This window comes from Prorops nasuta, unplaced genomic scaffold, assembly GCF_024137725.1.
Source record: "Prorops nasuta isolate Cenicafe-Biocafe unplaced genomic scaffold, Cenicafe_Pnas_1.2 PNAS00020, whole genome shotgun sequence".
Classification (NCBI taxonomy): Eukaryota; Metazoa; Arthropoda; class Insecta; order Hymenoptera; family Bethylidae; genus Prorops; species Prorops nasuta.
The window spans coordinates 1,362,267-1,434,355 of record NW_027116817.1 but is presented as its reverse complement, the minus strand read 5'-3'; the positions used below and the strand labels follow the sequence as shown (position 1 = coordinate 1,434,355).

The following is a 72,089-nucleotide window of genomic DNA, read 5'->3' as shown; positions in this document are numbered from 1 at the left end:
AGGTAAGCATATCATACAATCCATCTAACAAGCAGGCTAGGCTTTAAAAAGGGAAAGAGTTGTCAGAGCACTTCAGTTTTTTTGAAGGGTAAAGCAAAACATAACTTTTACCTAGACATTAAGAAGCTGTATTGGCACCATTCTAGCGATTGGAGAACTGATTGCTGAGTGTGCTGATATCTTCTAGAACGGATATGCTCGAGTACCTGACGCCTGAGATCGTGTCATGACTTGTTACTTGATTTATGACCTTTTAGATCCTCGATTTTTTCATATTCTCTCAATTTTTTGTATGCCTTGCTATCGAGAGGAATGTACTCGTAAATTTTACCGTTTCACTTAAGAAAAGTCTGCAACACGTTTATGCAATTAAAAGAATTCTGGACAAACCACTGGTAACGTGTCATGACTGGTTTGACGCAAATTTTCCCCAGTTCACTTTAGAAAAGTCTACAACATGATTATGCAATTAAAAGAATTCAGGAGAAACCGCTTGTAACGTGTTACGATTTGTTTGACGCAAATTTCGTAGGCGGGCAAGAATACCCACCACCCAAATATTAACTTCCAATAAGAATGCATCTCATCCCCTTCCATGAATGCATCTCATCCCTTCCACCATTTTTTAAAACCAATGTTGTTAGCAATCGGGAAATTTCAGTCATTCAGTTTTCATTAGAAGCTTCAAGGAGGTGAAAGATCCAGTGCAAAGCTATATTCCGAATATTTTCCTTGCTGTACCACAGAAACTCTTTTTGGGTGGTAAGAATTATTCTTTTATTATTATTCTCTTTTCTTGCTCTTCTATTTCAATGTTTTTTCTTTTCTCAATTTCTATGTTTTTTTCACAGAAAAATGGATTTAACCAAGATCAATGCACTTGCAAGTGTAACTTACGAACTTAAGACTTTCGTAAAGCTGAATACTTTTGAGGAGAATAAGGAGTATCAAATCACTGAATTAGTGAAAATTAAGACCAAATATGGAGAGAAATTAATAGCGAAGCTGGCTACAGACGAATGGTTCTTCCTACCCTCAAGGATGATGAAATTACTGGAGTTGCCTGAACTAATCAAAGAACTTCAAAATGCTGCATCAGCGAATACATTAAAAATCTTATATGTTGGAGGACGATACAATAATTTAGAATTTAAAGTTATCCAATGATAATCATAAGATAAATTTTGGAAATGTTTGTAAGGAATGTTTTTAAGGAATGACATCAATAAATGTTTATTATATCTTATTTATTTATTTTTTCTTTATCCCTCACTACATTAGTAAGATACATATAAATCTAGACTATTAACTTACATTTCTAACAATACCAGTAAGCGGGTTATATTCAACAATTTTATCATGTATAATTAAACAAAACGCAGTAGTATTACTTGGAATATTTCTAGTACAATCAATCTCCATTTTAACGTCAACAGTGCCTGATTTTATAGATTCATTTTGATGCGAACAATCGATGACGAAGAGAGGACCGTATTCCACAAAGTTTTTGTAATTAAGCATTGGTTTCGACTGTTTTTCTCCTGCATAATATGAATGGATAAATTTAACATACATATCATATAGTACAGAATTACGGTTTTGTTCGCTATCACTATCAATTCGGGCATATGGATAAAATTCTGAATTCAGATAGACTTTAACATCACGAACAGTTAACTGTCATTAAATCTAAGCACCTCCATATGCTGCGTACTCTTCTTATTTTGTCTAAATGCTAGTATAACATATCGAGGTTTCTCCAATTGTGTTACAGCTTTTACGGCCCATGTATGTCTCTGTGTTTCAGATAGAAGTGGATATTCGTAGATTTCCTAGGAACGAAAAGCCATGGTTAGACTTTTGTTTTCCTCAATCAAACGTAGAAATTTAAGTTTTGTATAATCATTCAGTGATACAGGAGGAATCCTCCACTGCATTTTTTGCAAATCAATTTTGGAGTTGATGATTTTTCTCGAAGAATGTAGTGAATTTATATCATCACGTGCTCGAATAAGAACGAGTTCATGACGTGCATTTATTATAACTCTTCTGTAGTCTTCACAAAAACCCAACAGCATTTGCAATGGTACACAAAAGTTGAAATCATTCGTAGACCTGTGATCTGTTAGAAACCATCCTGAATGACGTAGACTTGCACTTTCCTCAGCAGTTAAGGAGATGAAATTCTTCATGGAGCTACTAATACCCACATTCTTACAGCAATCAATCTCAATACCATTCAATTCATAACGAATTTCATCAAATAAGAATGCCATGGAATTACAGTCAAGTCCTACGGCATCTTGGGCTGCTGCATCTGGAGCACGGGTTCCAACGATTATCTTTCCCTCAATGTAGAGGTAACTTTCACAGGGTAGAAGAATTAAATCTTGCTGTTGTATAGGAATTCGAAATTCATCACTATTTCCCAATGAGGCATTTGCATAAGGATTGTAAGCATGCATTTCCATTTTAGTGATGCGATTGTCGGACACCGGTTGAGCGGTTACATCTAATGCATCCATTTTTATTTCTAACGTTGAAACCCAGTGATTGTAGAAAGGCGATATTTCTTCTTGTTAATGATGCTCCAACGTTACCTTCGCTCAATGTATTTTGTCCTCCAGCGTTACCTTCACTCAATGTATTCTGTCCTGCTGCAGCAGTTGGACTGATAAGCTCATCGAGTATCGGTGATTTATAAGTATTCTTGTAAATCAGTATTTTCTAATATGTAAACGAATTGTGATTTCTCACCTCCGAAATTTACTATACGATCTTCCTGATCGAGAATACACAAGGTAAGACGGTCAATTACTTTCGCAATGACTGGCAAGTAAATGACGTTCTTCGGTGTTTCTGCGATTTTATAACCTGGCGGAACACTCGGAAAAAATTCATGTATAACATGTCGAGGTCTACCGTTTGTGTACGCATCAGCTGTAATGTTGCATTCAATTCGTAGAATATTTACTCTTATAATGTTTACAGGCTCGTCTGATTCAGCTAGTGTGTTCGGTGGAATAACACGATCTGATGAAAAACCCAACAAAGAGCCTATATTGTTAGGTTGTGTAAAATCAATCTGATATTTACACTTTATTTCACTTTTTAATGTATTGCTATTAGCACGTAGAAAAATTACTTCTTCTTCATCACCTTCGAACATCTGAGCACGTAAAAAGTCATTTATGGCATTGAGTTCATAACAACCTGTAGGTATAGTTAGCTCCTGATCATCAACGTAAAATATATTGTTTGTCTCATCAACATTAGCGATTGAATTGAAGCTCTGAAAGTCTACGAGACCGAGTTCATATTGTCTATCTCGAAGATCGATCGGGGGGACAAAATCTGACCCCAATACCGAGTCATGGCCAGAGAGTGTAACTGTTAAAGACATTGTTCACGTAGAAACTTGACACACAACTGACCGCATATGCTTGAATCATACGATTGATATTGGTCGTGGTTGTAGTAGATTATAGCAGAAGGTCCAAAATATTCCACAAGTTCAATTGGAGGTTTTAAATTTCCGAAGGAATCGAAATACTTAACGTGCTTATTACGTTTAACGTAAGCGACCCAATGTGTTCCAGCACCTTGTTCGTCATCAAAATTCACAATTGCGCACTCACTGCGTTGCACATTTTGAGGTAGAGATGTACGCATAAAGACTCCCCGAAAATGCGGTATTTCACGGCAGACGTTTGATAATTGTATATTACTAATAGGTCCAGATTTAGGAAGTCCATTTATTTTCTTTTCCTTTTCACTCCCTCTCCTATTCGGCTGTATGGTGCGAGGTATAAACCTTGTCCCCGTCTCGCTTCCATTAAGCGATTGTGTCGATGCATTTCTTCCAATTGTTTTTTGGCTGCTTTGGTGTCGTTTACAGCCTTTGTTATACCTGCTGCACCGCCTGCTAATGCGCCCACCGCACTGAGCAGCGGAAGCAGTGGTAATAAACCCCCCCGTTTTGTTTTAGTAAGTGACTTTTTCCTCAATAAACCACCTCGATTTTTCGGTACACGAATTTTTCTTTTCTTCGTACTTTTTCTAGACACTCGCAGTCCTAAGCCGAGTTTCCATTTTGTATCATTGATGGCCAGACAGCAGTCGCTGTCGCTCGTTCACCTACGGATGAGTCGCTAGCTATGATACGTTGTCGTGCACGCCGTTTAAGTACTTTATCAGCATGATGACGCGAGGGCAGGTCCTTATATACTGAATATGCGATATCATGCTCACGGCAAGCATCATCCAGAGGGTTTATTCCTCGATCACCACGTGCTAACCGTTCATGAAGGCGAGTACCAGTGAAGCCAGATCGTGGACGGACTTTCGTCCCCACCACGCCGTCTGCTGCGCACGCAGCTCCCACACAAAGAAAGTAGCTGCTAGGTCCGTGAGATGCTTCACCAGTCATTGCACGTACACTCTTCCTCCGGTACATACGTGTATCGGTCTTCTTCGACAAGCTTCGGTAGATCTCGGGAGTGAGAAGGAACGATGTCGATTCTCGGACCTCTCTCTTACTCTATAATACGATTACCAAACGCGACTCGCAAAGCAAAACAAAATCCTTTTCCTAATGCTTCGGTAGAAGTTAAATTACCGAAGGTCCCAGCCCGAAATTAAAACTTTCCTAAAATAATTTTCAATTATTATAAAATGCTTATATGCAGCCATTAACTTATTGGATTTGATAATAAATACAAAAAATGCGTTCTTATAATTTCAAATGAGTTGAGGTATAATAAACTCAATGTTTATGTATTAATCTGATAACAAATGCATTTTTATATTTATTATTGACTTCAATAAGTTAATGGTTATTAAAAAAAAAATCCTTGTAATTAAAAAAAAATGAAAAAATTTTAAACTTCGCCAAGACTCGAATTCGAGCTCGCCGCGTGAGAAACGGAAACCTTATCGTCTGCGCTACAGCGCTCATTTGGTGTACCAAAGGCAAATCGGCCTTTTAAAGACTGACTACAATTCTTTCGTTAACTAGTCATAAACGATCAAGAATTAGCTGTAATAATAAATACATTTATCTACGCAGAATTATAGCACTAAATTTAATATGTTTTCAATTTAAAGCATACATTTTGCACGAAGATACGATAGTTTAAAGGTATATCCATGCAGTACTCTAAATACAAAACTATTCATATTCTCCATTGTCATAAATGATTCGACTACGACACACGTAACATATATTATAATATTACTTAATTAATTTATAACAATGGAGAATATGAATAGTTTTGTATTTAGAGTACTGCATGGATATACCCTTAAACTGTCGTATCTTCGTGCAAAATGTATGCTTTAAATTGAAAACATAATAAATTTAGTGCAATAATTCTGCGTAGATAAGGTACACGGCCCGATTATGAAACGTTTTGAGAGTTTTGACCATAAGTTGGAACAAAGTTAATTTAAATAAATTTATAGTACATGTCAACTAAAGAAAAAATTCTATCAGAATCTAATCCTTCTAAACTATCAGAATCGATTTATATCATTCATGATAGAGTTACTAATTTTTTTGAAAAAATATAAATGTGTGCTGGGTGCTCGAAATCTAAAATTCATATGCTACAGAGCAGCAAAGTTGTCCTTGACGCCGTCACATTAGATGTGTGATAATTTCTCATTAAACTTAGTAAAAAATATTTCTATGACGTAAAAAGATACTTTAATATGAGATATTTCGTATCTTAAATGTTTATAATACAAATTTTATTCAATTTTTTTAAAATTGCCGCTGTTTCGTATAAGGTGCCGCTGTACTCAAACTGTATATTTAGTTGAAACGCTATAGCGCGGTGTTTCATGTCTATGTACATGTGCTCGTATTACGGAATACACTTGTGATCATTTGTTTATAATAATTTATGACTGGTGCTGAGTGTTTTATCACGTGGATCTGTTTTTTATATATGTACAATTAGTTGTACCGTAAAAGATTTTGCAGAAGAGTAAGTTGATATAAGTTTTTCTTATAACTCGTACAACCTAACCTAGAAACTTGAACTTCTAGATATGCTTAACAAAAAGTGCATTGAGTTATTAAGATTAAAATATTCTTTCAGATTAAATATACTGTGAGGATGGCTCCAAAAAAAAAAAGAGATGAGACTCAAGAAGTAGAGAACAGCGACCATATGTCAAAATCAAAGCGAAAACTAAAGAAAAAAAGTAAAAATATTGTGACAACAAGAAGAGACATTCTCATGAAAAAAAAGAAAATTAAGAGGAAACAATATTCAAAAGTCAATTTTGAAGAAGCTATTGCCGCTGTAAAAAGAGGATTTTCTTATAGAAAAGCAGCTGATGTGTATAATGTACCTATAACTTCAATTTTTAGAGCAGTGAAAAATCCAGATGCAATTGATAAAAGGCAAGGACCTCCAACAGTATTAAGTCAAGAAGAAGAGAATAAAATAGTCCAGTGGGTTTTGACAAGAGGAGCAAAAGGATATCCTGTGACCAAACCAGAGCTCTTGGATAATGTCCAAGCCTACGTTGGAAAAAAGAATAATCCTTTTGTAAATAATCGACCAGGTAGACACTGGTATGAGGGTTTTCGCAGAAGACACCCTGAGCTGACCATCAGAAAAGCTCAAAACTTGATTTCTTTACGCTTGGTAGCTGAAGAAGATTTAAGAGATTGGTACAAGGAGATAGATGAGTATTTGACTAGCAAGAATTTGAAAAACATAGATCCATCAAGAGTGTATAACTGCGACGAAACTGGAATGTTGTTTTGCCCTACACAAGGAAATGTTTTAGCAGCAAGAGGTGCTCAGGTGGTGTACCAGGTTTTTGAAGGTAACGAACATGAGAGGTTAACAGTTTTATTTATGTTCAGTGCTAGTGGTCTTCAAGCTCCTCCAATGATACTGTACCCATACAAAGAAAATATACCTGCAAAAGTTATGAATAATGTTCCTGCAGATTGGGGCATAGGAATTTCTGAATCAGGCTGGATGACCAAGGAGGTTTTCTATGAATATATAACAAATGTTTTTTACAAATGGCTGGTGAAAATGAAGATTGAGTTTCCAGTGGTGCTATACTTTGATGGTCATTCATCGCATTTGACAATTCCATTAGTGGAATTTGGAATAGAACACCAAATAGAATTCATATGTTTGGTACCTCATTCTAGTCACATTACCCAGCCTCTCGATAAAACATTCTTCCACTCTTTAAAAGAAGCTTGGCTGAAAGAAGTAACTAAATGGAAGAGAGAAATGAGATGTCGCAAGATCACAAATGAAACGTTCAGTCTTGTACTTGCAAGAGCACTGAATTCTATGTCTAATGTCCAATCTATTCTGAAGAATGGCTTTTCTAGCTGTGGCTTACTACCATTTAACGCTGAGGCAGTCGATTATAAATTCTTAAATAAAAAAAGAGCAAAAAAGTCAGTTTGTTCAGTAGATCAGGAATCTATCTCATCAACCTCCACTCAGTCAGACAATCTCAACCTAATAACGTCTGTTGAAAGTAATCTTCCTCCTTCTCTGTTAAAAACGTTTTTGGAATCACAAGAGAATGGCGAATGGACAGGTGACTTACAGAATAAAGGATTGTTTAAGTTCTGGATGAGTTTGAAGAATCAAACGAATGGTACGCAGAGTAAAAATCGAAATTCTTTTTAAATTTAATAATTGTTTATAAAAAATTGTATATAGGTGTAATTTTAATCTACAGATGAAATCTTTTAGACTTTTATGTCACTTAATTCATAATCTCATAAACTTTTTGCTAAAAATTCATTTTATTGACTGATTTTTTCTCTCGTGTAGATTCTTCTATTGAAATTCAAAGTAGATATAAGTCTGATAATGTAGAGAATTGTAAAGATAGGGAGATAGGAAATGTAATTGACTTGCCAGTTATACATCAACCAGAAGAACCAGTAGTACTTTATACCTGCTCAGAAGACACAATGGAGAAAACTGATGATTTGCTGAATGATTCATCTAGATCCGATTATATTAAACTAATTCAATCATCAGGTTAGTTTGCTTCGATTGTAGTGTGATATTCCATTATTTTTTCTATTGATATGTAAATATTACTTATATAATTCTATATTCGTAGAGATTATTATACAAGAAACAGAGACCATTTCTACTCAGTCGTTGGAAGACACATCGAAATCTAACAGAGATAGTGGATTTTTTGAGGATATTTCATGTGACAGGATTGATTATGAATCATTTAGGAATGATCCCATCGAGATTGAACCACCCTGTATCAGCGAAATTCCGATCATCCCAGAGAGAGAATTAGTAGCTGTATTGGAAGTGCATGGAAACAGCTCGCTTTCAACTTCAGATGAACACGAATCTGCAGTCACTAGAACAGATGTTATAGTGACTGCCAGTGCTCGAGAAAACGGAGAAAGCTCGCTTATTTCAACGTCAGACGAACATGCAGATGTTCTAGTGACTGCCAGTGCTGGAGAAAACGGAGAAAGCTCGCTTATTTTGACGTCAGACGAACATGCAGTCGTTCTAGTGACTGCCAGTGCTCAAAGAGACGGAGAAAGCTCGCTTATTACAACGTCAGATAAACATGCAGATGTTCTAGTGACTGCCAGTGCTCAAGGAAACAAGGAAAGCTCGCTTTCAACGCCAGGGAAACACGTAGACGTTCTAGTAACCGCAAGTACTCCAGAAAACAAAGAAAACTCCAGAAATTCCGCTAACATAGGTAATGTTTCACTGTTCATTATTCCATTTAATTCTCTTTCTTTCATCAATCAATTAATTATTGTCTGTTATTTTATAGATAACTCTAATGCCAATTTTGATCAGATTTTTACCATGCCAACCAAATTCTTACCTGACAAAAGGAAGAAAGCTGTAGAGAAATCCAAAAAATCCAAAAAAGCATACGCTGCATTACAGGGACTTTGGTTAGAAGATGCATCGAAAAAACAAAAAGAAAAGGAAGAGAAGGAGAAAGAGAAAGCAGAGAGACAAGCTATTCTAGCGCAGAAGAAGAAGTTGGCTGAAAAGCAGAAACTAGCAAGAAAAAACAGGCTTGAAGAACAGAAGCGGTTCAAAGCTGAAATGGCTAAATTACAGATAAAATTAAAAAAAGAAAAAAATAATTAGTTTTATTAACATATTTTTGTTCATTATATTTATAAAATGTATGTAATAATTTTTTTTATAGATGTATTAGTAGAAAACATGATTTAAATCATTTAGTGTATGTTTATTTATATGAAATAAAGTAATTGTCAACAATTTCTATTTGTTTCATAATTAGGGACAGTAGTGTTTCTTAATCCGTCCAACATAGCAACTCGCTATTTCATAATATGGACATCAACTTTTTTTTTCATTTATGTTTATTATTTTAATATTTTGCTAAAATGAATATTTTTAATGTTCTAAACTAATCTACTAATATTAAATTACGACAAACAATGTTATTTTTTTTATCAAAACTCTTTTATAGAATAAAAATATGATAGTTTATTGGTAGACCCTTTGAAACGCGTTTCATAATCGGGCCGTGTACCTTAAATGTATTTATTATTACAGCTAATTCTTGATCGTTTATGACTAGTTAACGAAAGAATTGTAGTCATTCTTTAAAAGGCCGATTTGCCTTTGGTTCACCAAATGAGCGCTGTAGCGCAGACGGTAAGGTTTCCGTTTCTCACGCGGCGAGCTCGGGTTCGAGTCTTGGCGAAGTTTAAAATTTTTTCATTTTTTTTTAATTACAAGGATTTTTTTTTTAATAACCATTAACTTATTGAATTCAATAATAAATATAAAAATGCATTTGTTATCAGATTAATACATAAACATTGAGTTTATTATACCTCAACTCATTTGATATTATAAGAACGCATTTTTTGTATTTATTATCAAATCTAATAAGTTAATGGCTACATATAAGCATTTTATAATAATTGAAAACTATTTTAGGAAAGTTTTAATTTCGGGCTGGGACCTTCGGTAATTTAACTTCTACCGAAGCATTAGGAAAAGGATTTTGTTTTACTTTGCGAGTCGCGTTTGGTAATCGTATTATAGAGTAAGAGAGATGTCCGAGAATCGACATCGTTCCTTCTCACTCCCGAGATCTATCGAAACTTGTTGAAGAAGACCGATACACGTATGTAGCGGAGGAAGAGTGTGCGTGCAATGACTGGTGAAGCATCTCACGGACCTAGCAGCTACTTTCTTTGTGTGGGAGCTGCGTGCGCAGCAGACGGCGTGGTGGGGACGAAAGTCCGTCCACGATCTGGCTTCACTGGCGAGTATCTGGACCGCAATAATTGTAGCCAGGTACATGCAACTCGAAGGGTAGTTTATTTAGCAGCTTATTGAAAAAAGATCCACAACCATAAATCATCAGGTCATGTTTTCCTAACAGGTTCGTTGACACATCCAGCAATTTTTTATTGAAGGTGGTAATCCATCAAAATGATCTTGATTAGGTAAATTATAATGTTCCGTACAGGCACGATATTGTTGCACTTCAGAATCTGCACGAATGTGCTCAGGCAATTTACACCAAACCAGTCGAATACTGTTTGGAAAGCGCTTCAATAGTAAAATTTTTGGAATGTATTGAAGCTGCTCAATAGTTAAATCCTCCAAACGTAGCACATCTAATATTAACAGCGACATAATAAGAACTGATGAGATAAGCTGCTTCAAGCCTATAAATAGCTGGCATGATCATAGAGTTTTACAGTTATGGATTTCGTAAAGCAACCACTGCACATTCGTGTCTCCAACGCCGATCGCTTTATTGTCGGTGGGGGTTGTGGAGGAAGGAGTAAACGTCATGGATCCCTGCTTCCATCTACAATTCGTAGTATAATTTGCGGACCCTCGAATTGCGGTAAAACAAACGTACTGCTTAGTCTCGTGGAAAGTCCTAACGGTATGAGTTTTGAAAATATTTATGTATACTCAAAGTCGCTTCAACAACGCAAGTATCAATACCTTGAACGGTTATTAAAAGGACTAAAAGGTATTGGATATTTTAAATTTTCAAACAATAGCGAAGTTTAAAGGTAACTGAGGCGTTACCCAATTCTATTTTCATATTTGATGATGTTGCTAACGATAAGCAGGATAATATCAGAGACTACTTCTCCATGGGTAGACATTCAAATATTGACTGCTTCTACCTCTGCCAGACTTATGCTAAAATTCCTAAACACATGATTCGTGATAATGCAAACCTTCTCATAATCTTTAAGCAAGATGGTACTAATTTAAAACATATTTATAACGATCATGTAAACACGGATATGTCATTTGAAAAATTCAATGAATTGTGTTCAAAGTGCTGGCCCCATGATTATGGATTTCTTGTGATCGACAAGGACAGTACAATTCAAAATGGTAGATTTCGGAAAGGTTTCGATTAGTATGCTAAGATTAAATAGTATACCGTTTGCTTAAGATTGTTCAGTTTAGAGCTAAATGTCCATCAAAACACACACATCAAATAAACGTAGAATAAACCTAGTATAAACGTGGATTGAACTTGGATTGAACGTGGTTTGAACGTGGAAACGTAGATTGAACGTGGATTGAACGTTGATTGAATACAGCTTGAACGTGGAAAACATGGAAAGCAGGAAAATGGAAGAAAAGATGCTGCTTAAGAAGATTGCCGCGAAAAGTAAAGTAATTCGTGAAAAATATCGTGCACTCAAATCAGGAAAAGAAATGATGGAAACCAATTTAAATGAAACTTTTAAACCAATTGTTGAGCCATTGAAGAAGCTCACTGAACATAATAAGATGACCTTCGTGTCCCCAAAATATGAGTATAAACAGTTACCGCTATAGAAGACTACTGTAAGCAATAATTCTTTTATTATTCCATCGAAACGTAAAAGGACTTATCTCTCATCGACTCCACAACGTAAAGATTTCGCATACAACTCTAGAATTAAAATTCCAACCCCTTCATCTGATGATGATGAGCAAGCAAATTCACGACCTAATGAAACATTATACTTTTCTCTGGAAGGGGATGGGGATGAGGAGGAGGAGGGAGTGAAAGTGGAAAAGGATGTTAATGATTTAGCAACACCATCACCAATGCAAGCAGAAACTCCATCATCGCCATTGCAAAGATCCTTAGATTTAAATAGTTCTTTGTCAGAATATGGAGCAATTGGACGTAAATATATAGAGTTGTTTATGAGTAAAAATAAGGAAATAATTGATTATAATTTTGGAGTTGAACAAGATGGTAGTCTTAACAAAATGAGAATTGGAAAATGTGCTTTTAAAGTAGATCGTGGAGATTTTATTAATATTGATGAGGAGTATTATCAGGGTACTATTGGTCTATTTGAATTGATCTTCATGAAAGGGCCACATGATTATACTGATGATGATATAAAAACATATAAGAATATTCTTTCTCAAACTAATGTACACAGAGCAGATTACAGTAGCGAGGGAAAGCTTCGTGGGAATAAGGGTCATAAATGGAAGAAAATAATTAGTCCATTATTTCCTCCAAAGAATATTGTAAAAGGCAGCGGTTATATGTGTATTAATGATAAACCAGTTGAACTATGTACATTGGAATGATCCGAACGAATTAGTTGAACGTTTGAGACTTTTGATAGCATCATCTGCTGCAGGACTTACGAATCATCATAATGAGATACAATCAATAATTGAGGAGCTTCATGAAGAACGTAATATCCTATAAAAGAGATTACACTTTCTATATTTTCCTAGTTGATTGTGTTACTTCACAATGTCGATAAATAAATTTTGGGGTATTTCCACTTCCAGTAATGTGAGAAAATATTTCCGCAAAACTGAAGATGAAACATTAAAATTTGATAAACGTATGAATGCATTTAATGCTAAGGGGAATATTATTTCAAATTTAGGATTTGATGCTACTGATGAAAATGTGCTGTGAATATGCGTGTTCTGCTGGATAATATGAATGCTGTACGAGAGAACCTTAAAAATGAAATGCAAGAAAACAGTGATATTTTACGAAGTATTGCGTTAAGACTGGATGAAACCGTGTTAAGGCTGAATGATTTTCAAGTGAAATTGAGAAATTTCATGCAGAAACATGCTGAAGATAATGCAGATTTAAAGAAATATGCATCAATTTTCATGGAGAATCAGACTAAAGAGGATGCTGAATCAAAGAAACATATAATAAAGATAATGCGGAATTAAAAAAAAAAAAAAAAAAAAAGTGCTATTTTTCATGGGGAGAATCATGCTAAGGAGAATTCTTCTTGAAATAATTCGACAAAGAGTTTTATTAGGAAAAAGAAACTTTTACTACCATCAGTGCTCGTTGTACCCCTGTAAACCCAACACATAGCTGAAAAGTTATGGATAGTGAAGAAAAGAAAAAATTGGTCGAAGAACTGCATGTACCTGCAAGACGGAATTTTCAACGTAGAAGAGTTATAATACGAGGCTTCGATGACCTCTGGCAAGCAGATCTGGTTGATATGAAGAATTATACTGACGGAGGTTACCACTATATTCTCACAGTTATTGATGCATTGTCGAAATTTGGATGGGCAGTAGCACTAAAAACCAAAACTAGCAAGGAAGTGACAGACGCATTTACGAAGATTCTGAAAAGTGGGAGATGTCCCAAAAATTTGCAGACAGATGATGGCAAGGAGTTTTATAATAGTGATTTCAAATCGCTTATAAAAAAACGTAGAATAAATCATTACTCAACATACAGCGTATTGAAAGCTACGATAGTTGAGCGCTGGAATCGCACGCTGAAGACTGAAATGTGGAAACGATTTACGTTGAATGGAAATTATAAGTGGCGAGGTATACTGCAGCGACTAGTTGAAGACTACAACGCAAGAAAACATCGTACTATAGGAATGCGACCAGTTGATGTGACGCCAAATCATGCTAATATGCTCCTGACTACAGTATACAATAATATAAAGATTGTTGGCCGTGCCAAGTTCAAAATAGGTGATTTTGTACGAATCAGTAAATACAAGAATGTATTCGCAAAGGTATACACACCAAATTGGACAACTGAAATATTTGAAATTATAAAAGTGCAGAAAACAAATCCTGTTACATATTTACTTAGACACTCTAGTGGTACTGATATATACGAAGGGTTCTACGAATATGAACTTTTAAAAACTGCTAATCCTAATGTATATCTAGTGGAGAAGGTATTACGTAAGAAGGGTAATAAGATCTTTGTGAAGTGGTTAGGATTCGATAATACACATAATTCATGGATAAATAAACATAATATTTTGTAAAAACATTATTTATTAATAAAATTATTCAATTTAAATATAATTAATTTATTCTATAATGACCCCATGGTAGAGTCGATACAGTTCTGTGCACGATATAACGCTTATCATCATATGGGTTGAGAGCTACCTTCCGTTGTGCAATCGAATAAACATTGCGCAATTTTGAGCGAATTAAATTTTGATTGCTGACTTGTACAGTAAAATTGTTAAACATTCCTTATAGTCCTCGAAGGTTATGTTTCTAGCAACAACGTAAGTCTTAATACTTTTAGCTTTTTTGATAATTTTATTTTGTACTTTAAATGTGTACATTTTTGATCTCAGTCCAATAAACTCTGTCATTATCTGCCCATTATTCTCATCTTTCATCAGCTCAGGGACTGTTTTATTCACTAGAGGTAAATTGTACTGATTGTTGGGAGAATAATCGCTTGTGTCGAATCTAGCAAGATTCTCCCTCATAATAGTATAAATATCATCACACTCAATGCTGTATATTAGACTATCCGTATCAGTATATAACGCTTTACATTTGCCACCGAACGTAGGAAGCATATAATCATAATGAAAATCATACAAACATGTTTTCCAAATATGAAGAATGCTCATACCTACGTATATAGGCTTATCGAATTTAGCTGCTAATTTTGATAATTCAATCGCGACCAAATTCTCCCTGAATATAGTGCGACTGTGAAAATTAGGCTCAGCAATCATTGCTTCAGCACCATATCTACCCTCCCACCTACTTACGAGTCTCACATCAACTCTATTTCTAACATTCTCCATAGTCTTACCGAACACCACATTGTTCATTAATTTGAAAAGATTTTTCTCAAACTCATTTTTAGATGCTGCACGCAAACTAGTGTTCAGATCGATATATTTACGTAACCAGGTGGACTGCTGAAATCCTAAAACGCGATGAATGTGTTTTAAGACAATACCATTACGCATACATTGCTGTAAAGCGCGATAGTATATAACATAACGTTCCTTATTGTCTAAAGTTGCAAGTTGCTTCTTCTGACGTATACCCGGTGGGGCATCACGTACGGGACAAAATGGAACGTCGGAATGTTTATCGTGAAGCATGCTTGGATATTCTAAGTCAACCTCTAAAATATAGCCCTCGGGTGAATCTATCGTTATATTAGAGATATCCAAATTATTAACATTTTCAATCCAGCGAAATCCATGAGTAGGTAGCGGTTGAGACATTGCCCACCCATACAAGTTATTTACATCGTAGTACATTAAATACTTAGAAGGTTCCTCGGGATTGTAGTTTTGCATTTACCGATTGTTATCCTTTTCATAGCGGTGCGAGCATTGGCTTAAACCACCACGTATGCCCCGTTCTACGAAAAGCAACATTTCTACGTCAGTGAAAAGTTCTAATCTTATTCCTGTATGTTTGAGCATTGCATCCCAAGTGAAGCCTGGGAGTGTATAATAATGAGCAGGATCCAAATTATAAGTTTGCATGCAGCTATCACGAAAATTTTCGAAAACGTCAGCCAACAATAGTACATCAGTTTTCAAATAGAGATTGCTATACTCCCCAAGTGTTCGCATTTGAAATTTGGCCCATACCTCCTTAGCTTGATTATACGCACCCTCACTAATATCACTATCGGATAATCTATTATAGAATATCTCGCGTGGAGGTAAAGCAGTTTCTTCCAGACGGTTCAGACTATCTATGTAATCGTAAGGAAAAATACCTTTCCTTGTCAGAAGGTTAAATTGTTCTATGTTTAAATATGAGAATTCTGACTCTAAATTTTTTAACTGTGATCTCGTTAAATATGAACTCAATTTGTCTAAACTAGATGCCATAAATTTGAAAGAATCGATAAACCTTAGTTGTATATTATATTTATGGATGAATTTAGTGAATGAAATATACTTCTCCTTATGTACAGGTAACAAGTGTACTGAACCTTCATACAAGTTAGCGATTGTACCGAAAATAAAATGTGCATCATAACCTGATAAATTATGAAAAATTACTGGTATTACGTGTGAATCTTTAAAGTTTAAATTACAATTATTATGAGCAGGTCCCCTATATTTACCAGTTAAATGATCATGATCGCGAACACTTATTTGATCTGGAAGAAACGGCTTTGTACATATATGACAGTTGGGTTCAGTATAATGCCTTGAATTTTCAGTAATACTTAGTTTATGCATAGGTATTACTGTTTTCAGTTTTTCACTCGCTATACTAGCCATTTTATCAAGCTCATGTCCAAACCATTCAATACAATCAAGTCCTCGATATGATTTATAATTAGAAAACGTTGAATCACGAACGCTTTTAAAATAATAACCTATACTAAAAGGTATGTGTTTTTGATAAATACCAATATCGTCATCCGTTTGCTCAACTTTTTCAAGCAAGCACTCAATGTCAGTGTATATGACAAATGGTACCCTCTCACTGTTCTTCATGTTATTGAAGGAAACCCAACGGTGTCCTTGTCAGGTAGCACAATTCGGATGTTTTTATTGAGTTGCGCACAATCACGTTCATGCGATTTTAGTTTCTCATCATTGTGGAAATAGTGTAAGCAACTATAGGAGGGAAAAAGTAATATTAGAATATAGAAGCAGTAATTATATGTATATATATATATATATATATATATACAGTAAAACATACCGATCACAAATAAGATGAGAGCGTTTTCCTCTAGTAAGCTGTCCATTTAGCAGTCTGGAAAGGTTCCTGATGCATATAAAATGTGCTGCTGCTCCTTGATGCTCGAGAAGAAGAAGATTAGCGTGTCTGGTCCTCTTGCATTTTGTTAATTGTAGAGGTGCTATGATTGTATTCTCATTCGTCTAAGTCTCTTCCACCATAGTAAAAATATTAATAGAGACATCATTACCTTCCTCAAATTTCGGAATCTGTTTTAATGTAGTCGAAAACGTTATTCTTCTAACGTCGAAAACAGTTGTAAAATGAGGATATGAAGATTTTCGTTGTGGATGAGTATTCGGTTTTGCCAGATAGAGTGCAGCCGTTACAGCCCATGCAAAACATGTATCATCATCACTGTGTATATTTATCACAGTCTGTTTATTCTTAATAGATTCTGGAAGCTCGACTGCACAACCTATATGCAGCGGGTTATAATAATTTATATTTATAATTAAATTCAGAATTTTTTCCAACGCCCGTCCACTATCACGCTCTTGAAACTCACTCAATTCTTTTAGAATTTTGTCTATTATATTTGTATTGTACCAATCACTAAAACTATCAGTTTTGTATAAGACTGCATTGCGGGTTGAGATATGTTTAATATCACTAATCTCTTTACATATAAATTGACCGTTAAAGATGCAATTTATCTTAACTGCATTCACGTTATTAAACACTTTTTCTGTGTAGTTCTGTACTGGCTTTTGTACTTGTTAGAAAATCACGTAATTCTATATAATTATAATTTACAACCATTCCGCTACATATTCGAGATTTAAATGAAGACTCGAGATCTTTCCAAATAAGCTTTCTCGCTCCAATTGATTTCTTATTTTTTGCCGCATGCAGAAGTAGACGTTGAATAGTTGTTATTTCAGCCAGATTTTTGTGTACTGTATCGGGAGCTGCAGATCTATTAGCATCTCTTAAACTTCAAATATAATCACGACACTTGCGTACCCCCTCATGATAATTATGCTGATTTCCTAAATCAGGATTCTTGAGAGCATGATTCAAACAGTAAGTCTTATCCTTAGCTGCTCTAAGTAGAAGACACTGTATTTGTGCAATTTCTGCAAAATTTTTCTGCATCGTGCCTATGGGTGCGTTGCGATTAGAGATTCTGAGTTTATGAATATATTCACGGCACTCGCGAACCCACTCGCGATATTCTTCTTGCGTTTTCAAAGCTCTATTTCGTAGAGACATCTTTTTTTCTTTTCTTCGAGAAGACTAATCAGGAACTAAGGAAAAGTGGGTGGGAAACTGAGCTCTTCAGATAAAGGATCTCTGAAACACTTCAGGGGGTAAGAGAACATTGAGGACAGGTAACGACAAGTTAGAAAATAGATGCAAGCGTTTTTCAGTTATACATATATTCCAGATTTTTGCTCATACATATATTTCATATAATAGACATTTTTTAAGGCACATATACCTTCATGATTCAAACATGCTGGAAGATGTGAATTATGCAAGCTATCTTCTAAATCAAAATCCCCCCACATAAAATTATCTACATTAGTTATTTCTAAATTACAAATATCTCTTAACCAATTTGTATTTTCAATTCCTTTCACAAAAATCTCATCCTCATCATCATAAATATACTTCCTTATAATATCTTTATATTTATAGTAGGGTGAGGAGCCATCCGCCCAATTTAAGCCGTGATAATTTAAAAAGAACCAGCTAAAAAGGAACATTATATTAAACAAAAATAATATATATTTTTTCTTTTTCACATACTTACTCTGTCCGCTTTCGCTTCTCTTTACTTAGCCACGAATATGAATAGGGCGGTGAAAATAAAATATGGAACACTTTTTGTTCTTGTACAACAGCAAATTCTTTGATTATAAATGAGTTATCCGTCAAACGGAATCCTTGAAAATCAACGAACGATGGTGCCATTATGCCTACGTATTTTATACTAAAATAATTCTATTTAAATATGAATGTTTCATGAAAATTTCTATCTCTCTTCAAGCTAGTTGTTCTTCATCCCTCCTACTATCTTCACCATAGGTCAAAACTATCTCCTACTATACGTAGCATAGGTCATAAATATTCTCTTGAGGACCATTGACGTTTCCGTTCTTCTAAGAGTAGTATAGGCATCTTCCTACCGTAGATTAAAAAAATTGTTGACACCTCCTTAACAGTGCTTAAAAGCTAGAAGAAATCGTAGGACAGGCATCAGTATTGCTTGAACGTTTGCTTCGTACGACAAATAACATTCCATTTTAAAAATGTCTTCACTGTTACATATTACACATATAATTGATTTTGACGGGTTTATGATAAACAGAAAGTTTGTGTATAAGAAGTGGCAATTAAAAACTTAACTACGGGAAATACGAAATACGGTGCATTTCGTGTTCGTGAGCCGTATAAAAGTTTATCAATTAAGGACCAAAAAAGCGTAAATTTCGTCTTCAAAAATATTCACGGTATAAAATATTGCAACACAGGACATGAACATTATAATCAAGAAGATATTTACAAATTTGTGAATAGCATAAAATTGGATTGTGAATACCCCCTAGTAGCTTATAAAGGGGGACATGTAGAACGTGATGTTCCATATTACTTGGATATCCCAAATATAAATTTGGAAAGGTTTGGTTGTCCAAAATTTGATAATTTGATAGCCACTATAAAACCTTGCAACACCCCGTGTAAACTACACGTAAAAATGTTTACCGATCATACGAAAAAGCCTATACATTGTGTATATCAAGAGGTAAACGTTTTCGGACGATGGGTACAGCGACAAATAGATGTGAGTATCAAATGTTAAACTTACAATTTGTAAAATATTAACTGGATTTCTCTGTTTCAGACGATTGAATAAAATATATATTGATATAAGTTTAATTATTAGTTTAATTGTAAACATTTAATTTTATATATTTGTTTAAATTTATGTATATTTGCTTCATTTTTGTATATCCGAACAATTATAAGTTTCTATCATTTATATAAATTTTATGTATATTTGTTTAATTATAAGTTTAATTGTAAAAACATTTTATATATTTGTATATATAAATAAATTCCATCTGACAGGCACATGCAACTCTTCTACCAATTGTTTCTTCTCCTCACTTCCCATGACTATTCAACTACGTATTATGTTTACACTAGCTCATCAATCACTGGCGGTAATATAAGTTTCTTTAGAGCATAATTCCAATCATTTTCTCTTTTCTTCTGATTGGCAGTCGTGATTTCATCTTTTTGGTGCTCGTTAGAGAAATAATTTGCAACAATTTTCAATATACCATACATATCTTTCCGTAATGCCTCAACATTTCGATCCAATTTATTTTCAATATAATCGATTTTATCATTCAATTGATTAATTCTTTCACTAATATCATTAATTTTTTCATCAATTTCATCAAATTCATCAGTTTTTTTCAACAGAGTTGTAACTTTTTTCTCAAGGCGGTTACATTTTAGGTAATAGTAAGTTAGCTTTTCACTATATTCAAACAATTCCCTCATTAAGCTATCACGTACAGTCAGCGAATTACGTAACAGAGCAACCATATTCACAGCACTTGTCACATCGCCAGCAACTGCAGCCGCAGCAACAACAGCAGCCGCAGCAGCAGCAACTGCAACCGCAGCTGCCGCAGCAACAGCAGCAACAACAAGTGGCAGTGCAAGGGTTCGTGCCTGCCACACAGGCAGCGAGACCCGGCTATATACGTAAGCATGAACCATCTTAAATTTAGTTTAACATTAAAAAATTTCCATTTATTAAACCATTGCATTGTATAGTTATTAGAAGCATTAGATTATTTATTACAATGGTATGGAAATATAAGAATGTTTTCTATCTTTTTGTTCCAGCCCGAGCTTCTAGTAGGGGCAGCAGCAGGCACCATTATTATAGCCGGGGAAGGCCCCGTCAACGTCCTACGGGATATTTTATTTATTATGAATAAAATGAAAAAAAAAATAAAAAGAATTAAATGAATTTCTAACATGTATTTATTTCATGAACCCTCTTACCCCTATATTATTTCACAGAAGGAGCACACTTATAGACCTCAAGAATGCAGATAAGAAGATTTGATTAGCTCCATTATAGTCTTTGAAGAATATATATAATTTACCAGCATAGCCATGAGACCCAAAATTTGATTGTAGCGTGAATTGATTACTATAAATAGGATCTATTTGCACAGTCGGACATATTATACCAGATTATGGCCGAAAAACTAGCCGAGAAGCAAGAGAAATTGAGTTATTTGCCTCTCAAAATGTGCTTAAAGTCAGATTTTTGATTCTCATAGGGTAAAATTCAATTTAAATAAACTTACCATTTCAGAGCTTTCAGAGGGTATTTTTATTATTATTACTGACAATTATACCTGAAATAGCAAAAATATCCAACCGGAAGCGGCTACGACACTCCAATTTTCCATAAAATCAGTTTGAAAATGGACAATTTTTGTCATTTCTGGGCTGTATTTTGCAACATAGCTATAAAAGCCAACATTTGATTCCAACATGATTTGATGATGATTTATAGCATCTATTTGTTCATTCGGACGTTTTACACCAGATTATGGCCGAAAAAAGAGACGAGTAGCAAGAGAAATTGAGTTATTTGCCTCTCAATATGTGCTTAAAGTCAGATTTTTGATTCTCATAGGGTAAAATTCAATTTAAATAAACTTACCATTTCAGAGCTTTCAGAGGGTATTTTTATTATTATTACTGACAATTATACCTGAAATAGCAAAAAAATCCAACCGGAAGCTGCTACGACACTCCAATTTTCCATAAAATCAGTTTGAAAATGGACAATTTTAGCCATTTCTGGGCTGTATTTTGCAACATAGCTATAAAAGCCAACTTTTGATTCCAACATGATTTGATGATGATTTATAGCATCTATTTGTTCACTCGGACGTTTTACACCAGATTATGGCCGAAAAAAGAGACGAGAAGCAAGAGAAATTGAGTTATTTGCCTCTCAATATGTGCTTAAAGTCAGATTTTTGATTCTCATAGTGTAAAACTCAATTGCATGAATCTTTCAATTCCAATGCAATGAGAGTGTATTTTTATTATTATTACTGACAATTACACCTGAAATAGCGAAAAAATCCAACCGGAAGCGGCTATGACACTCCACTTTTCCATAAAATCAGTTTGAAAATGGACAATTTTAGCCATTTCTGGGCTGTATTTTGCAACATAGCTATGAAAGACAACTTTTGAATCCAACATGATTTGATGATGATTTATAGCATCTATTTGTTCATTCGGACGTTTTACACCAGATTATGGCCGAAAAAAGAGCCGAGCAGCAAGAGAAATTGAGTTATTTGCCTCTCAATATGTGCTTAAAGTCAGATTTTTGATTCTCATAGGGTAAAATTCCATTTGAATAAACTTACCATTTCAGAGCTTTCGGAGGGTATTTTTGTTAAATTTACTGACAATTATACCTGAAATACCAAAAAAATTCCACTGAAAGCGGCTACGACACTCTAAATTTGTGGAAAATCAGTTTGAAAATGGACAATTTTTGCCATTTCTAGGCAGCATTTAGCTACATAGCTATGAAAGCCAACTTTTAATTCCAACATGATTTGATAATGATTAATAGCATCTATTTGTTCATTCGGACGTTTTACACCAGATTATGGCCGAAAAAAGAGACGAGAAGCAAGAGAAATTGAGTTATTTGCCTCTCAATATGTGCTTAAAGTCAGATTTTTGATTCTCATAGTGTAAAACTCAATTGCATGAATCTTTCAATTCCAATGCAATGAGAGGGTATTTTTATTATTATTACTGACAATTATACCTGAAATAGCCAAAAAATCCAACCGGAAGCGGTTACGACACTCCACTTTTCCATAAAATCAGTTTGAAAATGGACAATTTTAGCCATTTCTAGGCTGCATTTTGCAACATAGCTATGTAAGCCAACTTTTGATTCCAACATGATTCGATGATGATTTATAGCATCTATTTGTTCATTCGGACATTTTACACCATATTATGGCCGAAAAACTAGCCGAGAAGCCTGACAAACGGAATAATTTGCCTCTCGATATGTGCTTAAAGTCAAATTTTTGATTCTCATATGGTAAAATTCAATTTGAATAAACTTACCATTTCAGAGTTTTCGGAGGGTATTTTTATTAAATTTACTGACAATTATACCTGAAATACCAAAAAAATCCAACTGGAAGCGGCTACGACACTCCAATTTTGTAGAAAATCAGTTTGAAAATGGACAATTTTTGCCATTTCTAGGCAGCATTTTGCTACATAGCTATGAAGGCCAACTTTTAATTCCAAAATGATTTGATGATGATTTATAGCATCTATTTGTTCATTCGGACGTTTTACACCAGATTATGGCCGAATAAAGAGCCGAGAAGCAAGAGAAATTGAGTTATTTGCCTCTCAATATGTGCTAAAAGTCAGCTTTTTGATTCTCATAGTGTAAAACTCAATTGCATTAATCTTTCAATTCCAATGCAATCAAAGGGTATTTTTATTATTATTACTGACAATTATACCTGAAATAGCGAAAAAATCCAACCGGAAGCGGCTATGACACTCCACTTTTCCATAAAATCAGTTTGAAAATGGACAATTTTAGCCATTTCTGGGCTTTTTTTTTCGACATAGCTATGAAAGCCAACTTTTGATTCCAACATGATTTGATGATGATTTATAGCATCTATTTGTTCAATCGGACATTTTACACCAGATTATGGCCGAAAAAAGAGCCGAGAAGCAAGAGAAATTGAGTTTTTCCTCTCAATATGTGCTTAAAGTCAGATTTTTGATTCTCATAGTGTAAAACTCAATTGCATGAATCTTTCAATTCCAATGCAATCAGAGGGTATTTTTATTATTATTACTGACAATTATACCTGAAATAGCGAAAAAATCCAACCGGAAGCGGCTATGACACTCCACTTTTCCATAAAATCAGTTTGAAAATGGACAATTTTAGCCATTTCTGGGCTGTATTTTGCAACATAGCTATGAAAGCCAACCCGCTAAGCATACAATGTTGCAATACGTTGCTACAATATTATTTTTTTGTTACAATTGCAAAGTTACACTGTAACGTCGTAAAATTATTAATTGTATGTTGCTGTTGTAACAAGGCAAATTCTCTTGTTACCATACGTTGCTACAATATTATTTTTTTGTTACAATTGCAAAGTTACATTATAACGTCGTAAAATTATAAATTGTATGTTGCTGTTGTAACAAGGCAAATTCTCTTGCCTTGATGCATAGTTTATTTCTGATTTGAAAACGCCGCGCTTAAATGAAGTTGCTCTCGGTCCCGGGTGGCGGCGCTGTGCCCGCGTGCACAGCTAGGTTGCCAAGCAAGGTTGCCAAGTCCGCCATCTTGAATAGTACTACGCTCTATAGTAAGTGAATTTTGATATAAGGAATGCAGACTGCACAAAGTATACTGCCAGCGGAAATACGTCAGTAGCCATCTTAAATGCAGAACGTAATATATCAAAAATTATATATATTATATTCACAGCCTGTCACCGTGAACGGCGTGAACGAAGACAAATGTTAGTATACGGAAAAATAAAGTGTAATAAAGAAATAAGGAGTAGTGACAGCTTTGATCTATCTGACAGCTGATGTACTTATGGTATAAGTGAATAAATAAAATAAAAATGCTTTTCCTAAATTTATTTTTAATTTTGAGAAAATGGTCAAATGTAGCCATTAATTAATTAGATTTGGTAATAAATACAAAAAATGCGTTTTATTATAACAAATGAGTTGAGGTAAAATAAACTCAATGTTTTTATATTAATTTGTTAACAAATGCATTTTTTTATTTATTATTGAGTCCAATAAGTTAACGGTTATTAAAAAAAAAATTCTTTGTAATGAAACAAAAAATGAAAAAATTTTAATCTTCACCAAGACTCGAACACGAGCCCACCGCATGATAAACGGCAACTTTACCGCCTGCGCTACAGCTCTCACTTGATGTAACAAGAGCAAAACAGGCTCTTTAAAGACTGACTACAATTCTTTTATTAATTCGTCATAAATGATCAAGAATTAGCTGTAATAATAAATACATTTATCTACATAGCATTATTGTACTAAATTTATTGTTTTTAATTTGAAGCATACATTTTACATGAAGATATGATAATTTAATGGTAACCATTCAGTACTCTATATACTAAACTATTCATATGCTTAACTATCATAAATTAATTAAGTAATATTATAATATTTGTTATATGTAGTCGAATAACTATGATAAACGAGCATATGAATAGTTTTGTATTTAGAGTATTGCATGAACACCCTTAAAGTATCGTATCTTCATGTAAAATGTATGCTTCAAATTAAAAACATAATAAATTTAGTGCAATAATGCTGTGGAGATAAATGTATTTATTATTGCAGCTAATTCTTGATCGTTTATGACGAGTTAGTGAAAGAATTGTAGTCAGTCTTTAAAAGGCTGTTTTGCACATCAAGTGAGCGCTGTAGCACAGGCGGTAAGTTTGCCGTTTGTCATGCGGTGGGCTCGTGTTCGAGTCTTGGTGAAGTTTAAAATTTTTTCATTTTTTTTTTCATTACAAGGAATTTTTTTTTTAATAACCATTAATTTATTGGACTCAATAATAAATAAAAAATGCATTTGTTAACAGATTAATATAAAAACATTGAGTTTATTTTACCTCAACTCATTTGTTATAATAAAACGCATTTTCTGTATTTATTACTAAATCTAATTGATTAATGGCTACATTTGACCATTTTATCAATATTACAAATCAATTTAGGAAAAGCATTTTTATTTGCTTTGAGTTTTTAGGTAAACGCAGCACCACTTCACACGGATAACACGTAAAAATGTCACGTTTAGCGGTAGTCGCTCTTCTTCGAAAGCCAATGTTGCCTAAAGTCCAAATCACACCTATGCTCTCCAGGCATAGTTGTGTTTGTACCGCTTCCCTTTAAATTTTCTATACTCCTGCTGGCTAACGCTTGTCTTCATTTTTGTTGCTAAAAGCTTGATTCTGGCATCACTGCCGTGTGGAACTATTAGTTTGCTAATAAAAGCAGAGGCTTAATTTTAAGAGATTGCAACATATAGTAATTAATATAGATACAATTGTAAAAAGAAAACAAAAATTTTATTTTACATATATTAACTTTAAATAAAATCCCACAAAGTACTGTAAAATATCTAACATGTTATATTATATATCTAATCTGTCAGCTTCTTTATTTTAATATTCATCTCAATTATCACAGTTTGATCCTCAGCGATGACACAGTAACCACATTATGGTGAATCTATTCTTTTTTTTTAATGTTCGATCCACATAGCTTCATCCTCAGCAGTGATACAGTAAACATACGTACATTACTATAATTTAATCTGAAACAAAATCCCACAAAGTACTATAAAACATCTTACATTTAAATATTATATATGTATTCTGTCATTTTCTTTATTTATTATTGTATTTACCCAAATTGCTGACTCATTTATTTTAATGTCTGTCTCAATTAACACAGTTTGATCCTCATCAGCGATGACACAGAAACAACATTATGGTGAATCTATTCCTTTTGTTTTAATGTTCAATCCACATAGCTCCATTCTCAGCATTGACATAGTAAACACTTTACAATAATTTAATCTGAAACAAAATCCCAAAAAGTACTATATAAAATCTTACATTTGAAATTACAAATGTAATCTGTCAGCTTCTTTATTTGTATCGTATTTACCCAATGTGTTGACTTGTTTATTTTAATATTCATCTCAATTAACACAGTTTGATCCTCAGCGATGACACAGTAACCATAATATGGTGAATCTATTCCTTTCATTTTAATGATCAATCCACATAGCTCCATCCTCAGTAGTGACATAGTAAACACATTACTATAATTTAATCTGAAATAAAATCCCAGAAAGTACTATAAAATATTTTACATTTTATATTATATATCTAATTTGTCAGCTTCTTTATTTATTATTGTATTTACCCAGTTTTTTCACTCGTTTATTTTATTATCCGTCTCAATTAACATAGTTTGAATCTCAACGATGACACAATAACCACATTATGTTTAGTCTATTCCTTTATTTTAATTTTGAAAATCCGCATAGCTCCATCCTCAGCACAGTGACATTGTAAACACATTACTATAATTTAATCTGAAATAAAATCCCACAAAGTACCACAAAATGTTTATATCTTACATTTTATATTATAAAATTTATTGTTATACTTATCTAAAATGTTCAGTCCTTTATATATTTTTAAAAATTATTTTTATGTACATTTTACAAATTTCGTCACTTTATTTATTCACTTATACCATCAGTATATCAGCTGTCAGTAAGATTAAAACTGCCACTTTATTTCTTTATATTACTTTATAACTTGTGGTATGTATATACTAACATTTGTCTTGGATCACGGACCATGCATTTTGAAATTAGTAATTAGAAATATCTATATTGCGGTCCCTCTACAGTCTCTACCCTCTGACGTATTTCCGCCGACCAGTAGTATCAGCAGCGACTATAGCGTAGTACCCAAAATAGTACTACGCTATAGGATATGTCGCTTTTGGGTACTACGGTAGTACCGAAAGTACTACACTTGGCAACCTTGTTGCCAAGCAAGGTTGCCAAGTCCGCCATCTTGAATAGTACTACGCTCTATAGTAAGTAAATTTTGATATAAGGAATGCAGACTGCACAAAGTATACTGCCAGCGGAAATACGTCAGTAGCCATCTTAAATGCAGAACGTAATATATCAAAAATTATATATATTATATTCACAGCCTGTCACCGTGAACGGCGTGAACGAAGACAAATGTTAGTATACGGAAAAATAAAGTGTAATAAAGAAATAAGGAGTAGTGACAGCTTTGATCTATCTGACAGTTGATGTACTTATGGTATAAGTGAATAAATAAAATAAAAATGCTTTTCCTAAATTGATTTTTAATTTTGATAAAATGGTCAAATGTAGCCATTAATTAATTAGATTTGGTAATAAATACAAAAAATGCGTTTTATTATAACAAATGAGTTGAGGTAAAATAAACTCAATGTTTTTATATTCATTTGTTAACAAATGCATTTTTTTATTTATTATTGAGTCCAATAAGTTAACGGTTATTAAAAAAAACATTCTTTGTAATGAAACAAAAAATGAAAAAATTTTAATCTTCACCAAGACTCGAACACGAGCCCACCGCATGACAAACGGCAACCTTACCGCCTGCGCTACAGCGCTCACTTGATGTACCAAGAGCAAAACAGCCTTTTAAAGACTGACTACAATTCTTTCACTAACTCGTCATAAACGATCAAGAATTAGCTGTAATAATAAATACATTTATCTACATAGCATTATTGTACTAAATTTATTGTTTTTAATTTGAAGCATACATTTTGCATGAAGATATGATAATTTAAAACCATTCAGTACTCTATATACAAAACTACTCATATGCTCAACTATCATAAATTAATTAAGTAATATTATAATATTTGTTATATGTAGTCGAATAACTATGATAAACCAGCATATGAATAGTTTTGTATTTAAAGTATTGCATGAACATCCTTAAAGTATCGTATCTTCATGTAAAATGTATGCTTCAAATTAAAAACATAATAAATTTAGTGCAATAATGCTATGGAGATAAATGTATTTATTATTGCAGCTAATTCTTGATCGTTTATGACGAGTTAGTGAAAGAATTGTAGTCAGTCTTTAAAAGGCTGTTTTGCTCTTGGTACATCAAGTGAGCGCTGTAGCGCAGGTGGTAAGGTTGTCATTTGTCATGCGGTGGGCTCGTATTCGAGTCTTGGTGAAGTTTAGAATTTTTTCATTTTTTTTTTCATTACAAGGAATTTTTTTTTTAATAACCATTAATTTATTGGACTCAATAATAAATAAAAAAATGCATTTGTTAACAGATTAATATAAAAACATTGAGTTTATTTTACCTCAACTCATTTGTTATAATAAAACGCATTTTCTGTATTTATTACCAAATCTAATTAATTAATGGCTACATTTGACCATTTTATCAATATTACAAATCAATTTAGGAAAAGCATTTTTATTTGCTTTGAGTTTTTAGGTAAACGCAGCACCACTTCACACGGATAACACGTAAAAATGTCACGGTTAGCGGTAGTCGCTCTTCTTCTAAAGCCAATGTTGCCTGAAGTCCAAATCACACCTATGCTCTCCAGGCATAGTTGTGTTTGTACCGCTTCCCTTTAAATTTTCTATACTCCTGCTGGCTAGCGCTTATCTTCATTTCTGTTGCTAAAAGCTTGATTCTGGCATCACTGCCGTGTGGAACTATTAGTTTGCTAATAAAAGCAGAGGCTTAATTTTAAGAGATTGCAACATATAGTAATTAATATAGATACAATTGTAAAAAGAAAACAAAAATTTTATTTTACATATATTAACTTTAAATAAAATCCCACAAAGTACTGTAAAATATCTAACATGTTATATTATATATCTAATCTGTCAGCTTCTTTATTATAATATTCATCTCAATTATCACAGTTTGATCCTCAGCGATAACACAGTAACCACATTATGGTGAATCTATTCTTTTCTTTTAATGTTCGATCCACATAGCTTCATCCTCAGCAGTGATACAGTAAACACACGTACATTACTATAATTTAATCTGAAACAAAATCCCACAAAGTACTATAAAACATCTTACATTTTATATTATATATTTATTCTGTCATTTTCTTTATTTATTATTGTATTTACCCAAAATGCTGACTCATTTATTTTAATGTCTGTCTCAATTAACACAGTTTGATCCTCATCAGCGATGACACAAAAACAACATTATGGTGAATCTATTCCTTTTGTTTTAATGTTCAATCCACATAGCTCCATTCTCAGCATTGACATAGTAAACACTTTACAATAATTTAATCTGAAACAAAATCCCAAAACGTACTATATAAAATCTTATATTTGAAATTACAAATGTAATCTGTCAGCTTCTTTATTTGTATCGTATTTACCCAATGTGTTGACTTGTTTATTTTAATATTCATCTCAATTAACACAGTTTGATCCTCAGCGATGACACAGTAACCATAATATGGTGAATCTATTCCTTTCATTTTAATGTTCAATCCACATAGCTCCATCCTCAGTAGTGACATAGTAAACACATTACTATAATTTAATCTGAAATAAAATCCCAGAAAGTACTATAAAATATCTTACATTTTATATTATATATCTAATTTGTCAGCTTCTTTATTTATTATTGTATTTACCCAGTTTTTTCACTCGTTTATTTTATTATCCGTCTCAATTAACATAGTTTGAATCTCAACGATGACACAATAACCACATTATGTTTAGTCTATTCCTTTATTTTAATTTTGAAAATCTGCATAGCTCCATCCTCAGCACAGTGACATAGTAAACACATTACTATAATTTAATCTGAAATAAAATCCCACAAAGTACCACAAAATATTTATATCTTACATTTTATATTATAAAATTTATTGTTATACTTATCTAAAATGTTCAGTCCTTTATATACTTTTAAAAATTATTTTTATGTACATTTTACAAATTTCGTCACTTTATTTATTCACTTATACCATCAGTACATCAGCTGTCAGTAAGATTAAAACTGTCACTTTATTTCTTTATATTACTTTATAACTTGTGGTATGTATATACTAACATTTGTCTTGGCTCACGGACCATGCATGGTACATACTAGATTGTCCGAAAACTTTTGTAGAAGTGAGTCGACTACCTATATGACTAGTGAATATGGCCGAAATCTAGTAATATATTGCTATAATGTCGTAAGGCATTTATTGTAGTATTCATTTAGATATCAAGATGAGAAAAAGATAATTGAATAATCTTCAAGATAACGTCAATTTAAAGAAGCAGAAGAAAAAACTGCAAAATAAATGTAATTAAGAAAAACTATGGATCTTAGATAAGTAAAAACGTTTGAATAATTTAAAGTATTTATATATTGAATTTACTAGTGTTACTTTGTGGAAATATATTTTGTACAAATATGATTTAGGTGTTTGTGGCTTTCGCAAAGGATTAAAGAAATGCAGCATAAATGTTTATCAGAATAATAATGAGAGACGAGACAAAAATGACTGATAAGTGTAATTAAAATATTCATGCGTACTTTATTGACATATATGTCATCTGGTATAACTTTTACTGCTACGATGTTCATATTAATTATGATTTTATGATGAGAAACGCATGGGTCAAAGAAGGCAATACTTCTTACAAGGTAAATGTAAACAATTTGCAAATGTATTATACTTTCAATTTCAAATATAAAACTGTGTCTTAACTGTTTAGTTGATTAATTATTTAGATATTACTTTTATCGCTGGAATGATATCTTGCTCATATCTACGATGAGCAGAAATAAGAAGATATGAAGGACTTTCGACTAATCCCATCCATGTAAATTGCTTCCTTTGGCACAGAGTTTATGGTTAGTAATCGCAAGGTATATGTAATTTTTATTACAGTGTTTATTAATTCAAAGTTACTTTTAATTTGCTTAGCTTAATGAGTTTATATATTAAATATGGTCTGCTTTGGTTTTTCAGATATTACTGAGCGACTGAAGTGGAACTTTTATCAAATAACCTATTCAAGGATTATAATAAATATATAGAGTATGGATATATATATAATTATTAATAATCATACGCTGCAAGATTTGTACAGATGACAAGTGTCTTTATAACAGTGATTTTGCAATACTTAATTAGAACAAGTTCAAGCAAAGTTAAATTATACAAGTTAATATTGAAATTTTATCATTTTCACTATTATTAAATATATTTAATAGATATACAATATGCAGGGCGTACCACTTAAAATGCTCCAGAACATAGATACAAAAAGACGCGTACCTCTTCAACTATAAGAGATATTCAATGTTTGCACAGGACTTTTTCGAAACCTTTTGTTATTTGCTTCCAAAAGGGTCATATGAAAAAATTGAATATCTCTTATAATTAACGCAATACACGCTTTTTGTATCTATGCTCTGGGGCATTTAAGTGGTACACCCTGTATGTATTTCAATTTTTTTATATCTTTTTATATATAAAGAGAAAATATAAATTTTGTGTAAGCATAAGTTCTATTATTATAAATTATATATTTTTCAGACAAAATTTTACATTTCTCTTAGTTTTCGAAAGACTACTATGGAATTTAAAAATGTTTGAAAAACGGTTAACAAATATACTTTGCTGTGTGTAACTATGAAAGATTCATAACCCATTATATAAGTTTAGGAACTAAAGTCTTATAATTTATATTATAGGAATGCTTAAAGAATATTATTATTTGAAGACCTCAGCTATTGAAATTATTAACTAAGGCAATTGTACTCTTGTTGATTCTTGTGGATATATTATGTATTCTCGTATGCCGCTCTTAATTTACATAGAAATACAACGAAATCCGAATGGATCATATTATTATAAAACCAAGGTATGTTTTGATGATATTTAACATAGATTTTATTCGAATAAAAAGCATTATATTTCAATTAATTTATAATTTTTAATATTTACAGTTCCCGGATCCTTCCCTTTTGTAATATTTTTACTGCTGATCATTCTCCAATCTGAAATAATGAAACATTAAAAATAACGATACACGTAATAAATAATTGAGAGTAAAGACAAGAAATTGTCTAACGAAAAGAAAGCAACGTATAATTAATTAGGGATATAAAAGGTATTGAATGTTACAATGCTAAAAGCATAGTAAAAATCTCTTCTATACTATTTATTAATAATTAATGTTTCAAATTAAGATGATATTTTTTAGGAACAGCTACGAAATTATGTTTTCGAAGAATAATGCATATAGATTTGTATCTCCAACACAAAGAAAATAAGTAGGAAAAGAGAGCTGTGAAAGAAGTTAAAATTTACCTATGATGAAGCCTTTACCACTCACCTTTTTTATTAAGCATCATTTTTTTTACCAGTTTTAAGAAACTATAATTTCTTAATGCAACTTGAACGAGAAATATAGAAATTAATTCCAGTTGGTTTTCATTATTTGTTTCGTTAAGTATTTTTGAATATTGACAAATAATTTCTTTAGCGTTACTCGCTGCATTGTTTCCAAACTTATGAGGAATTTTTTCAATATAATATATCTTTAGAATATATTGAATTTTAGCTGTAAATGCAATTATGTTAGTTATATTCTTTCTTATAGGTATTTATAAATTAAGCTCCTACAACATGAAATTATACTTATTAGTACTTATTATAATGAAATATTTGTCGTTTATTGCTTTCGCAGGCAGTCTCTCTTTTACAATTATTAATAATTCAGTAGGTTAAATTTTGTGCAATTATTTTTTAACGATACATGCATACCCGAGAAACACGCGGTACACTTAACATTTTCACTAAATTTATATATGAAATAATTATAAAACTTTGTAAAGAATAAAACGATATAGGAAGCGTCTTTAACTCTTTTCGTGCCAACGACGATATATAGTAGCTGATGAAAGAGGTTTATGGAAAAATTGTTAAAAGTTTACTTTAATGGGCCGCATTTCTACCTAAGATTTTCTTAGTTCCATCATATGAAATGTCATTTAAGTCCCTCATTTTCATATCAATTATTTTAACAATGAATCATACAGATACTCTAATAAAATTTGCAAATATTTTTTGTATGCAGTGCAGAGGATGCTGATTCTTTGGATTAAAGCATAATAAATATATGTTTCATGCTGTAGGAAAAGATAAGAAAATTTTTATGAGCTGTTGATCACTTTTCAAGCAAAAGTTATGAAAAAATGAAACTATAGAGTTCACCTTAACAAATAACATAACAGTAAAGGACAATATTATTGTAATATAAATTATTTTACGAAATTGATAAAATAATTAGATGGCATACAAAAATCGTGTAAAGGATGTTTTTTCAATAGACTTTTTTTTAATTATATTAAAATTCTTCTTAGAATATATTAAGAAAACTTCAAACGAAGACACGCGTGAATTGTATCGTATGCTCATTTCATTTCTTAGGTTTTTAAGTTTATAGTTCTTTTTATGCTAAAGACAATAAAAAATTACTACAAGCACGGTTAGGTAGGGTCGATTGTGCTCTAAAAAAATGAATTTCACGAAAATGCGAAGTAAGTCTATTTGAAAAAGCACTCCTCATTTATAGATTTGCTTTAATTTATATATAAAATACTTACTAATAAATTTATAAAAATCAGGGTGAGACCCTATTGTGTCCTTAAGATATCGATTGAATCTTTCAATTTTATTATTAGTAGCTGTACGTCTGGAATATATGGTTAAAATGCTACCATCTACAGTATTTATCCAATAGACTTTTATGTATTGAAACAATCGTTTAATTTTTGAATTAATTTCCTCGTTATTAAATGATTCAGCTTTTTTTCTAATTACTTCGAATCCTTTGGGTATTAAAGCTGGCGGTAAAAATGGCAAACAATGAACTTGCGTCAATATAAATCTTAATTTTAAATGTTCCGCAGTAGACAGCTTCTTCATTAGTTGGAAAATCTTTAATTTGTTAACCCTCTTTTGAATAGCCTGAAAAAGGTTAATTTCTAAATTAATACAATTTCTATTAAGGTGTTACAATATAGGAATTATTACTTCTATTTCATTAATAAAATTTATTGAAAAATATATTAAAGTTAAGTAAAAGTCTAAAATATGTTGGTATGTTACGAAGTAACAAGGCAAGGCGTATAAAGACTAATAGTTCATAGAGAAAATATAATTCATATTTTTAGAAGTGTGAAGCAATTAGCTGATTTAATTAGACCGGTAAACTGTTTTTGTTCAGAAGTTGCAATTCGATGATTCTTATTTACTTTATGATGCTGCATCTAAATCCAATAGCACATATTATCACTCTATTAGGTGATAATTTTAAGATATTTAATTTTGAATAGTAAATAAATTACCCTTTTAAGGAGTTTTAAACTCATATATCTCAGTAACAACATTTTTAAACAATTTTTTGAAAACTACATTATATATATAATGCTATTCTTCCCCTTCAAAAAGCATTGTCGATTTTTATTGCGTCTCTGGTTCGTTGCGTTAATCAAGTTTTGAGGTTCGATTGTTTAGTGCATCTCTACAGAACGTTCACTTGAAAAGCAACTGTCCTTCTGTTTCGTCAAAGACACACGATTGTATAACTTCAAGCTAAAGTAACGCATTTAATAAAGAAATTCATAGTAAAACTCGACAATGAATTTTGAAGGGAAATACAAGTAGCATTATATAATGCAGTCCTCAAATGTTACTGAAAGAATTATGTTACTCAGATACCGGCTCGTGAAAAAGTTTGAAATGACGTGTTTCAACTATTTAAACTGAAATATCTTAAAATTATTACCTAATAGAGTAATATTGGTATCGCATTTGAAATCAGCATACCAAATTCCTTTGTATATAAATTAAATATATTCTGTGTGTATTAAACAGTAACTTTCATTTCGTTGACCATTATATTGTATTTATGTCATAAATCTCTGTACCCGGTTAAGGAAAATAATAAAATGTTTACTACATATGAAAAATATTTGTTATATAATACAAGCATTATATAATTATAATTAAGACAATTATTACCTGTGTATAATGAAAATAACAGCCCTGAATTATGCTGCACGGAAAATTTCTTCTGATTGAATTCTGCAATCCTTTTTCGAAGTCTGATACCCATGTATCAGGATTTAATTTAGGGGATATCTTTAATTTTACCATCTTGAAGAAGTCGTTATACGTGGATTCTGCTTTGCCACTCATAAACCCCCATACAATTGGTATAGCCTTTTATTTCGTTAAAAGCAAATATAAATTAATTGCCTTGATTTTAGTACGTAACAAAAATTTTACTAAATTTCTATTATTAAAAATTAGTGAAACGATTACTTATTACTATCAAGACTTTATTATACATTAGAACTTAAGAAAAGAAACTTTCAATTAAAATATTATTCCATAAATTTTATTTCAAATACTTAAAAGAAATAATGATTTTATAATTACTAACTTGATTTTTGTATTCTGCCATTATAATAAGCAATTGGTAAGCATTTTCTATTTTTGGTACAGTTTCAAATGTACCATCGACGTGACACAATTTCGCTTTCTCTGTCAATTTACAGAGTTTCTTGTCAAATATTATGATTAATACATCTTTTCCATTTTCGTATTGAATAACTTTCAATTTATGTTTTTCTTCCTTTATTTTAAATTTTAAAATATTTTGCCATTGAATAGTTTCTAAAAGAGGTCCTATTTCTTCCAGTCTATCAGGAAGTTTTGGCCTATTCTCTGCATTCCAACTTTTTAAAGTCTTGTGGATTTTTGGGAAGCTTATAGGAGCATCTTCATTTCTTTAGTTTGTAAATAATTATACTTTACTATGCATACTTAGCTTATACGGAAAAGTTGACAGCATAATTTTGTAGAAGAAAAACGCTTACCTTAAAGCGCATGCATCGTAAGCTTCTTTTGATGTGCATGGATAATTATGCATATAACTAAAAATATCTTCTTTAAACTTCGCTTCCTTAATTTTACTTGTATCAACATCGTGATTATGGGCCTTCAAATTTTGTAAATTTTCTTTATCCTTAATAAATTTTGCAGTTCCACGGCAACTTTCTTCACTACACCGTAAATATCTTTAGGAATAATAAAATTTGAAATAATCAAACCATATATACTTTGTTGAATATCGTTGTCTCTCTTTAATTAAAACTTACGTTACTTCGCAGTTATTTCTTTTTGTCAATTTCTTACTAATATTATATTTGTGACCATCCTTGTAAATTGTTTGCATGCATTTATATGGATTTGTAAATTTCGGCATTTTTAGAATAAGTATGCTACACTTTCACAAATACACTTTTACAAATTTATAACAGCTATCACCAGTTCATTGAATGCTTTGGTTTAACTTGCATTGCCTATTATGACACAATACTCGTGCGACTCGCACTGCTCAGATGTAAACAAAGACTCCCCTCTCCCCCCAGAAACATTGTTTTTGGCTATTTCATGCAGAAGATGCCTATAAAATGATATGCCTACAACGATTTCAAATTCAATAACCTATAATAATTTTATTTATCAATTTTAAACATTTATATTTAAAAAATTTGTTTACTATTTTTACACACACACACACACACACACACACACACACACACACACACACACACACACACACATTATTATATAGTATTCATTTTTACGTTTACCATGACACTGATATTTTGATGTATGCAAACAATTTACAAGGATGGTCACAAATATAATATTAGTAAGAAATTGACAAAAAGAAATAACTGCGAAGTAACGTAAGTTTTAATTAAAGAGAGACAACGATATTCAACAAAGTATATATGGTTTGATTATTTCAAATTTTATTATTCCTAAAGATATTTACGGTGTAGTGAAGAAAGTTGCCGTGGAACTGCAAAATTTATTAAGGATAAAGAAAATTTACAAAATTTGAAGGCCCATAATCACGATGTTGATACAAGTAAAATTAAGGAAGCGAAGTTTAAAGAAGATATTTTTAGTTATATGCATAATTATCCATGCACATCAAAAGAAGCTTACGATGCATGCGCTTTAAGGTAAGCGTTTTTCTTCTACAAAATTATGCTGTCAACTTTTCCGTATAAGCTAAGTATGCATAGTAAAGTATAATTATTTACAAACTAAAGAAATGAAGATGCTCCTATAAGCTTCCCAAAAATCCACAAGACTTTAAAAAGTTGGAATGCAGAGAATAGGCCAAAACTTCCTGATAGACTGGAAGAAATAGGACCTCTTTTAGAAACTATTCAATGGCAAAATATTTTAAAATTTAAAATAAAGGAAGAAAAACATAAATTGAAAGTTATTCAATACGAAAATGGAAAAGATGTATTAATCATAATATTTGACAAGAAACTCTGTAAATTGACAGAGAAAGCGAAATTGTGTCACGTCGATGGTACATTTGAAACTGTACCAAAAATAGAAAATGCTTACCAATTGCTTATTATAATGGCAGAATACAAAAATCAAGTTAGTAATTATAAAATCATTATTTCTTTTAAGTATTTGAAATAAAATTTATGGAATAATATTTTAATTGAAAGTTTCTTTTCTTAAGTTCTAATGTATAATAAAGTCTTGATAGTAATAAGTAATCGTTTCACTAATTTTTAATAATAGAAATTTAGTAAAATTTTTGTTACGTACTAAAATCAAGGCAATTAATTTATATTTGCTTTTAACGAAATAAAAGGCTATACCAATTGTATGGGGGTTTATGAGTGGCAAAGCAGAATCCACGTATAACGACTTCTTCAAGATGGTAAAATTAAAGATATCCCCTAAATTAAATCCTGATACATGGGTATCAGACTTCGAAAAAGGATTGCAGAATTCAATCAGAAGAAATTTTCCGTGCAGCATAATTCAGGGCTGTTATTTTCATTATACACAGGTAATAATTGTCTTAATTATAATTATATAATGCTTGTATTATATAACAAATATTTTTCATATGTAGTAAACATTTTATTATTTTCCTTAACCGGGTACAGAGATTTATGACATAAATACAATATAATGGTCAACGAAATGAAAGTTACTGTTTAATACACACAGAATATATTTAATTTATATACAAAGGAATTTGGTATGCTGATTTCAAATGCGATACCAATATTACTCTATTAGGTAATAATTTTAAGATATTTCAGTTTAAATAGTTGAAACACGTCATTTCAAACTTTTTCACGAGCCGGTATCTGAGTAACATAATTCTTTCAGTAACATTTGAGGACTGCATTATATAATGCTACTTGTATTTCCCTTCAAAATTCATTGTCGAGTTTTACTATGAATTTCTTTATTAAATGCGTTACTTTAGCTTGAAGTTATACAATCGTGTGTCTTTGACGAAACAGAAGGACAGTTGCTTTTCAAGTGAACGTTCTGTAGAGATGCACTAAACAATCGAACCTCAAAACTTGATTAACGCAACGAACCAGAGACGCAATAAAAATCGACAATGCTTTTTGAAGGGGAAGAATAGCATTATATATATAATGTAGTTTTCAAAAAATTGTTTAAAAATGTTGTTACTGAGATATATGAGTTTAAAACTCCTTAAAAGGGTAATTTATTTACTATTCAAAATTAAATATCTTAAAATTATCACCTAATAGAGTGATAATATGTGCTATTGGATTTAGATGCAGCATCATAAAGTAAATAAGAATCATCGAATTGCAACTTCTGAACAAAAACAGTTTACCGGTCTAATTAAATCAGCTAATTGCTTCACACTTCTAAAAATATGAATTATATTTTCTCTATGAACTATTAGTCTTTATACGCCTTGCCTTGTTACTTCGTAACATACCAACATATTTTAGACTTTTACTTAACTTTAATATATTTTTCAATAAATTTTATTAATGAAATAGAAGTAATAATTCCTATATTGTAACACCTTAATAGAAATTGTATTAATTTAGAAATTAACCTTTTTCAGGCTATTCAAAAGAGGGTTAACAAATTAAAGATTTTCCAACTAATGAAGAAGCTGTCTACTGCGGAACATTTAAAATTAAGATTTATATTGACGCAAGTTCATTGTTTGCCATTTTTACCGCCAGCTTTAATACCCAAAGGATTCGAAGTAATTAGAAAAAAAGCTGAATCATTTAATAACGAGGAAATTAATTCAAAAATTAAACGATTGTTTCAATACATAAAAGTCTATTGGATAAATACTGTAGATGGTAGCATTTTAACCATATATTCCAGACGTACAGCTACTAATAATAAAATTGAAAGATTCAATCGATATCTTAAGGACACAATAGGGTCTCACCCTGATTTTTATAAATTTATTAGTAAGTATTTTATATATAAATTAAAGCAAATCTATAAATGAGGAGTGCTTTTTCAAATAGACTTACTTCGCATTTTCGTGAAATTCATTTTTTTAGAGCACAATCGACCCTACCTAACCGTGCTTGTAGTAATTTTTTATTGTCTTTAGCATAAAAAGAACTATAAACTTAAAAACCTAAGAAATGAAATGAGCATACGATACAATTCACGCGTGTCTTCGTTTGAAGTTTTCTTAATATATTCTAAGAAGAATTTTAATATAATTAAAAAAAAGTCTATTGAAAAAACATCCTTTACACGATTTTTGTATGCCATCTAATTATTTTATCAATTTCGTAAAATAATTTATATTACAATAATATTGTCCTTTACTGTTATGTTATTTGTTAAGGTGAACTCTATAGTTTCATTTTTTCATAACTTTTGCTTGAAAAGTGATCAACAGCTCATAAAAATTTTCTTATCTTTTCCTACAGCATGAAACATATATTTATTATGCTTTAATCCAAAGAATCAGCATCCTCTGCACTGCATACAAAAAATATTTGCAAATTTTATTAGAGTATCTGTATGATTCATTGTTAAAATAATTGATATGAAAATGAGGGACTTAAATGACATTTCATATGATGGAACTAAGAAAATCTTAGGTAGAAATGCGGCCCATTAAAGTAAACTTTTAACAATTTTTCCATAAACCTCTTTCATCAGCTACTATATATCGTCGTTGGCACGAAAAGAGTTAAAGACGCTTCCTATATCGTTTTATTCTTTACAAAGTTTTATAATTATTTCATATATAAATTTAGTGAAAATGTTAAGTGTACCGCGTGTTTCTCGGGTATGCATGTATCGTTAAAAAATAATTGCACAAAATTTAACCTACTGAATTATTAATAATTGTAAAAGAGAGACTGCCTGCGAAAGCAATAAACGACAAATATTTCATTATAATAAGTACTAATAAGTATAATTTCATGTTGTAGGAGCTTAATTTATAAATACCTATAAGAAAGAATATAACTAACATAATTGCATTTACAGCTAAAATTCAATATATTCTAAAGATATATTATATTGAAAAAATTCCTCATAAGTTTGGAAACAATGCAGCGAGTAACGCTAAAGAAATTATTTGTCAATATTCAAAAATACTTAACGAAACAAATAATGAAAACCAACTGGAATTAATTTCTATATTTCTCGTTCAAGTTGCATTAAGAAATTATAGTTTCTTAAAACTGGTAAAAAAAATGATGCTTAATAAAAAAGGTGAGTGGTAAAGGCTTCATCATAGGTAAATTTTAACTTCTTTCACAGCTCTCTTTTCCTACTTATTTTCTTTGTGTTGGAGATACAAATCTATATGCATTATTCTTCGAAAACATAATTTCGTAGCTGTTCCTAAAAAATATCATCTTAATTTGAAACATTAATTATTAATAAATAGTATAGAAGAGATTTTTACTATGCTTTTAGCATTGTAACATTCAATACCTTTTATATCCCTAATTAATTATACGTTGCTTTCTTTTCGTTAGACAATTTCTTGTCTTTACTCTCAATTATTTATTACGTGTATCGTTATTTTTAATGTTTCATTATTTCAGATTGGAGAATGATCAGCAGTAAAAATATTACAAAAGGGAAGGATCCGGGAACTGTAAATATTAAAAATTATAAATTAATTGAAATATAATGCTTTTTATTCGAATAAAATCTATGTTAAATATCATCAAAACATACCTTGGTTTTATAATAATATGATCCATTCGGATTTCGTTGTATTTCTATGTAAATTAAGAGCGGCATACGAGAATACATAATATATCCACAAGAATCAACAAGAGTACAATTGCCTTAGTTAATAATTTCAATAGCTGAGGTCTTCAAATAATAATATTCTTTAAGCATTCCTATAATATAAATTATAAGACTTTAGTTCCTAAACTTATATAATGGGTTATGAATCTTTCATAGTTACACACAGCAAAGTATATTTGTTAACCGTTTTTCAAACATTTTTAAATTCCATAGTAGTCTTTCGAAAACTAAGAGAAATGTAAAATTTTGTCTGAAAAATATATAATTTATAATAATAGAACTTATGCTTACACAAAATTTATATTTTCTCTTTATATATAAAAAGATATAAAAAAATTGAAATACATACAGGGTGTACCACTTAAATGCCCCAGAGCATAGATACAAAAAGCGTGTATTGCGTTAATTATAAGAGATATTCAATTTTTTCATATGACCCTTTTGGAAGCAAATAACAAAAGGTTTCGAAAAAGTCCTGTGCAAACATTGAATATCTCTTATAGTTGAAGAGGTACGCGTCTTTTTGTATCTATGTTCTGGAGCATTTTAAGTGGTACGCCCTGCATATTGTATATCTATTAAATATATTTAATAATAGTGAAAATGATAAAATTTCAATATTAACTTGTATAATTTAACTTTGCTTGAACTTGTTCTAATTAAGTATTGCAAAATCACTGTTATAAAGACACTTGTCATCTGTACAAATCTTGCAGCGTATGATTATTAATAATTATATATATATCCATACTCTATATATTTATTATAATCCTTGAATAGGTTATTTGATAAAAGTTCCACTTCAGTCGCTCAGTAATATCTGAAAAACCAAAGCAGACCATATTTAATATATAAACTCATTAAGCTAAGCAAATTAAAAGTAACTTTGAATTAATAAACACTGTAATAAAAATTACATATACCTTGCGATTACTAACCATAAACTCTGTGCCAAAGGAAGCAATTTACATGGATGGGATTAGTCGAAAGTCCTTCATATCTTCTTATTTCTGCTCATCGTAGATATGAGCAAGATATCATTCCAGCGATAAAAGTAATATCTAAATAATTAATCAACTAAACAGTTAAGACACAGTTTTATATTTGAAATTGAAAGTATAATACATTTGCAAATTGTTTACATTTACCTTGTAAGAAGTATTGCCTTCTTTGACCCATGCGTTTCTCATCATAAAATCATAATTAATATGAACATCGTAGCAGTAAAAGTTATACCAGATGACATATATGTCAATAAAGTACGCATGAATATTTTAATTACACTTATCAGTCATTTTTGTCTCGTCTCTCATTATTATTCTGATAAACATTTATGCTGCATTTCTTTAATCCTTTGCGAAAGCCACAAACACCTAAATCATATTTGTACAAAATATATTTCCACAAAGTAACACTAGTAAATTCAATATATAAATACTTTAAATTATTCAAACGTTTTTACTTATCTAAGATCCATAGTTTTTCTTAATTACATTTATTTTGCAGTTTTTTCTTCTGCTTCTTTAAATTGACGTTATCTTGAAGATTATTCAATTATCTTTTTCTCATCTTGATATCTAAATGAATACTACAATAAATGCCTTACGACATTATAGCAATATATTACTAGATTTCGGCCATATTCACTAGTCATATAGGTAGTCGACTCACTTCTACAAAAGTTTTCGGACAATCTAGTATGTACCATGCATGGTCCGTGAGCCAAGACAAATGTTAGTATATACATACCACAAGTTATAAAGTAATATAAAGAAATAAAGTGACAGTTTTAATCTTACTGACAGCTGATATACTGATGGTATAAGTGAATAAATAAAGTGACGAAATTTGTAAAATGTACATAAAAATAATTTTTAAAAGTATATAAAGGACTGAACATTTTAGATAAGTATAACAATAAATTTTATAATATAAAATGTAAGATATAAATATTTTGTGGTACTTTGTGGGATTTTATTTCAGATTAAATTATAGTAATGTGTTTACTATGTCACTGTGCTGAGAATGGAGCTATGCAGATTTTCAAAATTAAAATAAAGGAATAGACTAAACATAATGTGGTTATTGTGTCATCGTTGAGATTCAAACTATGTTAATTGAGACGGATAATAAAATAAACGAGTGAAAAAACTGGGTAAATACAATAATAAATAAAGAAGCTGACAACTTAGATATATAATATAAAATGTAAGATATTTTATAGTACTTTCTGGGATTTTATTTCAGATTAAATTATAGTAATGTGTTTACTATGTCACTACTGAGGATGGAGCTATGTGGATTGAACATTAAAATGAAAGGAATAGATTCACCATATTATGGTTACTGTGTCATCGCTGAGGATCAAACTGTGTTAATTGAGATGAATATTAAAATAAACAAGTCAACACAATGGGTAAGTACGATACAAATAAAGAAGCTGACAGATTACATTTGTAATTTCAAATGTAAGATTTTATATAGTACTTTTTGGGATTTTGTTTCAGATTAAATTATTGTAAAGTGTTTACTATGTCAATGCTGAGAATGGAGCTATGTGGATTGAACATTAAAACAAAAGGAATAGATTCACCATAATGTTGTTTCTGTTTCATCGCTGATGAGGATCAAACTGTGTTAATTGAGACAGACATTAAAATAAATGAGTCAGCAATTTGGGTAAATACAATAATAAATAAAGAAAATGACATAATAGATATATAATATAAAATGTAAGATGTTTTATAGTACTTTGTGGGATTTTGTTTCAGATTAAATTATAGTAATGTACGTGTGTTTACTGTATCACTGCTGAGGATGAAGCTATGTGGATCGAACATTAAAAAAAAGAATAGATTGACCATAATGTGGTTACTGTGTCATCGCTGAGGATCAAACTGTGATAATTGAGATGAATATTAAAATAAAGAAGCTGACAGATTAGATATATAATATAACATGTAAGATATTTTACAGTACTTTGTGGGATTTTATTTAAAGTTAATATATGTAAAATAAAATTTTTGTTTTCTTTTTACAATTGTATCTATATTAATTACTATATGTTGCAAACTCTTAAAATTAAGCCTCTGCTTTTATTAGCAAACTAATAGTTCCACACGGCAGTGATGCCAGAATCAAGCTTTTAGCAACAAAAATGAAGATAAGCGCTAGCAAGCAGCAGTATAGAAAATTTAAAGGGAAGCGGTACAAACACAACTATGCCTGGAGAGCATAGGTGTGATTTGGACTTCAGGCAACATTGGCTTTAGAAGAAGAGCGACTACCGCTAACCGTGACATTTTTACGTGTCATCCGTGTGAGGTGGTCCTGCATTTACCTAAAAACTCAAAGCAAATAAAAATGCTTTTCCTAAATTGATTTTTAATTTTGATAAAATGGTCAAATGTAGCCATTAATTAATTAGATTTGGTAATAAATACAGAAAATGCGTTTTATTATAACAAATGAGTTGAGGTAAAATAAACTCAATGTTTTTATATTAATCTGTTAACAAATGCATTTTTTTATTTATTATTGAGTCCAATAAATTAATGGTTATTAAAAAATAATCCTTGTAATGAAAAAAAAAATTAAAAAATTTTAAACTTCACCATGACTCGAACACGAGCCCACCGCATCATAAACGGCAACCTTACCGCCTGCGCTACAGCGCTCACTTGATGTACCAAGAGCAAAACAGCCTTTTAAAGACTGACTACAATTCTTTCACTAACTCGTCATAAACGATCAAGAATTAGCTGCAATAATAAATACATTTATCTCCACAGCATTATTGCACTAAATTTATTATGTTTTTAATTTGAAGCATATATTTTACATGAAGATACGATACTTTAAGGATGTTCATGCAATACTCTAAATACAAAACTATTCATATGCTCGTTTATCATAGTTATTCGACTACATATAACAAATATTATAATATTACTTAATTAATTTATGATAGTTGAGCATATGAATAGTTATTATATAAAGTACTGAATGGTTACCCTTAAATTAACATATCTTCATGCAAAATGTATGCTTCAAATTAAAAACAATAAATTTAATACAATAATGCTATGTAGATAAATGTATTTATTATTACAGCTAATTCTTGATCATTTATGACGAATTAATAAAAGAATTGTAGTCAGTTTTTAAAAAGCCTGTTTTGCTCTTGGTACATCAAGTGAGCGCTGTAGCGCAGGCGGTAAGGTTGCCGTTTATCATGTGGTGGGCTCGTGTTCGAGTCTTGGTGAAGATTAAAATTTTTTCATTTTTTGTTTCATTACAAAGAATTTTTTTTTAATAACCGTTAACTTAGGCCCGGTGTCACAAGCCTTGATTAACTTAAGTTGTTGATTAAGAAGTGCTGACAATCGCTACAAAATTAAAATAAGATACACCGAGACATCAGTTTAAGTTGTCGGTACTGAGGTGTGAATTGTTAGAGAGTGGTTGGAACGAAGGAATACTGTGGAATATTGGAATAGTTAGGAGAAGGAAAAAGTAAATTGCAACAATTTAAATATAAATTTAATATTGAATTGCATGATATAACGGTAAGCCTAGTTGTAAATATAAATTGAATTTTTTAAATAATAAATATATTATATATATTTGTATTAAATTTATTTATATCAAGAGTATTGTGTTTTCACAGATTGTGTTTTATATTATATATCATGGCTGTCTTTAAGAGACAAACAAATTTTAATAACGTTGAAAAATTAGCCTTAATAGATTTGGTGGATAAATATGCTAGCATAGTAGAAAATAAAAAAACTGATGAAGTTAAACCAATAGAAAAAGCAGAAACATGGAAGAAAATAGCAGCAGAATATAACAGCATCTCGAACTTAGAGAATAGAGATGAAAGAGCCATTAAAAATTTATGGACTAATTTAAAAGCAAACACAAAAAAGCATTTTGCAGAATTAAAAAGGCAAACAAATCTTTCAGGTAACTACATATATATTATAAAAAATAATATGCATAACTAATTTATTTAAAGTGGACATTAAGTGGTGATTTTCTTAAATGGTTTGTTTCAAAGACCATTTAACATATTAAAATCAATTTAAAATTATAGGTGGTGGACGTTCAAATGTGAAACCAAATATCATATTTGAAAAAGTATTAAATATAATTGGGCATTCAAGTGTTTTCGGTTTAAACAATAGTTTTGATTCTGATGCAATAGAAGGTACAGGCACAGCGTGGAATATTATGAATGTACATAAAGATGAAAACGATGATCCAGATGATCCAAAAGAAATTTATCAGGTAAAATACTTGAACTTGTTTCTTTTGTATAATCGTTTTGATTACACATTCTCTATTAAGTATATTATTTTTATTAACAGTATCTTTTAAAGGACAATGAAATTAATGAATGGAAAGATTGGAATCCAAGAAAGTTATCACAGCCTATTAGTAATCCTTTAAAAATGATTGTTAAGGGAGATTCTATAACTGGTGTGAAAAAAAAGAATAACCACAAAATGCTGACCGAAACTCAAAACATATTATTGAATTCTAAAATTGAATTAACAAATTTGATGAAGGAGAATTTAATTCATAAACAAGCAATAGAAAAAAATGTCATAAAGGAGCAATTACGAAATGAAAAGTTAAAAGGAAGATTGTTAAAAGCAGAGCTAAAGAAATTAAATCAACAGGAGGAAGACTTCGCTTCAAGTGACTTATCAAACTGAAATCCCAATAAAAGTTTGAAAACAACAAAAGTTCAGAAATTTTAGATTTTATTAAGAAGTATATAAAGTTTATTAATATAGTATAGCGGGGTTATTACATAATTTTTGTTTTAATTTATATCAATGTGATATGTGCAATGTGATATATGATTTACATATGTATTGTAACCAGTTTATAGTACCAATGTGTTAATTACAAAATATTATTTAGCTATGTTTAAGATCATAGAGAAATAAAAGAAATATATTTTTGTTTTAATTAAAAAGTTTAATAAAATGAATTTAATTCTTACATCATACGTTAAAAACGTATTGTTTATCCTTAGCTTTACCATAACAGTTCAGTTCTAAAATTTTAAGGCGACGTATTTATCTAATTACAATATTTTTTATATTTATATATCCATTTAACTTTACAGTTATTATATTATTTACTAACGTCTAAAAGCAAACTCCTCGGATTTCCTTAAAGCAAAACATTAAATATTTTGAAAATAGTGATCTATTAAATATCTTCTTTCATCGTTATGCAGAAATTCATTTCCTTGTTCTTGTATTATGGCATTATATAAATTAGGATCAAAATCTTCAACATCTAATGTATGTCTTAATATATTATGTAAAACAGCTGTAGCTCCTATAACTGCAAGAGTTCTTTGCACTGTTTTAAAACGTGTTCCGATAGATAAAACAGGAAAACTTCTTTTCCAAGTTCCAAAACAACGCTCTACCATAGAACGAGTTCTAATTTGTGATTCATTGTATAAATTTTCAGCATGCGTTACAGGATTTTGCAAAGGTGTCATCAAGTACGGTAAGTTTGGGTAACCAGCATCTCCTAGCAATAGAGCGTTCCCAAATTGTCCAGCTTCAAATCGCGCTTTTATTGTAGAGTGATTAAATATAGTCGAATCGTGTGCTGATCCAGGCCAACGTGCTACAAAATCTATTATTTCTAATTTAGAGTTTGCAATGACCTGTACATTTATTGAAAAAATACTTTTCCTGTTTCGGTACAGTTCAGAATCATCCCCACCTGTTTCATTAACATTGGTTAATGATAGAAAATCTCAACTTTTTTTTTGGAACAAAATATTTGACAAATGCATCTTACCATATGATTCAATTTTTACATGTGTACAATCAATAGCGCCTATAACCCTTATAAATCCTGATTTTTGGAAATTTCCTTGCTGCATCCCCAAAATTTCATCATTATTTACGGGGAATTTTATAAATTCAGAATGCATATTTGCAATAAGTGGAGAAACTCTGTGTATTATTCTCTGAGCAGATTTTTTACTGAAGCCGCAAAAATCTGCACAAGTTACCATATAACATCCAGTAGCATAAAAGCGTAAGCAGGCAAGTAATTGATTAATGGGTAATATATTAGTTGATCTGCAATAAAATAGGGTATAAATAATCTTGCTTTAAAAAATTATGTGTAGCTTTATTTTGTAAGAAGAACATTTTAGTAAACATCTTTCAAATTGAGGTTGTTGGCTATAGATAATTTTATTATAGACTATTGCATTAGTACAATAAATTAAATTAAAGAAAATATATTTTATTCCAGAATGAACTATAAGATATTTGAAAATTTATTCAGGGTAAATTTCAAGTAAACTTTAAACTAATTTACACAATGAATTAATGACATTATTATCTGTCATCCTTTACATCATACAAGTTTTACTTTGAAAGTCTAGCTATAATAGTATAATTAAAAACAAAAATATTGGATTAAACTAACCTTGTTCCATTTTGGTATATTAAACCTCCATATATTTTTCTTAGAACCATTATAAATTCATTTTTGGTAAGACGAAATCTTTCTCTAAAATCATCATTATTTAATATATCAAACCAATTCTTTTGTTGTCTAAAAGTTCGTGTTTCTTCTTTTTGAGCTTGAATATATAAGTTCACTTGTTCATCTTCCTCTTCTTCATCTTCCATCCATTCCAAAATAAACTCTGTCAGACAGTTGTTCATGATAATCTTCAAAATTAATAAGTATCAATAAAAAGAAGCAATATCAAAATTACTACTTAATGTTTCTTCTGCTTGTTAAATGTCATATACAAAAATTAATTTGTCGTGGAGAATCATATTTTTCAAAAAAAACTTCGTCATAAAATACACTGTGTAGCCAAATAAATATATATCATGTATTTAATTGACATTATAATTGTGCGAAATGTTTCTTCAAATTTACTTGTAAATATACTCCACAAATTTTTTCTTGTTTATCTATGTTCTTTAAGTTATCATTTATATTATAAAATATAAAAATTTGTAAAAATTCAATACTCTTGATAAAAATAAATTTAATGCAAATATATATAATGTTTATTATTTAAAAATTCAATTTATATTTACAACTAAGCTTACCTTTATATCATGCAATTCAATATTAAATTTATATTTAAATTGTTGCAATTTACTTTTTCCTTCTCCTAACTGTTCCAATATTCCACAGTATTCCTTCGTTCCAACCACTCTCTAACAATTCACACCTCAGTACCGACAACTTAAACTGATGTCTCGGTGTATCTTATTTTAATTTTGTAGCGATTGTCAGCACTTCTTAATCAACAACTTAAGTTAATCAAGGCTTGTGACACCGGGCCTTATTGGACTCAATAATAAATAAAAAAATGCATTTGTTAACAAATTAATATAAAAACATTGAGTTTATTTTACCTCAACTCATTTGTTATAATAAAACGCATTTTTTGTATTTATTACCAAATCTAATTAATTAATGGCTACATTTGACCATTTTATCAAAATTAAAAATCAATTTAGGAAAAGCATTTTTATTTTATTTATTCACTTATACCATAAGTACATCAACTGTCAGATAGATCAAAGCTGTCACTAGTCACTACTCCTTATTTCTTTATTACACTTTATTTTTCCGTATACTAACATTTGTCTTCGTTCACGCCGTTCACGGTGACAGGCTGTGAATATAATATATATAATTTTTGATATATTACGTTCTGCATTTAAGATGGCTACTGACGTATTTCCGCTGGCAGTATACTTTGTGCAGTCTGCATTCCTTATATCAAAATTCACTTACTATAGAGCGTAGTACTATTCAAGATGGCGGACTTGGCAACCTTGGTGCACACTGCACAGTAGAGACCCTCCAGGCAGAGTCTGGCGGAATGGCTTCTACATTTTGATTGGTTCTGCCATAGTTAATCACATTTGAAGAGGGAGTATGTACATACATACATGATTAGAGGGAATTTCAAAAATTTTAAGCAAATGAACAAAGAAATTAATGCAATTATCTAAAATTATTTCTGTCTATTATGATAAGTCACTTTTACAAAAACTTATTAATTTAAGAAAATATATAAAATACGACAAATAACATCCAATAACAATTTTAAATATTATTAAAGTATCAATATCACATGCAAATTAAGTTAGTTTCTTAATAATCTTAAGTATAATATCAATTTTAAGAGGTAATAGAATGCATAGCCATACGCTTACTATCATATAATTTCCTTTTTTCTTTGTTTTTATTACAAGAGATCCTTAATCGAAATGTTACAAATCTTTTAAATATTTTAATTGACAGTTCGTGACAATTTAAAATGTGTGATGCATCAATGATAGAAAATTTTTCTAAGAAGAATGATCTAGGATTAACAACCATTTTTAATACATTTTGTATATATTGACGGTAAATAAGTTCCATTTTGTAAAATATTTCAAATGTTGGTACATTAACAAACCACAATGTATTCTTAGCATATCTTCTTAATAATACCAATTTAGAGAAGGAATAACGTTTATATGTTTTACTTCCTACAGAATTTAAACATAAATTGCATGTATTACAATTCTTTATTATACTGCATATTATGTATCCGGCAATATTGTATAAAACATTCATTTCAATATTATTAAGTTCACAAGTACTATGTTGCGCAGTGATAGGAATTTCAGTTCCTACAACTGGTCTTAAATGATCTGATGGTTTCTCTGTTTTTTTACAAAATTGGTCTAAAATATTACACAAATATGATCTATCATCTTCATTATAGTTGCTGCTTTTAACATATTTTCCGTATTGCGACAATGCTATAAGACGTAAACAATTTTTTACTTGAAGCGCAGTTGGAATTTCAAATCGCAATCTAATTACAGAAAATATATTTTCTACGCAATCCTGGGAAAAACGAGCAGTTAAGATAAATGACATATTTCTTTCTTCCAACAAATACTCTGTTAATTGTAATATAGAGGTTGTAGAAATAATTACACCTCGTTGGAAAGGTTTAAAAATTCCTTTAAACCCAACCTTCATATGTGTGAACAAATCTATAACTTCTAAAAGAGTTCTTCTGCTATTTTCATATTTATTAATTTTCATTTTACTTAAAGCTAATGATGGAATTCTTGAACACATTAAGCTAAACCATTTAGCAATAAGATTAACGAACCATGCAGTCGTCTTGTACTCAGGTTTGCGAATCTCATCTGCTACAAATTCGAAAGCTGAGTATACATCAGCACTAAACATATTTGTTGCTTTATTTACACGCATCTTATTATATTGATTAGTGTTTTCAATATCTACCTTCAACAGTTTCGGTGTTATATATAAATCCGATTTTTGTTGTAAATTAATTAATTCTAAGAAATGATCGATTTTTACAATAGTCGTAGGTAAATTGTATTTCTCTTTAAATTGAAGTGGTAATTCAAATTGTTTATTGTTTATTAATGACGATTTAATATTTTTCAAAAGATGAGGTACGTCAGCTATAAAATATAGCCGTCGTTTTGAATCACATGGATGTGGAATGAAGTTAGTAGTAACAGACCATTGGCTAGCATTTACAAAAAAGGATTTCCACATTGTCATATTTGATGGTCCCATATCAGTTGTAATACAATTTACTCTTAGTCCAATCTTTTCAGCTTTCGCTATAATCTGTAACACAATTGACTGCAGAACTAAGCCATTGTATCCATTGCCTGTGAAGAAGTACCCTATAATTTGTTTCCACCTACATGAAGTTCCTCCTAGCATTAATAACAGAACATGCGTTGCAGCTCCTGAGTGATTGGGAAATGTAACGTCCCCATAAAAACATTGCGTCGATGGATCATATTCCCTCTTGTTTGTTATTGACATTTCATCTAAGAATAGACTACACTCCTTATCTATCGAATCTTGAAAATTATTCACCTTCTTTTCTAAAATGGAAAACAATTCATCTGATATTCCTCCTGCAAATTTAAATTTCTCAATGCGTTCCCTTAAAGTTCGCAAAGATGGATATGGCAATTTTTTCTTCAAAAGTTCTTCATATCCACTTGTACCACAACTAAATTTTAATTGTAATGCATCTCGAATGGTTTCATTTGACCACTTTTTTATTTTTTTCTGTGGATATTTTTTTGCAACCAAATATTTTATTTGATCCTCATTAAATATATTATGTAAAGCATCCTTATATTCGTTTTTACACTGACATTTTCTTTGCTTCAAATCTCTTAGTATTTTCCTATAGTTTTTAATTATATTATGTTGTTTTAGTATTTTAGATTTCATATCATGAATGCCTTTAATACTTGATTTATAACAGTTGGTTTTTTGTTCTTGCACCTCATTTATTTCTTCTTCGCAATTTTGACATTCATGATCATAATTAATGATATTAGCCAATATTCCATCTCTAGTGCACTCATTAGCTTCTTCTAATAACGCTTCCTTGAATGTTAGTCAACATAATATTAATAAAAAGGTAGATAGGTATACATATATGAAAATAATGTAATTGGTGAACCTAAAAATATTAATTTATAAAAATATAAATGACTAAAATAAATGAAAATACCTGGCTACTATTTAATTCGTTATTATCGTGGCTAGTTATTTTCTCTATTACTTCAACATTCATATTCTGAAAGTGTAAAACATAAATTAAAAAGTTACTATTGTTACTGTAATTGATAAGGATGATTACCTTATCATAATATATTTTTCTGTTATATGGAAAAACAGTCGGTTCTGCCGTTGATTTTAGAACTCTTTTTCCGTCCACACGTGTTTTCTCCCACATACTTTCATCAAAATGCACCTTAATTATCAGGATTAATTAAAATATATAAAAATAATTTGGTTATAAGTGATTATAATATTTTAATTGGTTTACTTCACAAATGTATGTGCGTTCTTTTGGAGTCCAATTTTTCCGATTTATATTTTTAATCCATTGTTCTCGTCTGCATAGATCTCGAGGTATTACTTTCATTATGAATCCTTTTCTTGTAGAATTTGAGCAGCCAGGGACACAACAACCGGTCATTTTTTTAATAAATGAGATCAATAAAATAAATAGAGGCTAATCCTAATCAAGTCTCTAACAATCTCTACATGGTCATAGCCATAGTTTGTCAAGATGTTGATCGACGGGTTAATGCTGAATTATATTCTAGATGGCGCAACAATTTGTGATGAAACATGGCGAATTCCGCCAGACTCTGCCTGGAGGGTCTCTAGTGCACAGTAGAGACCCTCCAGGCAGAGTCTGGCGGAATTCGCCATGTTTCATCACAAATTGTTGCGCCATCTAGAATATAATTCAGCATTAACCCGTCGATCAACATCTTGACAAACTATGGCTATGACCATGTAGAGATTGTTAGAGACTTGATTAGGATTAGCCTCTATTTATTTTATTGATCTCATTTATTAAAAAAATGACCGGTTGTTGTGTCCCTGGCTGCTCAAATTCTACAAGAAAAGGATTCATAATGAAAGTAATACCTCGAGATCTATGCAGACGAGAACAATGGATTAAAAATATAAATCGGAAAAATTGGACTCCAAAAGAACGCACATACATTTGTGAAGTAAACCAATTAAAATATTATAATCACTTATAACCAAATTATTTTTATATATTTTAATTAATCCTGATAATTAAGGTGCATTTTGATGAAAGTATGTGGGAGAAAACACGTGTGGACGGAAAAAGAGTTCTAAAATCAACGGCAGAACCGACTGTTTTTCCATATAACAGAAAAATATATTATGATAAGGTAATCATCCTTATCAATTACAGTAACAATAGTAACTTTTTAATTTATGTTTTACACTTTCAGAATATGAATGTTGAAGTAATAGAGAAAATAACTAGCCACGATAATAACGAATTAAATAGTAGCCAGGTATTTTCATTTATTTTAGTCATTTATATTTTTATAAATTAATATTTTTAGGTTCACCAATTACATTATTTTCATATATGTATATCTATCTACCTTTTTATTAATATTATGTTGACTAACATTCAAGGAAGCGTTATTAGAAGAAGCTAATGAGTGCACTAGAGATGGAATATTGGCTAATATCATTAATTATGATCATGAATGTCAAAATTGCGAAGAAGAAATAAATGAGGTGCAAGAACAAAAAACCAACTGTTATAAATCAAGTATTAAAGGCATTCATGATATGAAATCTAAAATACTAAAACAACATAATATAATTAAAAACTATAGGAAAATACTAAGAGATTTGAAGCAAAGAAAATGTCAGTGTAAAAACGAATATAAGGATGCTTTACATAATATATTTAATGAGGATCAAATAAAATATTTGGTTGCAAAAAAATATCCACAGAAAAAAATAAAAAAGTGGTCAAATGAAACCATTCGAGATGCATTACAATTAAAATTTAGTTGTGGTACAAGTGGATATGAAGAACTTTTGAAGAAAAAATTGCCATATCCATTGTAACGAAGTTCCCCGTTACGTATACGAAATACCGAATAAAGAACATAAAAGCTACCGAACAGTGGATATTATTAATCCCTACGTTACCGACTCGTGAGATAGGCTCACGAGTGGATTATAGCTAACGTCAAGGATAGACCCCGTTGACAGGCAGAGGCCCGGATGAAAAGACCGGCGCTCCAGTAAACGATGTCCAGGTTGTCCTGAGAAGTAAGGCAGGGCCATGCCAAACAACCCAGGCAACCTGAGATAAGGAGAAGCGGCCTCGGGGAGTCCTAAAACAATGACAGTGTCTATAAGTCCCCACGAGGAGGGGAAATAGAACATCGAGTCTGGCTTGAACGCTGGTTACGCGCGTCAAGCAGGCTGCGCGAATGTCGTGCGCAGACTGCCATAGCAGGCAGTCGGAACGCGACCATGGGACTGTGCTGATGTGTCCGTGCGTGCTGGTGAGCGCGTGACGCGGCACTCAGACATCCATGGGTCGGTTCGCGTACGTGAGGCGTGTGCTATAGGCCAGCCTGCACGTACGTCACGACTGGATACCGGCCAATGCATAGTGGGTTGTGCAGGGGCGTAGTTAGCCCGTTGGAATGTGTCCCGGTGCCCTCCGTAATCCCATAGGCTTGCGCTATGGCTGGACGGGCCGTGAACATTGCCTCCGTGGTGGTCCGCTCCTGGCAAAACGCTATGCTTTGGCAATTGATACCGCATGTTCCCGCACTCCTCACCACCACCTGTGTGTGGGTGGTGAGGGAGAAATGTATGCCCCTCAGCAGGCAGGTTTGCGAGGCTCGGACTTCCGTAAGGAACCCTCCCCTCTCTCCACGACCTAGCATACTGAGCGACCCTGGCTACCGCTACCGTCCATATGCATGGCCGCAGGGCCGTATAAGATGCATAGAGAATGGGGTCGAAGGACCCAATTGATAACGTAGGGTTGTTGGCCACCCAACTGACCAACTGGCGCCCTGATACCGATAGAAAAGGACGGGCGAAGGTAATGGGAAAACCCGTAGTGTGAGTGGCCCCTCGCACTGACGGGAATAACGATACAAATGGCGCCCAACGTGGTTTCTTATAATAGATTAATTATTCGGCGAACGAATAATCCACAAGTCCGAGAAGTTACCGGAAGTGTTGGAGTTTTCAGGGAATAGGTGGCCCACTATTTTCTGGAGGCTCGGAAACGCTGAAAAAGCATGAAAAGATCATCTGGTTGTAAAAGGGATCAAATTCTGTTAAGAATTGATAGCCTGATCGAATTGACGTGTTCACGTAGAATTCGAGCAACCCATGCTAAGCTAACGGGAAATTGGATGAGAACCACGGGCGCAAATATAATTTAATATTATATTCGCCCGTGTTAAAATCTAACGCTACCGAAAAGGCTACTTGACTGGGCAAGTGACAGCTGAGCGCTTGTTTGTAAACAAGTCGACCGGCTGAGCTGAGCCATGCTGCCTGGCGGAGCCCGACCGGCTAACTGTCAGAGCAGTTCAATTAGCTAGCTATCGAGATGTTGCCAAACATAATTACCGAATTAAGCGCAGAATCGGAAATTTGGCAACAGATGATAACGCCTCGCTAACGCTCCGCGAGCCGGCAAGTCGCCTCACATCTCATCCTACCCTGGATCCCTATAGAACTATAGTTCTTTCCGTCTCTCTCAGCCTCCCTCGCTCTCTCTCTCTCTGCCTACAAATGGCTTCCTTGAACGCCTCGCCCTCGACCACGACTGCCGGCGGAACCGCCGACGCTCCCGTCGCTCCTGTGCCTATGGCACAGGACTCCTTTGATGAGGATGCCCTTCTGGCATCCCCATCTCCTGCGGGCCCTGTAGAGGGTCCCGCATCCGATCCCGCACCTGTTCCCGTGGCGCAGGTTGACGTTTCGGCGGCAACCTGCGTTGCTGTTACCGAGGTGGGCGGTAGCCCACCTGTTACCGAGGGGTTGACGAAACACCCTGTAGAGTCTGGGCATGAGGAGCTGGGTACGCAGGTACTCAGCGAATTAATGCAGCGACACTGCAGGATGCGTTCGGTAACCCCGACGCCTATGGAGGGGAGCAATCGGGGTCTTCCTAGACGTAGTCTAGTGGAGTTGCTGGCTGCTCTCTTCCGAGCGGACCTGGACCTCTACCACGAAGTCGTGGCAGCGGTCGAGGTGGCCGAGGCACCTGTGCTGAGCACCCCTGTCCGTAAGCTCTCCCGAAAGGAGCGCAAGCGGGTCAGGGAGGTCCAGCGGGAGACAGCGGTAGCTGCTCCGGAGACGAAGCGGCCGTCATACGCAGCTATGGCGTCCGTCAAGCCTCCGAAAGGAGTTAAGCAACCGTTGCCGCCTAAGGTGACTCCGGCACCACCGGTGAAGAAGGCGAAGCCTTCCGATCCTGTGGCCACGCGCGCTACCGGCAATTTCGGCATACGTGTATGCTGGAATTGCAAGGGTAAGGGCCATCGGTTTTCCGAGTGTCCTACGCCAATTACAGATGCTTTCTGTAAGGGGTGTGGGCGCACCGGGAAAACGTTGCGCACCTGCCCTGCATGTGGGCCGCATTGGCAGACAATCGGCCCATACGTGGCGAATGCGGGTACGAACGTACCACGTAAGGTGATAGCGGCAAAACGCAGATCCGAGCGTGGGAAAGTACACGCCCAACCACGGCTTTCCGAGGCGACTCCGAAGGCAGTTCCCCAGGTGGTAACCCCACCGAAGGAAAAACCTTCGAAGCCGCTAAAGACGAAAGCGGCTCGTAAGGAGGTTTGTATGGATAGGGTTTCACAGCTAGTCGAGCCCTAGAAATACTCCTCCTGCAAGTTACCGAATGTTACCGGTACGAGAAATCGTACGATCCCGCACGCTACCGTACACCTCGGTGAATTTCCCATCAATTTCCATCCTATTTTCCTTCCTTTTCCTTCCTTTCCTATCCATCCAAAACAAAAACAGAAATTGATGAGCTTGAGCCAGTAAAGGCCAATGTTTTCAGGACGAGGTGAGACAGAGACCACACGTGGACCCTCTGTCGAGAAATGTTACCGGTACTGCCATCTAGCGGTAATCGACGGCAAGACGAATCAATAATTCGTCGAAGTGCTGCCGTCGGTCGTGATTGATGGTACTGGAGGTCGATGAACTCGATCCTAGTGCTGCCATCTAGCGGCCCGTAGATGAAGCAGAGCTATCGAGCGCCTAGATCGAAATTCGATTAATCGAAGGGCGATTGTTATCGAGCAGAAGCGATAAGTGAGAATACGAGAATCACTTAGATCGTCTGCGCATGTCCAAAGCTCGGGTGGGGGTAACCTATCCGACGGACGGCTAACGGGGCAAAACAGAACTTTGCCGGATCACTCCAGCGACAACCCTTGGACCAGACAGAAGAAGCAACACGCACTATTATATCCATACGTAGATGGCTGAGTCCACGGGACGGAAAAGGAGTACCGGGTCGGGCGACTCTGATGAGTTCGCAGAACCGACAGCTACCGATGCTTCCCAGGTAAACCTGGAGAAGAAGATCTCGAGTCTAGACGAGAGAATGGAAAAACTGGAAGGGTCGTTCCAAGATTTCATTTCTCAAGTCCAGCAGGCTTTTGACAAGCTGCTGAAAAATAAGACTGTTCCCGATGAAGCAGCAGTGGCAGCTGCTTCTGCTACCGAAAAGCGCGCTAGAGGCCGACCGCGAAAGACCGCGGCCGCTCTACCGGCATCGGCCAATCAGGGTCAACCTTTGTTGACAGTGACAAGGCCGAGCGATGATCTCGAATCTCAACCGACATCAGACGATGCTTCGGCGGAGATATTCCAGGGGGCCTACAGGACGAGGGTCCTGAAGGGAAAACCTGGAAAAGTTACCGGCCAAGGGGATGACTGTATGCCCCGTTGGCGTGTTCTCGAATCTCTCCAGAGGTCAAACTTAACCTTTGCGGGCGATGGAACGGAGGCGGTTGAGAGTTTTATTTCTCGAACCGATGCCGTCCTGAACCTTCTCAGGGTAAGAGATTCCGACCTGGTTGACGTCTTTCCCCACATCCTAACAGGTGTGGCGAGGATGTGGTTTGAGGATAATGAATTCTCAACCTGGTCTGACATTAAGTCCGCCTTAAGGTCTTATTTCAGATCACAAACATGGGAGGAAGAACTGGAGACTGAGCTTCTAACAAGAACTCAGGGTGCTAACGAATCTGTGCGAGCCTATTTGCAGACTATACAGTCGTATATTCGGAAAATAGGCAGAGAAAGATCGGATTGGAGCCGAATCGCTATCGCGCACAAGAATATGCTACCGGTGTATAGAAGAGGCATTGCTATACACAAATATATGACGTATCGAGAATTCGAGCGTTTGGCGCTCAATTTCGAAGCCGCTTATAGGCCGTCATTAAAATACCGTCCACCTGCCGCGCCTGAGGAAAGTTTAGTTCCTGAGTTGGCGTATACCGGCAGTCATGGAAGATCCCGAGAGTCTAGGCGACACGGTGTGCGTGCCCTAGAAGTGGATAAAACATCCAGCTCTGATACCGACGAATCAACAACGGAAGATTCGAATGATAACGAAGAGCATTTGAAAGCCTTTAAATCAACAAGGAACCGACAAGGAACCAGTTCCAAGTCGAAACCTTCGTTAGATAAGGCAGCTGGCAACAATAACAGCCGGCAGGGCTCAAAACGTAAACAACCGGGCCCGAGCGCTACCTGCTTTAATTGCGGGAAAGCTGGACACGGTTGGAGTGCGTGTAAAGAGCAGAGAACAATGTTCTGTTACCGATGTGGCAGCAAAGGGGTTTCTACAGCGGAGTGCCCTAAATGCTGTTCAAAAAACGCCAAGAGGAGTTAGTAAAATTTCCCGAGAATGTTACGACACTCCAAGAGCGGAACAACATGATACCGAAAATCTTGGGTGAAAACCAAGATAATATATTCCCGGATAATTATGTCGAAGAATATTCAGTACAGCAATGTGTGAATATTAACCATAATTATCGCTCCCGCGACTTCTCAGACCAACATGTTATGTTGGAGACGGAGAATGTAAACAAACACTCAGAGGACACAAGCGCTCGAGTGGTTGCTACCGAAAATTCGAACGATGATCAATCGGTCGATAAGTTACCGGTCGGTGATATTACTGATATAGTAATTACGACGTTTGGCGATAGATCTAGGAAACTAGCATTCTACACCACGATCACCGTACAAGGGGAAAAGCTGCGTGCGCTGGTGGACTCGGGAGCCTCACGCACGTTTGCAGGCAAAGTAGCCATTGAATTGTTTAATTCAATTGGTATACAAGCCAATAAGATAGAACCCTTAAGAGTTACCGTTGGCAACAATTACACATGTAAAGTAATTGAGTCCGCCAAGATCCCGATATTTCTTGAGGGGAAGACAACCTTAGTTGACACACTATGGATGCCTTCCTTGTCGAGTAATTTTATTTTGGGACTTGATTTCCTACAAGATGCTCATGTTGTCGTGGACTTCTCCACGGGAGAATGGGCTTACAAGGAAAAACCTCAAAATAAACATTGGTTCTCGAATGCCGAATCACTAAACTGTGTAGTGGTGAATAACGGCTTAATGGTTCCCGATAATGATAACGCTAAGAAATTACAAGAGTTTCTAGAAATTAAACTGCCCCCCATTTCTGGAAAACCTGGAATTTCAAAGTTACCGGCAGTCATAATTGACGTGCAAGATCACGAGCCAATCAGACAGCGAGCTCATAGGTGCACGGATAAAATCCGCCAAGCTATGTGGCAAGAGGTTGACGATATGCTAACCAATGGCATTATCGAACCGTCGCAAAGTGATTGGGCGAGCCCGGTAGTCATGGCGAAGAAAGCCAATGGCAAGCTCCGCTTTTGTGTGGATCTCCGGCGCGTTAACGCTGTAACTAAAAAGGATGCGTACCCATTACCGAACATGGCTGCGATCCTAGATGAGTTACGACAGGCCAATTATTTAACAACGCTCGACTTGAGTCAAGCGTATTGGCAGGTACCGCTAGCAGAAAAGTCACGTGGTATCACGGCTTTTATTGTTCCAGGCAGAGGCTTGTTTCAATTTAAGCGAATGCCTTATGGATTAACTAATGCTCCCGCAATATTCCAGCGTGCTCTGGATAAATTATTGGGTCCCGAATTTTATCCACATGTATTCGTCTATTTGGATGACATTATCATTGTCACCAAAACATTTGACGAACACTTATTATGGTTGGATAAAGTTATCGAAAAGTTAAGGCAAACTGAGCTAACGATAAATAAGGAGAAAAGTTTCTTCTGTAGAACGGAAGTAAAATATCTCGGATTTATCGTAGACAGTCAAGGTCTTCGCGTGGATTCGGCGAAAACAGAAGCCGTAATCACGTTCCCGATACCGAAGAATTTAAAGCAAATTCGTAGATTCTTGGGAATGGCATCTTGGTATAGAAGATTCATTCCAGAATTTGCGACAGTTGCTGAACCGCTAACGAAATTGACAAAGAAAAATCAGTCATGGGAATGGACAGCCAATCAGCAGTCAGCATTCGACGCGCTGAAAGGATGTTTAACAAGCGCGCCAACGCTTGCCTGTCCAGATTTTTCGATCCCGTTTGCATTACAGACCGATGCTAGCAATGTTGGCTTAGGTGCTGTTTTGACACAAGTTATCGAAGGTCAAGAAAGAGTAATCGCCTACGCGAGTAGAGCGCTTACGGATCCCGAAAGAAAATATACCGTTACCGAGCAGGAATGCTTGGCAGTGGTGTGGTCGATAAGGAAGTTTCGATGTTACCTTGAGGGTTACCACTTCACTGTAATTACCGACCACAGCAGTCTCCGATGGTTGCATAATTTAAAAGATCCATCTGGAAGACTTGCTCGTTGGGCTCTCGCCTTGATGGAATACGATTTTACGATCGTACATCGTAAAGGAGCTTTAAATCATGTTCCTGATGCTTTGTCAAGAGCACCGGAAAGTTTAAATGCTTTGCTACCGTCTTACGCCGATACCAAGGATGCGTGGTATTTAAAGCGCGTAAAGGATATCGAAAGAACGCCAGAAAAATTTCTTGATTGGAAATTAGATGGAGAGTTGATGTATCATCAACGACGTTCAGATTTGGCAGATGCTGAGCTCGAAGATCTTGATGCTTGGAAACTGGTGATACCCAGGGAGTACAGGCAGAAAGTGCTCGAAGAATGCCATAAGTTACCGCAAGCCGGCCATCAAGGTATCGATCGTACATATCGACGCCTTTCGATAAATTACTTCTGGCCAGGTATGTTCAAAGATGTAACGGCTTACGTCAGTCACTGCGACGAATGTCAGCGTTGCAAGGTAGAACAACAAGCTCCCGTCGGCTTCATGGGACGTCGAATTGTTGAACAGCCGTGGACTGTAATATCGGCAGATATTATGGGCTCACTGACGCCAAGTAAACAAGGGTTCTCGTATGTGTTGGTAATCCAAGACCTATACACAAAATGGATCGAAGTAGCTCCACTTCGACGCGCTAACGGCAAAAAGATTGCAGAAGCTATCGAAAACTTGGTGATTCATAGATGGGGTACACCAAAAGTTTTAGTTACCGACAATGGTACCGAATTTGTAAATAAAGACATAACTGCTTTATTACAATTAACGGGTATGAGGCAAACCACGACACCTCCATATCATCCCCAGGCAAACCCCACCGAAAGGGTGAATAGAAGCCTGAAGATGATGATAAGGGCCTTTCTCGATTCTGATCATCGAGAGTGGGATCAGCATTTGGATGCATTTAGATTTGCATTCAATACTGCCCACCATGGTTCACTGCAAGCTACACCTGCATTTGCTAATCTGGGTAGAGAACCAGAATCGGCAAGGTCGATGCGACGTCAATTAGAAGGCGATACCGAAATCATGCAGCAACCGACAGAAAAGTGGTTGGCACGCATGAAACGCTTGGAAACACTTAGAACAGTTTTCAAGTATGCTCTCGAAGAAGCGCACGAACGACAGGCAAGACCGTATAATCTACGTCGTCGTGAAAAGCACTATGAGGTTGGCGAGTTAGTCTTAGTTCGCAACCGACAGCTCTCGAATGCCGCAAAACACATATCGGCTGCACTGAACAAACCATTCGGTGGACCGTTTATGATTGCGAAGAAGTTATCGGAGACAGTTGTGGAATTGTCTGATTTGGCAGGAAACGTCACTGGCAAAATGTCTACGGCAGACATCAAGCCATACAAGCCTGAGCTACCGCAAGAGTAAACCCAGACTGAAGTGCATCACTGCACGCTTGGGCGTGGCAGCGAAAAACGAACTCGTGTTCGGGCGCTTTCGGTTTCGGGTCGAAACCTCCGTTACGGAGGGGGGTATGTAACGAAGTTCCCCGTTACGTATACGAGATACCGAATAAAGAACATAAAAGCTACCGAACAGTGGATATTATTAATCCCTACGTTACCGACTCGTGAGATAGGCTCACGAGTGGATTATAGCTAACGTCAAGGATAGACCCCGTTGACAGGCAGAGGCCCGGATGAAAAGACCGGCGCTCCAGTAAACGATGTCCAGGTTGTCCTGAGAAGTAAGGCAGGGCCATGCCAAACAACCCAGGCAACCTGAGATAAAGAGAAGCGGCCTCGGGGAGTCCTAAAACAATGACAGTGTCTATAAGTCCCCACGAGGAGGGGAAATAGAACATCGAGTCTGGCTTGAACGCTGGTTACGCGCGTCAAGCAGGCTGCGCGAATGTCGTGCGCAGACTGCCATAGCAGGCAGTCGGAACGCGACCATGGGACTGTGCTGATGTGTCCGTGCGTGCTGGTGAGCGCGTGACGCGGCACTCAGACATCCATGGGTCGGTTCGCGTACGTGAGGCGTGTGCTATAGGCCAGCCTGCACGTACGTCACGACTGGATACCGGCCAATGCATAGTGGGTTGTGCAGGGGCGTAGTTAGCCCGTTGGAATGTGTCCCGGTGCCCTCCGTAATCCCATAGGCTTGCGCTATGGCTGGACGGGCCGTGAACATTGCCTCTGTGGTGGTCCGCTCCTGGCAAAACGCTATGCTTTGGCAATTGATACCGCATGTTCCCGCACTCCTCACCACCACCTGTGTGTGGGTGGTGAGGGAGAAATGTATGCCCCTCAGCAGGCAGGTTTGCGAGGCTCGGACTTCCGTAAGGAACCCTCCCCTCTCTCCACGACCTAGCATACTGAGCGACCCTGGCTACCGCTACCGTCCATATGCATGGCCGCAGGGCCGTATAAGATGCATAGAGAATGGGGTCGAAGGACCCAATTGATAACGTAGGGTTGTTGGCCACCCAACTGACCAACTGGCGCCCTGATACCGATAGAAAAGGACGGGCGAAGGTAATGGGAAAACCCGTAGTGTGAGTGGCCCCTCGCACTGACGGGAATAACGATACACCATCTTTGCGAACTTTAAGGGAACGCATTGAGAAATTTAAATTTGCAGGAGGAATATCAGATGAATTGTTTTCCATTTTAGAAAAGAAGGTGAATAATTTTCAAGATTCGATAGATAAGGAGTGTAGTCTATTCTTAGATGAAATGTCAATAACAAACAAGAGGGAATATGATCCATCGACGCAATGTTTTTATGGGGACGTTACATTTCCCAATCACTCAGGAGCTGCAACGCATGTTCTGTTATTAATGCTAGGAGGAACTTCATGTAGGTGGAAACAAATTATAGGGTACTTCTTCACAGGCAATGGATACAATGGCTTAGTTCTGCAGTCAATTGTGTTACAGATTATAGCGAAAGCTGAAAAGATTGGACTAAGAGTAAATTGTATTACAACTGATATGGGACCATCAAATATGACAATGTGGAAATCCTTTTTTGTAAATGCTAGCCAATGGTCTGTTACTACTAACTTCATTCCACATCCATGTGATTCAAAACGACGGCTATATTTTATAGCTGACGTACCTCATCTTTTGAAAAATATTAAATCGTCATTAATAAACAATAAACAATTTGAATTACCACTTCAATTTAAAGAGAAATACAATTTACCTACGACTATTGTAAAAATCGATCATTTCTTAGAATTAATTAATTTACAACAAAAATCGGATTTATATATAACACCGAAACTGTTGAAGGTAGATATTGAAAACACTAATCAATATAATAAGATGCGTGTAAATAAAGCAACAAATATGTTTAGTGCTGATGTATACTCAGCTTTCGAATTTGTAGCAGATGAGATTCGCAAACCTGAGTACAAGACGACTGCATGGTTCGTTAATCTTATTGCTAAATGGTTTAGCTTAATGTGTTCAAGAATTCCATCATTAGCTTTAAGTAAAATGAAAATTAATAAATATGAAAATAGCAGAAGAACTCTTTTAGAAGTTATAGATTTGTTCACACATATGAAGGTTGGGTTTAAAGGAATTTTTAAACCTTTCCAACGAGGTGTAATTATTTCTACAACCTCTATATTACAATTAACAGAGTATTTGTTGGAAGAAAGACATATGTCATTTATCTTAACTGCTCGTTTTTCCCAGGATTGCGTAGAAAATATATTTTCTGTAATTAGATTGCGATTTGAAATTCCAACTGCGCTTCAAGTAAAAAATTGTTTACGTCTTATAGCATTGTCGCAATACGGAAAATATGTTAAAAGCAGCAACTATAATGAAGATGATAGATCATATTTGTGTAATATTTTAGACCAATTTTGTAAAAAAACAGAGAAACCATCAGATCATTTAAGACCAGTTGTAGGAACTGAAATTCCTATCACTGCGCAACATAGTACTTGTGAACTTAATAATATTGAAATGAATGTTTTATACAATATTGCCGGATACATAATATGCAGTATAATAAAGAATTGTAATACATGCAATTTATGTTTAAATTCTGTAGGAAGTAAAACATATAAACGTTATTCCTTCTCTAAATTGGTATTATTAAGAAGATATGCTAAGAATACATTGTGGTTTGTTAATGTACCAACATTTGAAATATTTTACAAAATGGAACTTATTTACCGTCAATATATACAAAATGTATTAAAAATGGTTGTTAATCCTAGATCATTCTTCTTAGAAAAATTTTCTATCATTGATGCATCACACATTTTAAATTGTCACGAACTGTCAATTAAAATATTTAAAAGATTTGTAACATTTCGATTAAGGATCTCTTGTAATAAAAACAAAGAAAAAAGGAAATTATATGATAGTAAGCGTATGGCTATGCATTCTATTACCTCTTAAAATTGATATTATACTTAAGATTATTAAGAAACTAACTTAATTTGCATGTGATATTGATACTTTAATAATATTTAAAATTGTTATTGGATGTTATTTGTCGTATTTTATATATTTTCTTAAATTAATAAGTTTTTGTAAAAGTGACTTATCATAATAGACAGAAATAATTTTAGATAATTGCATTAATTTCTTTGTTCATTTGCTTAAAATTTTTGAAATTCCCTCTAATCATGTATGTATGTACATACTCCCTCTTCAAATGTGATTAACTATGGCGGAACCAATCAAAATGTAGAAGCCATTCCGCCAGACTCTACCTGGAGGGTCTCTAGTGCACAGTACAGTATCGCAAGTAGCGCCTCTAACAGTCTTTCTTGTTTGGCGCCTTAAGTCTTCACTCACTTATCTCTTTCTCGAGGCTTCCTCAAACTAACTCAGTTTCTCGTCTTATTTACTGTGAAAATAAACTGTCGACCGTTAGTGACTTATTATTTTCATAGACGTTGCGATATAATGCGTCTAACAATTTTCGAAAAAATTCAATTTATATATTTTTATTATATATGTTACAAACCACTTATCATTTTTTTATTTGATATATATATTAATCATCGTTAGCTGCACAGTGAGTAACGACAAGCCGGTTAACCAGTGATGCCAGAATGCCTACGAAACTACCCCCCACCATGACTAGCAGCTTCTCACAGCCACACAGGTAGCCTCGTCTATCGGTGAGGCACACACTATTACCTCGATGCGTGCGTGTTTCGGCTTCCACCGCTTCACTTCGTTCACCTTCGGTAACCAGTGAGTGCGAGAGAGAGGGGTATAGGTTTCTCGGACCTCTCACTCGCTCTCAATCTTACCTTCGTTTAGCCGGCGAGTCGAGGAAAAATCCTTTTCAACCAGCTTCTGCGAGTAGTCCAATCAAATTAATAAAAATAATTGTAAAAAAATCTTAAATTTAGTTATATATTTTTTTTTAAAGCGGTAAATCTTAAGAGGAGTGAAAATTTACAAAATTCGAACTCATAAGGGGTGTGCTTACAGCGAGGGGGTGAAAAAGGGGTAACCAAAAATATTTCGACTCCCATACGTCATAGAATAAAAATTTTTTTTTATTTTACTCAGAAAAATATTCTCTACAACTATTATCCATCAATATTTTTTGTAGCGGAATCGGTTAAAAAGTTATTCAGCAGAGAAGGATAGAAATGTTGTAATTTTAACTTATTTAATTTAATATTTTGAATCCCGCTATTTTAACCGAAAATAAGTTAAAATATTTTTTATAGGGCATTTAATTAGCTATAATTCTAGCTAGTTAAAATATGATTTTCGTCGAATAGAACCATAGATAGAGGGCATCAAAGTTTATTATTTTAACTACTTGTTTTGCTCAATGAATGAAATACACATCTTCACTATGTTTTATATTGAAACCTTGAGGGGAATCTGTATATCGACATTACAGAGCGAAATCTTGCGCCAAATGAAACGGCCTCATTTCTTAACCGATTTTAACGTTTATTCACCTTTTTGGAAACGCCAAAAGATTATCTAGCGATCTTCGTTGGCCGATTTTTCCAAAAATGAAAAACTAAAAAAAAATAAAAAAAAGTGAAATTTAAAAAATCGGCCAACGAAGATCGCTAGATAATCTTTTGGCGTGTCCAAAAAGGTGCATAAACGTTAACATCGGTTAAGAAATGAGGTCGTTTCGTTTGGCACAAGATTTCGCTCTGTAATGTCGATATACAGATTCCCCTTAAGCTCCTGATGTTTTCAATGTATTTGTGAAAAGTGCTTTAAAGAATAAACTCTTTTCCACACCACCATGGAAGTAGAGTTGTGGAGGCATATTTTTTTTAACGTGGTATCTTTAGAAGGTATATTCCATCCCACAAAAAACAGACTTCAGCTGTAAAAAAAGGCGGCAAGTACATAAACCACCTAGCATATATAATATAGTAAAATTATCCAATCAAAAAAAGTAGTGAAATCCAAATATTAGGCAAGTGTATTTTTTCACCTTAGCAAAAGTTCAATTTTTGAAAAAAAAAGGAACAAAAAAGTTACTTGCCGGTCCCGAAATGTCCATGCACAGTGGGAAATTGAATCGTGTGTGAGATGCAGCTATAGCGTAGTACAGCAAATTTCATGTTAAAATACAGAGTGAAGTTAGCCGAACCACAGACGATTCTAATTCTCACTGTGCATGGACATTACGGGACCGGCAAGTAACTTTTTTGTTCCTTTTTTTTTTCAAAAATTTAACTTTTGCTAAGGTGAAAAAATACACATGCCTAATATTTGGATTTCACTACTTTTTTTGATTGGATAATTTTACTATATTATATATGCTAGGTGGTTTATGTACTTGCCGCCTTTTTTTACAGGCGAAGTCTGTTTTTTGTGGGATTTCATAACGTTTTGTAAGAGTATAATATTTAAAAAATTAAATAATTCTTTTAATTTTTCTACAGAATTTAAAGTAAATTTCCGCACTTCTCATTTTATGAAACAGCAGCGCTTAACTAATAAAATAATATTAATATTGAAAAAATATCACAGTCAACACATTGAATTTATTGATATTTGTAATGCATTCTGCATAAATGAACTTCATAATTAATGCCCCGGCTACTTGTTTAATGTTTTCAGTTTCACTATAATAAAAGTTTGATTAAATTTTTCATAATCAATAAACACACTTTCAACATATAAAAATAATTAAGTAAAATGTATGTTTTAATTAATTTACATTTTCTGTTTATCAACATTTGACTTTTTACCACCACCTGACCTTGCCAGAGACTTCACTAGTTACATCAACTACTTGAGTTGATACTGGGGCAAGACTGGACAAGCAATTCGCAAAGCTTTGAATAAGCTACAATCAAGCATATATTCAAAGCTGACATTGTCGTTTTGCATACCACGTTCTTTTTTAGCACCAATTACTCTCACATTTATGCTGCTAATTCGTGACAAAGGTGACATAGGAGATACATTGGCGAGTCATCCTTATAACATTTCCTGTGCCAGAGTCCTCAAATGTTCGTTTCGCTAATTTCTATACACTGTTGAAACTGGTCGGATTTCTGGTGCTACAAAATGGAGTGGAAACCGTTAATTTTTGGACTGAGTTTCAATTGAGAATAAACGTGCATTTTTTCTTCCATACCAATGACTACTATACGGCCTTTGGCCTAGAATACTAGCATATAGGTAACAGAGGAAAACTATCAACAGTTGTTAACTCAATTTTACAGAATTTCATCCAATGAATCTCATCCTTAAATTATGGCTGAGCAATGGATGACGATTATCTGAATATTGGCTTATTCTTACTTTGCCAATCTTTTAAAGCTTTCATCCTTGCCTGTTTCTAATACCAGAATGCAGGAGTGAAAAGTCCAATGTTTGATTCAACTTCAATAGTCAGTATGTGAGCGAACCTTCTTCCTTGGTTTTCTAATTCAATTGTACCAAATGTATTTAAGTCAAAGCACAAGTATTACTATTTGCTATAATACACTTGCACTGTGACTGTAAAATACTAAATGATAACACTATGAGTAAACCTGAAATCAAATTCATCATTTAACAATCTTAATCTTCAAAGAAAATAAATATTTAAAGGAACATGAAACATCTCAGTTACTTAACACTATTTGATTTTGCTCCATCTCCATTTTCTTCTTTGCTTGTTGACCTAACTTCTGCAATATTTGGTTGTCTTCGCTTCTTTTGTAAACATCTACTATCGTATAATTTGTTCAAATCCAAATACTGGTCAACTTGTATTTTACATAAATGAAGATTCTTTGGAATGTTTCACATCTTTCAAATAAGCATTGCCATAATTTAATCTGAAATATTTGTTCGTATATATATGATATAACCTATCGGATAGTTACAATCAATATCAGTTTAAAGAAAACAAAAGGCAAAACATGCATTTGATTAATGATTTCAATACCTGAAAGTTTAGCATATGATTATTAAGTACCTTAACAATTTCTTTCAATTAATATCCTCCTGATAATGACCGATGCATATTAATGTTGAAAGTATACTTCTCATTGGCACAGAGTTGTAAATATTAATCTTATTTAGTCCAGTCAGCTCTATCCCCATCAATGAATATGAAAATGTTCTGTCTTAATTTATCTGCAAATAGAAATATCACAAAGTACCACAAAGTATATACTACATCCTGTATTGTAAAATATAATGTTATACTTATCTAATTCGCGAATCCTTCAGTCACTGTTAATTGAATTTATTTGTGGTTTTAGAAATTTAATAGATTCAATATCGCAACACGATAAATAACCTCACTACATTAAACAAAAATAACCTCATATTACAATTTACACAGTTCAATGTAGTCGCCGTATTAATTATCGATTATATCGATTTTAATTGACAGTTTACAACCATATGTTTGATCGTTGAGTATATTATGTTGAAAGCGTTGTGAAAATGACGTCATTTTTCTTAGCGACCAACTTCAGCCCGAGACATACATACATTTTGACTGGAGAAGATTATGAAGAAGAATCTTATTTTGGATATATATATAGCTAACTGAGTATGATGTCTTTGGATTGCGTGAACCGATTTTGATGTTCTTGGGCTCGAATAAACGCTTATTCCAAACTATTTCAAGAAAAGCTTTACTGAAATCATGGCAGTGTATCTTTTACGGAGAAAAATCGATTTAAAAATTGAGACGGCCAATCTTGCTGTATAAGATACAGTAGTGCCTCGACGGCGGCATAGGCATGACTTTTTCTACGTTTATGTACTTACCGTGGAGACACTACCGTGTCTCTTGATAGGATTGCTTACTGAGCTAGTTTCGAGACAATTGCAATGAGCTCGGCCATAGGGAATCTCTCATTAAAGATATTTAATTTTTCAGGTTATTAAAAAATGAATAAATTAAATGTCAATCTGAAATAATATAAGTTAATGAAAATGACATAGAAATGTTTACAACAAAATTATATGATTCCCTCAAATTTCTCGTTTTAATTTAATTCGTAATTATTCACTTCAAATAATTGTATATCTTAAACAAGACATCTTTCACTGTTTCAAGAACATATTCTTAAACTCCATAATTGTTAGGCAAAGGTATATTTACCTTTGATTTAAATAAGAAAATAAATTTAATGAGATATTCATATTTTTTACTATAAAAACGTAAATTCTAATAAATGAAAACATCTAAATATAGCATAAAATATATTTATTTTAAAACCTTTTCCTTTATATTTATCAAATTAATTTCTGTAATAAATATATCTTACTATAAATATATACTTTTTATTTTTAAAGGGTAAGGTTATTAAAAACAAATATATTGTATATACTTCCATATTTATTTTCTTTCATTATAGCTAAT

General features: G+C 33.5%; 3 protein-coding genes and 3 long non-coding RNA genes across 19 annotated transcripts; 3 read left to right on the top strand and 3 right to left on the bottom strand.

Moving 5' to 3' along the window:
- Positions 1 to 25,817: 25,817 nt before the first annotated feature.
- Positions 25,818 to 27,469, bottom strand: LOC136780771 (uncharacterized). The gene is made up of 3 exons (XR_010823824.1): positions 26,820 to 27,469; positions 26,557 to 26,728; positions 25,818 to 26,463 (listed from the first exon to the last, which is right to left on the bottom strand). It is a non-coding gene; the product is annotated as an uncharacterized lncRNA (long non-coding RNA).
- Positions 27,470 to 31,235: 3,766 nt separating this feature from the next.
- LOC136780717 (uncharacterized) lies at positions 31,236 to 35,700 on the top strand. 7 transcript variants are annotated; one of them, XR_010823810.1, is made up of 7 exons: positions 31,236 to 31,396; positions 31,484 to 31,606; positions 31,725 to 31,793; positions 32,295 to 32,380; positions 32,453 to 32,622; positions 32,708 to 32,871; positions 32,965 to 35,700. It is a non-coding gene; the product is annotated as an uncharacterized lncRNA (long non-coding RNA). The 7 variants fall into 7 exon arrangements; XR_010823808.1 differs by having other exon boundaries at positions 31,725 to 31,919; XR_010823811.1 differs by lacking the exon at positions 32,295 to 32,380.
- Positions 35,701 to 38,759: 3,059 nt separating this feature from the next.
- LOC136780718 (uncharacterized) lies at positions 38,760 to 43,193 on the bottom strand. 8 transcript variants are annotated; one of them, XR_010823815.1, is made up of 6 exons: positions 43,064 to 43,193; positions 42,854 to 42,976; positions 42,080 to 42,735; positions 41,838 to 42,007; positions 41,589 to 41,752; positions 38,760 to 41,495 (listed from the first exon to the last, which is right to left on the bottom strand). It is a non-coding gene; the product is annotated as an uncharacterized lncRNA (long non-coding RNA). The 8 variants fall into 8 exon arrangements; XR_010823816.1 differs by having other exon boundaries at positions 42,080 to 42,165; positions 42,541 to 42,735; positions 42,854 to 43,127; XR_010823818.1 differs by having other exon boundaries at positions 42,080 to 42,165; positions 42,667 to 42,735; positions 42,854 to 43,123.
- A 3,768-nt stretch (positions 43,194 to 46,961) lies between these two features.
- Positions 46,962 to 47,691, top strand: LOC136780801 (uncharacterized). The gene is made up of 3 exons (XM_066739346.1): positions 46,962 to 46,968; positions 47,014 to 47,207; positions 47,288 to 47,691. Exons 1-3 carry the CDS (start codon positions 46,962 to 46,964, stop codon positions 47,636 to 47,638), a joined length of 552 nt encoding a protein of 183 aa, XP_066595443.1. The 3' UTR covers positions 47,639 to 47,691.
- A 279-nt stretch (positions 47,692 to 47,970) lies between these two features.
- Positions 47,971 to 48,955, bottom strand: LOC136780783 (putative nuclease HARBI1). Its single transcript, XM_066739331.1, has 2 exons — positions 48,753 to 48,955; positions 47,971 to 48,674 (listed from the first exon to the last, which is right to left on the bottom strand). The coding sequence occupies exons 1-2, from the start codon at positions 48,886 to 48,888 to the stop codon at positions 48,118 to 48,120; spliced, it is 693 nt and encodes a 230-aa protein (XP_066595428.1). The 5' UTR covers positions 48,889 to 48,955; the 3' UTR covers positions 47,971 to 48,117.
- A 5,427-nt stretch (positions 48,956 to 54,382) lies between these two features.
- On the top strand, positions 54,383 to 55,424 carry LOC136780800 (putative histone-lysine N-methyltransferase 1). Its single transcript, XM_066739344.1, has 4 exons — positions 54,383 to 54,535; positions 54,611 to 54,724; positions 54,788 to 54,853; positions 54,981 to 55,424. Exons 1-4 carry the CDS (start codon positions 54,383 to 54,385, stop codon positions 55,422 to 55,424), a joined length of 777 nt encoding a protein of 258 aa, XP_066595441.1.
- Positions 55,425 to 72,089: the final 16,665 nt, after the last annotated feature.

What these genes read in the sequence shown, in the direction of transcription:
- LOC136780801 (XM_066739346.1), top strand. An exon ending in ATCCAAAAGAAATTTATCAG is followed by an intron (nt 47,208 to 47,287) that starts GTAAAATACTTG and finishes TTTTATTAACAG; the next exon opens with TATCTTTTAAAGGACAATGA.
- LOC136780783 (XM_066739331.1), bottom strand. Translation starts at nt 48,888, where the DNA reads ATGCATTCTGAATTTATAAAATTCCCCGTAAATAATGATGAAATTTTG. An exon ending in TGTAAAAATTGAATCATATG is followed by an intron (nt 48,675 to 48,752) that starts GTAAGATGCATT and finishes TTAATGAAACAG; the next exon opens with GTGGGGATGATTCTGAACTG.
- LOC136780800 (XM_066739344.1), top strand. Translation starts at nt 54,383, where the DNA reads ATGACCGGTTGTTGTGTCCCTGGCTGCTCAAATTCTACAAGAAAAGGA. An exon ending in AACGCACATACATTTGTGAA is followed by an intron (nt 54,536 to 54,610) that starts GTAAACCAATTA and finishes CTGATAATTAAG; the next exon opens with GTGCATTTTGATGAAAGTAT. An exon ending in ACGAATTAAATAGTAGCCAG is followed by an intron (nt 54,854 to 54,980) that starts GTATTTTCATTT and finishes CTAACATTCAAG; the next exon opens with GAAGCGTTATTAGAAGAAGC.